This window comes from Haliotis rubra, unplaced genomic scaffold, assembly GCF_003918875.1.
Source record: "Haliotis rubra isolate DU_JTF1 unplaced genomic scaffold, ASM391887v1 Scf149, whole genome shotgun sequence".
Taxonomy (NCBI): Eukaryota; Metazoa; Mollusca; class Gastropoda; order Lepetellida; family Haliotidae; genus Haliotis; species Haliotis rubra.
In genome coordinates this window covers 144,183-207,448 of record NW_025765436.1, presented here as the reverse complement: position 1 = coordinate 207,448, position 63,266 = coordinate 144,183, and the positions used below count along the sequence as shown (strand labels likewise).

General features: G+C 41.2%; 1 protein-coding gene across 1 annotated transcript; it reads left to right on the top strand.

Moving 5' to 3' along the window:
- Positions 1-3,821: 3,821 nt before the first annotated feature.
- LOC124269964 (chitotriosidase-1-like) lies at positions 3,822-29,267 on the top strand. Its single transcript, XM_046704963.1, has 9 exons — positions 3,822-3,842; positions 10,609-10,675; positions 14,885-15,070; positions 21,618-21,874; positions 23,827-23,951; positions 25,841-25,964; positions 26,868-27,053; positions 27,611-27,733; positions 29,007-29,267. The coding sequence occupies exons 1-9, from the start codon at positions 3,822-3,824 to the stop codon at positions 29,265-29,267; spliced, it is 1,350 nt and encodes a 449-aa protein (XP_046560919.1).
- Positions 29,268-63,266: the final 33,999 nt, after the last annotated feature.

Here is a 63,266-nt window from a genome sequence, read left to right as displayed (position 1 = left end):
TTACAAATAAAAGCTCAGCAATGGAAGACAGCGCGCCACTGATCTGGCGTTAGCTGTGCGTGGCGCTATTACGTTCTAGGAGGAAGGTATTCATCACGGAAATGGTGTCTTAATCGGATCTTTATTGTTTCCTTGTATGCTATGAGACTCACTTCACCGGCTTCACATGATTGCCCGCCTTGAAAATATAAAAAGTATATTGGAGATAAAAATTGAATTAAAACAAGACAATAATATGTGACTATATTTTACGACACTGGATTTCATTTCACAAGTCCGGCACGGGAAATGACAAACGGCACCATGAAGTGAATCATCCAGTTTAACACAGACCTGTCGGATTCTTTGACAAACGAAGTTGTCACGACTCTACAAGCTTCAAAAACATTCTCATTAGGGACAAACTCGAAAGTATCTTTTACAAGGTTCGTAAAAACATTGAAACATTGCCTTCGTTTATCGTCGTTACGTCACACAGTCAAGGGAGATAATTCCAATGTGTCATCAAGTGCACGAGACACGATTATGGTATGATAGTTTGAATGGTGTGCTGACAACGCTGTCTAATAGTCCCACTACACAGTGACCCGCGTTCTTTCCATTTAACATTTCCAGTGAACTTTTGGTTACATTACATCCTATTTGCAACACCTCGAGATCTTTACATAGACACAGCGAGTTTCTCGTAGTGTTTGTTCGTTTGAAAGTACTGATGAAAGTCGTGATCCCGGCTTGGCCTGGTTAGTACGTGGCGACTGTTGAGGGTAGGTAACACATATCGAGGATTTGCCCACACTGTTCGAAACAGGATCAACGGTTCGCTGCTATGGTAAAAGGGCTAGTTCACGGGTTAGGGTATTGGTACAAAACCGTGGGGCGGTCTGGGTATGATCTTGCATTCTTTCTGCCCCTAAATTAAGTTCTACAGTAGAAGTAATCAATTTAATGAAACCTCGATAAACTTGACCATTTATAGGTGCCAGCGAAACCGACCTCGTAAAAGTTGGGATAAGAGGATCATTGTAGAGTGAAGCCCTATATATCCATGATATGAAAATGGTTCTTTGAGAATTCCGTTGCCTTACTGACGTTTCAGACAGAACTTAGAGGTAGCTGTTTTAATGATCAACAACACCAAATGTAGTAGTGGTAGCAATACACTCAGAGCCACAATCTGCTGCACAGTATAGCAGTCGTGGGAGAATTGTGATTTATGTCTTAACGACTGGTCAAACTGATACAGGTTGTAGACCTAATCCCATAATCTGATCACAGTCAAGAAAAGTGAATGAGTGAGTTTAGTTTTAGGCCGCACTCAGCAATATTCCAGCTATATGGCGTATGTCTGTAATTATCGAGTCTCGACCAGACAATCCAGTAGATGAACAGCATGATCATCGATCTGCGCAATTGGGAACCGATGACATGATTGTGTCAACCAAGTCAGCGAGCCTGATCACCCTATCCCGTTAGTCGCCTCTTACGATAAGCATGGGTTACTGAAGATCAATATTCTAACCCGGACCTTCACGGGTGTCAAGAAAAGAGCCCGGTATCATAACTGAAGCGGTGTTTGGATTCGAGGACAACATCAACTATATACGGAACGCGATTGTAGACTGAGGGTTGCCATACCTAATGCAGCAGTAACACTGGACACAGTTTTAATGATCATTAAAAAGACAATAAGCAAGAACAGCAGCAGAGTGAGGTAGTGAGTGAGTGGAAATGTATTTACGTAGCATTAGCATGCAATTTGCAGCAATCTATAAGGATGGCAACAGCAAAGTGAGTGAGTGTTTAAAATGTATCAGAAGGATCACGGTTATAACAGTACATATTGACAGATTTCCATTCGACCCGGGCAAACAATATCATTAACTAGTCTTGTATTTACGCAGCATTTGAATGCAATTTGGAACAATCTAAGGAGGACAACAGCAGAGTGAGTGAGTAAAATCTTCCAGATGGGATGTTGGAGTGAAGGTGAGGTGAAAATTGGGTTTAACGTCGTGCTTGAGAATATTTCGCTCATATGACGACGTGCATGCGTGTGTATGTGTATGTGCGGCTGCTTGTACTAGCCCAGACTGAAGCTGGTTTTATGGTGCTGCCCACTGTGATTGTGAAGCATAGCCCAGACTCCGAGCCGAAGCTTTAATGGTTTTAACGTCTTTTGGTATGGCGCTCGGGGATCGCCCACTCCGGGCGGACGCTCTGATACCACGGAGGCGGACCTGATGCCGCAGTGCAACATAGCATGAATAACAGGGGAATGTCTATAGGACTTATGGGTATCCCACTCAGACACATTATACTGACTCCGAGCCGACCAGTCCTTGTTGTACCCATTAATGCCGAGCGCCAGGCAGGGACCAACAAGTACCATATTTTAACGTCTTTTGGTATGACGCGGTCGGGGATCGAACCCGCAACCTTCCGCTCTCCGGGCGGACGCTCTAACCACTACACCACGGAGGCGGTCAATATTTGAGTGAGTTATACGCAGAAACTAATCAACTGTTTAGCGCACCGAACCAGTATTTCACTGATTGTCCATCAAATTGTACGCCCGGTGTCCCGTTAAGTGTTTCAGTTGGTAGACACGGCTGGCAGTAACGTTACAGATGACGGTGAGGGACGACTGACGCGCCCAGCTACGTGAGATCACCATCAGCAAACCTCGTCAGTGCACCAGCAAACATACCGGGGCATCGTGACATTCTCCTGGTTTAACACACCATGTTCCTGTGTGGACCAACAAGAGGAGGAGATGGTCTTAGCTTGAAGGGGAGATATTCTTACTATCTTTCAGGTCAAAAAGGTTTAATAGACAAAATTATCAAAATCCGTGACTATGACGGCACCGTATACACATAACACACATCATAATATCTACCGTGCATGTATACATATACATCGCCAGTCTATTTTTATAACATTTCATTTTTCAAATTTGAATTGGCCATGATCAGTTGGACCGATGGCGCTTCGCTTCAAAACTCAAGCATCATTAAATGTTTACGTTCGACGTCATGGTCGACGGCGAAGAATTAATATATTTAAGACAACATTTCTTAATTTTGTTTTACATAGGACACAAAACAACAGTTTAGAACGAATGTCTAAGTGTAGCTTTTGATTTGCATGCTTAAGGCGTGTTAAAGTCAAAATCTGGTAAACCATTTGAAAAAGGGAACCAATTTGATTGTTAAATTAGAACACTAAGTCCCGTTAGGGGCTGCTCTTTCCTATTTCGCCGCCGTGAAACAACGAACGGTCTAGCGTTAAACAGCAACAACGTGAAAAAAGCCAGGTAGTGTGTGAGAAGGGATTGTCGACGTCTCCAACCCCATTGTCACTGTACCGCCTGCCGCATTTAATGTGTGACGAACATTCTCTTGTGTTCGCAAACCTACAGTGACTGAGTAACGCCTTGTTGCCAACAGTTGGATTGTTTTCCAACGCGGGTTCAACCTGTACGAAACAGCACTGGGACCCTTGTGTGGCAGATGCATATATTAAATGGTTCGGGGATCGATGTGACAGTTCTATGTATGCATCAATATTCTATTGTACACCGAGGTTCGTGACATTTCCATGCCTCTGAGGTGTCGAAACACCGATAGCAAAACAATTGGTATATTTTCAGGGCAACGCAAAACCTCACTTGCACTGATGTAATGAAAACTACGCCTCACGGGTAAGGAGTAGTCCAGTGGTTCATGCGATAGCTTGACACGGACTGGGGTCGGGTTCTGTTTTCGAAATAGGTGCATCGAGTAAGAACCACTCACAGTAGTATACCCGTTTGTTACACAATGGCATCAATGGAACCTGGGGTACGTACAGTGCAATGGCGCCACAAAACATGTACAGCGTACTGTCAGGCATCTGTTGGGATGTGGGGTTGTAACAGGTCCCTAGCAAACTGTGCTAATAACTAAGTATGGTTTTAGTTATGCATGGATCAGTCAGGATGTTGGCAATGTTAATTATTTCATTCGTTTATTTAAGCAGAGACTTTCGGATAATCTTAAAGTTGGGTCACTTCAATTCAAAATTCTAATAAATGTTTTTATTACTCCCAATTTAAGACACATTTAAATGTGGAAACATATTTATATTCTGATATTCCTTTACACATCAGATCTGCACTGTCCAAAATTTAGATGTGGTAATTTTAATTTAGCAGTTGAAACTGGAAGATACAATACAGTTATTTACAGTTAGAGATTATGGTTATTTTGTGAACTGAATGACAAAATGAAGATGAATTTCCTGTACTCCTTAAGTGTGAACTTTTTTTCTGATATAAGGTTAAGATGTACCTGAATTCAGAAATATTTGACTGATTTTGATCCAATGCCAATTTTATTCACATTATGAAATCAAATAAAGACTGTATCATAAAGGGGTTAGTATTCTTCTGTATCATGTACTTCAGCCCGTTAGAAATGTTCCTCTTACACAGCATGTGCACTAAATTACCAATACCATAATGCCAATGACTGTATGATGGGTCTGTGGCCTTTTACTGAATAACCTTGTATGTCTGTCTGTGCTCGTCGTTAGAAGCGACCAATCGATCTGGTGGTCATGATCGATGACTTGGAGGATTGCGAGACTCAGGAGCTCTCCTATATGGGACTATTACTGTTAGGGATTGATAGTAAACTGAATTCACACACACATTCTCATACCATCAATCCGTCTATAGTCTGCTCAAGACTTACAGGTCATATGACTGAACTATTGCGGTGTTAAACAACAACAAACAACGTGCCCAGGACCAGTAATCATTGCTCCGTCAGTTTTACACCTGTACCTGATGGTTTCATCCGGGCATCGACCAACAGCCAACCACGTCACAGACCGCCCGATCCAAGACACATAACCCGTGAAGATCCGGGGTAGAATAGGTCTTCAGCAACCCATGCTTGCCACAAAAGGCGACTATGCTTGTCGTAAGAGGCGACCAACGGGATCGGGTGGTCAGGCTCGCTGACTTGGTTGACACATGTCATCGGTTCCCAATTGCGCAGATCGATGCTCATGCTGTTGATCTACTGGATTGTCTGGTCCAGACTCGATTATTTACAGACCGCCGCCATATAGCTGGAATATTGCTGAGTGCGGCCTAAAACTAAACTCACTCACTCACTCACCAAGACACACATTAACTGTCTCTCACGACCCGACTTCTATACGTAACACTATCTATTATATCCCGCTTCTATTTGTCCATTGTTGATCACTGGATTGTCTGATCCAGACTCGATTATTTACAGACCGCCGCCATATAGCTGGAATATTGATGAGTGCGGCCTGACACTAAACTCACTCACTCACTCACCACCAAGACACACATTAACTGTCTCTCACGACCCGACTTCTATACGTAACACTATCTATTATATCCCGCTTCTATTTGTCCATTGTTGATCACTGGATTGTCTGATCCAGACTCGATTATTTACAGACCGCCGCCATATAGCTGGAATATTGATGAGTGCGGCCTGACACTAAACTCACTCACTCACTCACCAAGACACACATTAACTGTCTCTCACGACCCGACTTCCATACGTAACACTATCTATTATATCCCGTTTCTATTTGTTCATTGTTGATCACTGGATTGTCTGATCCAGACTCGATTATTTACAGACCGCCGCCATATAGCTGGAATATTGATGAGTGTGGCGTAAAACTAAACTAAACTCTCTTACTATTTGTCCATTGTCATACCAATCAGCGTCAATTAACTATTGGCTTCCCTTGTTGTCTTATCACTGTTGTTGTTTTACATGTGCTTATATAGCTATCTGTTTCCTAGTTTTTCATTCACCTGATAAAGGAGTAGAAATATACTCCGAAAAGACATATTACTCAAAGGAAGAAGAAGTTGACATCCATAAATTCTTGCCTGTAAGACTTTCCAGTGTTTCCCTTAACCCTGAAAAGCTGCAGACCCTAAGGACCCAGAACCATAAAAAGTTGTGGGTCCTGATCAGAATGTGTAGGCTCTATATTTAAATATGGAAAAAATACTCTTAGTTATTGGGATGAAAAAGCTGTCGGACATAAGGACCTGCAGAAAACAAAAGCTGTGGGTCCGAGTGGTTTTCAGTCGGCTTCAGGCCTAAGGACCGACGTTAATTTCGAACGCTGAGACGCTCCCACCGTAAGCTGACCGGACTTGCGTCAAACGATGCACGTTACACAGTAAACTGACCCGGTAATTAACAATAATGTGGAGAGCGTTCCCAAAAGTCTGTGAATCCCGCCCGAAATACCACCAGAACTCACTGAAACTGGTTAGCTCATCCTGCACTCAGCTTCACGTCGAGTCGAGAAGCGGGTGGGAGGGTCCGGTGGACGCTGACTAATTGGCTTCATGTCTCGCAGTGTCAACTACTACTGGGTATATGGGGTGCCCAGCACGATAAACATGACAACCGGGGTTGGATGTCATAATTCGAGTTGACTTGGCAGACGGTGTCAACAAAACATCGTGTACTGATGGGTGTCGCGGATACCTCTGTAGTTTCTCTGGGCAGTTGTGTTGATGTCTAACTTGAATACTTCAGTATCCGTGAAGATCCCGGTTAGAACTGGTTTTCAGCAGCCCGTGCTTGTCGTAAAAGGCGCCTAAAGGGAAATGATGGAAGGCTTGATGACTTGGTTGATGATGTCATCGTATCACAATTACGTATACCGATGTTCATGATGTCGATCACTGGATTGTCTGGTTTCAGACTCGAATGTTTACGAACAACCGTCATATAACTGAAATATTGCTGGGTGTGGCGTTCAACACAACTTTAGTCCCATTGGCAGAGAATTCAGGAATAATAGTGAAATTGTCCTCTATTGGATTGTTTTAATGTTCATGTTTTCATAATTCTAAGAAATTGGGAAACATGATTTTTTCAACTTGTGATTTTTCACTATCATTTACTTCTGATTGTGGCGATGATCAGCTTCCGAGTAGGACTAGAAAAATCCCTGCATTTCAGTTCTCCAAACGATTGTGAGTGAGTGAGTTAACGTCTATCTACACTGCATAGCCCCAGCTGTATTGAAGTGAGTGAGTTTTAGTTTTACGCCGCTTTTAGCAATATTCCAGCAATATCACGGCTGGGGACACCAGAAATGGTCTTCAGACATTGACCCATGTGGGGAATCGAACCCAGATCGACGAGCGAACGCTTTAACCACTAGGCTACCCCATCGCCCCCAGCTGTATTGAAGCTGTCTGCTCATGGTGTAGTCACACCGTTAGTTGTTGGTATGGTGGCTACCCACCCTGGTTAGATCACAAACCGCGGAGTCACATACCATACCATACCATACCATACCATACCATACCATACCATACCATACCATACCATACCATACCATACCATACCATACCATACCATACCATACCATACCATACCATACCATACCATACCATATGTAAATTACCTCAGCATAAATTTTGATTACTGTTTTACTTACATTGTATGGAGGAAGACACTTTATCATACGCCCCTCCCCTCACACACTAACACACACACACACACACACACACACACACACACACACACACACACACACACACACACACACACACACACACACACACACACACACACACACACACACACACACACAGATATATAGACACACGCAGAGATATAGACACACCAGAGACCATGGTCTCTGGACACACACACACACATCCTCATGTTCCATTCTTAAATCGCATCGCTATTTGTCAACCTTTTAAAGTATCGTGATGAGATTTAGTAGAATATAGCATAACATGACGATTCAAATGAAACGATGAATACTAATAAATTTACCTAAGAGCAGTAGTGATCAATACTGAATACCGACGTTTCTTACAAAAAGGGAGGTAACCGCTTGTAGCTGTATAACAACTGGTCATTCAACTTCAAGATCTGTTTTCTGACCACCAAAGTTAAACAGTGCACAGGCGTTATCCCCCAAAATACTACTTCGTATACCTGTGATATACAGTAGGGCTTGTCCCTTTCAATCTCTCCACACGACGTCTGTCATCTCTCATGTGATTGGCTGAGACAGGGTCGAGAGGGCGTGACGTTCTAGAGTAATTAATAGGCTTAAATAGCCCGGCAAGCAGAATGGGGAGTAGAACAGTTAACGGATACCTTTAGCAACAGTTTACAGGAGTGGATTTGTTGCTCTGTCAGGTAGGAATACATGCTTCCAAATATTTAGGCATTATACTTACCAACTTGGTAACTATTGCATTAGTTTCATCCAGTGGTACCAAATTCTTGTGAAAGCAAAACATAACAAGATAATGGTTGAGTTAATTGCTTATAGCAAATTAATACGAGCATGAAACCGAAGCAAGTATCCAAGTACGAAACATACCCATTTAAACGCTTCAATATTAATACTTTTAATCCTGTGGAAGACGAGCCACTGAAATATCATTTATTGCTCACAAAACTCTGGAGCCACCGCGCGAAAATGTCCAATTACCTCTAAATGATTTCAGTCAATGTTACAAAGGTTACACGAACCAAATGCCCCCATGCCCCCGAAAACTGTACATAAAAGTTGCAGAAGGAAAATGTTTTGACCAAATGTCAGCTTAAATGTGTAACATTCTAAGAGTGAATCATTGGGTTAACCCTTATACGTATGTGCCTTGCCACTTACCTTATTTGTGGCCTTAAGTGTGTAGCACGTTTTCTTACGTCGTTGTAATGTTAGGCCCCCAAAGCTATTACATTATTACATATGTTACATATGATGTTATATTAGTGTATACCAACAGATTTCACTGAAATGACAAAAAAGAAAAGAAAAAGGAAAACAGTGAAACTGACAGGGGAGTCGTTTACATGGGCAGTGATTTTGCATTGTCTTCAAGCCTTTCTTAACATACTGGTATCAATGTTTCTTGTTGAATTGTGCCTGATACAGTTGCGTCTTTTGACCAAGGTACAACAATAACTCCATTTATGATATTTGCTACAACTCTCACCTTTCTCCTGTCTCTTGCTTGGGATAAGTTATGCCCCTTAGACGCTCGAGGAGCCGCTTGTTTGAATCCCATAATTTGGATGAAAGAGTCATACCATTAAAGAAGATATAAGTACAAAACGGAAATTCCCCTCGTCATAATGATGCTACGAATATATCCATGATGAGCGACGAGTTTTGTACGAGTTCTGTTAGAGATTACAGTGGTCTCTGAAGTAACTGAATTTCATGCCACAATATATTATGACATGAACGAGTTTTGCTAGTGTACTTGCATAGTTTGAAGTTAGGACCTAGCCAACTTGCCATTTGAAAAGGGTTGTATTCAATTACCCCTACATCCCAGTACACCTACAATTAGTTAAAACAACACACGGCATTTACCTGTCTGGCATAATGAACTAACCCATGGGAGCGATTAAACTATACCCAGGTGTTCTTGGTTAGAGAAAGTTTGTTAAGATGAAATGAAGTAAATGTTGAAATTGACACTGAGATGAGACAAGTAATTTGAGATGACTTGGTAAAGTAAGGTGTTGTGTATACAAATGAGAAAGGATTAAGGTGTTCTTCGATAGAGAAAGTTTGTTAAGATGAAATGAAGTAAATGTTGAAATTGACACTGAGATGAGACAAGTAATTTGAGATTTCTGGGCCATCTCCTCAAATTGGGATAGAGACTTGTTTAAAAGACAAAAATTAACATTAAAAAGTTAACATGACCTGCTGCTCATATTCATGTCACGACTAGGAAGATATCTGTGTATTATATTCATTTATTTGTGTAATTAAATCCATAAATTAAAACATTAAATCTTGTGTTCATGTGTTTGGGCTAGTCCATTGTCCAGGTAACAGGTAACAGGAAGGGGATTAGCAGTGCATTGGACCGTGAACTTTGTTGTTATAAGCTGTAGGGGTAATGGGATGTAGGGGTAAAGTTATGCCACAGTGCAGTATGCCGGTTGCCTGTATTCCGGATGTCACAGTGCATTACTCGGGTTGCTATGACGTAGTTATCGTCGTTTGTACTTGCCAAGATTGATACATCAATGAAATGCTCAACCCTAAAGTTATATTATGAAAATCACAGTCCAACTTACTTGTGCCAACTGTATGTATCCTCTTACCTGATTCTAGAAGCAAAGACACCACAGTGGTTTGTCTGATTTCTAGGGATGGGGTTTGGAACCCTTCATGATTGTTTTCCTCTAGAGTTGTGTGAGTGTGTGAGTATGGTTTAACGCCGCATTTAGCAATATTCCAGCAATATCACGGCGGGGGACACCAGAAATGGGCTTCACTCATTGTACCCATGTGGGGATTCGAACCCGGGTCTTCGGCGTGACGAGCGAACGCTGGGCTAATACATATTGGTCATTATCTTGATTATAAAGGGTGGCCTAGTGGTGAAAGCGTTCGCTCGCCACGCCAAAGACCCGGGTTCGATTCCCAAAATAGGCACAATGTGTGAAGCACATATATTGCGTGATATTGCTAAAAGCGGCTTAAAACCCACTCACGGACGTACGTTTATAGCCGTGTCTTATTCACGTGTTTCTGTTACCTTTGTTTCAGGTTTCCACCATGAGGTCATCCATAATGATGTTTCTGGTCTTGGCGTGTCTCGCGCTGCACGTGACAGGTAACCATGACACCCAAAACGTTTCTCACATTCGACTGTCCCTTTGACAATTACCGGGAACACATTTCTGTAACGCCAGACCCACACATGCCCGTTTGGCCGATAATTAGGTCAAAGCAGGTGTCAGTGTCAAAGGCTATTATTTGTGACCCGGAACCTACATAACAGTTCCTAGATCACAACAAAGTATGCAGAGACGTCTTTGCCAAAGCAAACAACAGCATATTCGTCAAAACATAATTTCAATAAGGTTCATTACGTTTCTGAAAGAATGTATCTTGAGCTTGAAGACCATAATATCGAAATGATTTGGCGGGGTTACTGAGTGGAAGTCACGCTGAAGAACGGGGTTCGCTTCCCTACACGGCTACATAGTGTGAAGTCCATTTCTGGTGATCCGTGATAGTGGTGCAGTGTTGCTAAAGCGGCATAAAACCATACTCACTCTTATTCTTAACAATATATACGCACAAGCTGTCACTGGAAAATATATTATTATTATTATAGGATATTTATATAGCGCACATATCCAGGCAACTAGTGCTTGCTCAAGGCGCTGGTATTTTTCCCTCGATCACTGGATGTCAGATATGGTCAGACAGATGTCACTAATGACCGTCACCGTTTCTCAGTGACAAGGAAATATAAAAGCGGAATGATAGAATGGTTAATGCGAGGAGGGATTGGCTGTTATAAATGACGATATTGCACAGCCATTAAAGGAGTTATCCGGAGAAGACGAGTCTTCGAGCAATACCTCCAGTTGTTTAGTGAGAGCTACACGAGGTTGGCTTGAACCAGCTCAAACCTACACAAGAAACAGACATTGAGCGCAATTCTGTACGGGTTATAACAACTCGTCGATAAGAACCCATGGCGTTTTTAGAATCGTTGTTTCATGCGATCACAGGCAACTATCAACGTTGTGGTACCACCACGACGTGATCGTTACAATACATTGACGCCATCATTAACGCACAAGCAGAGGGTGCGTCAGTTTTGTCACCCGCGTGAACGTAACATTTAGAGTTGTCCCAGCTATTCTAAGTTTAATGTAAACCTATGTTAGACTTTGAGGGCAAGCAGACATGTTGATTAACAGGTGCTTAAGACTGCAACTTGTATTTGAAGTAAACTTTCACAAACACAAGTTTCATTTGTAGGTGTTCGCCCACATTCGGACGATGGCGTTGAAAAGGAACAAGCATGTTCTTTGATGCGAATGTCTCAAGAATCAGGTTTATGTCTTTTAAAAGTATTACTTTATCAATTCTTATAATTAAACGGTTCTTATTTTTGTTTATGTTCGATGTTCGACGTACCTACCTTTTCACGCTGACTAAAAGAACTGAATGTCCATCGTTGTTATGTACGTAAGAAACAACCCAAGTGATAAGAAGTATTAGGATGTCACACCAAGTAAGTTTGGTTGCTTACTTAATTCAATATTGTACTCAAAGAAATTTGATTTGGTGGAAACATGTTTTCATTTGTAATGATTTCTATCACATCAGTCTAGAAATCGAATTAAAATGCCATGTATTTAAAGTTTCATTCCTATAACCTTATCGCACCACCCTGCTAAGTCGTCCGACTGACCACGTTAGGCACGTTGTCCACGTGCCTGGTCAGACAGGTGTCACTATACCTGTCAAGGAATGACCGCCACGTTGATGGAGGGGACAAAACAAAGCTTGCTTCTAATGATGAATGTAATTACTGGTAGTTACATTAAAAGAGTCAATGATTACTGTCTACTGAAATCAGAGACCCATGCCCTGTGTGGGTGCCACCCTGAATTCACCACGTCCGTGTGATACGGACGAATAATCTCAGGGTCAAGCTAAATATTGAATTAAATTACCGTTTGGACTATTCAGTTTGTGTGTCAACCTTTTGCAATCAACTAAAACGTCACAAGCCACCCTCATCCCTGCCCCGGCTCAAGTTGGAGATCGTGAATTCGAGGAGTAGGGAATCACCAGACACGGTGAAACTACGTCAATTCTAAATCTGTTAAATCGAAATCCTGCAGAAAATGTATCCCGAAGTGGTAGAGAAATTGAATTCCAAATGTAACTAATAGTACCGATTGACATTGACATAAGGCACAGACCGATTGGCATTGACATAAGGCACAGACCGATTGACATTAGGGACAGACCTTGACATAAGGCACACACCGATGACATTGACATAAGGCACAGACCTTGACATTAGGGACAGACCTTGACATAAGGCACACACCGATTGACATGGGGAACAAACCTTGACATTAGGCACAGACATTGACATAAGGCACACACCGATTGACATGGGGAACATACCTTGACATAAGGCACAGACCTTGACATTAGGCACAGACCTTGACATTAGGGACAGACCTTGACATAAGGCACATACCGATTGACATTAGGGACAGACCTTGACATTAGGGACAGACCTTGACATAAGGCACACACCGATTGACATGGGGAACATACCTTGACATTAGGCACAGACATTGACATAAGGCACAGACCTTGACATTAGGGACAGACCTTGACATAAGGCACACACCGATTGACATGGGGAACATACCTTGACATAAGGCACAGACCTTGACATTAGGCACAGACCTTGACATTAGGGACAGACTTTGACATAAGGCACAGACCTTGACATAAGGCACAGACCAACTGACATTGGGAACAGACCGATTGACACAATGTACAGACCATAACATGTGACTCCGTCGGTTTAACGAGATCGGGTTAACGTCACTACACAACTGAGCTCAAATAAGTTTATTGCCTGTACTCCGAAACAAATGCAAGCCAACTGGGGTCCCCAAATACAAACAATGCAAAGTGAAATAGAGGGAAATAGTAATGGGTACACATGTGAAAATTAGGTGGTGAGCAATATTGTATAAACCTATAATAAAATCACTTGACACGAACACGCATGTCCGGATGGATTCACCAACATCCGGTATACAACTGACGATTGTACGATACTTCGCTCAGTTGGTGTGACTTCAGATACGTATATACATAGGTATGTCTATGACGAATTCGTGTAACCGGAAATCAAATGATGACAACTATAACAGGGAATGGTCGGGACCGACAGGTACTTCGAGTTATGCATAATATTCGAGACACCGGCATTCGACTCATCGGGATTTGACTGTATGTGGATTTGGAGGAAAACATTAAAAACACTAAACAAGGAACAGTTCCTTCTGCAAATGTATTTACAAAGTATTCTTTTCTGATGGTCGGTGTAGGTAAGAATATATTTCAGTTTATCTCACAGACCCTGAAAGTTATTGTTTCCCATTCCACCCATCCCAGTTTGTGGTGCTAGTCCTAAACTAACCAAGAGTTTCCACAGCTTCTGAACCTTTCCTCTCAGTGTTGCTCTTTTCAACGTAGACGATTCTCTCACAATTAAGACTAAGCGAGAGAGAGAGAGCGGAGTATCTGATATATGGTCAGTTAGTATCATATGTCTTTCCCAACTAGCAATAATTTCACAAAATATGTTCATTTCAGAGACTAAATGTTAGTCTATCCAAAAGCTACCTGTGGTATCCACTATAACGCGCTCGAAGTTTCGGGTTGGACCTGGGCCCCGTTTCACAAAGCTCTCGTAAGCCTAAGATCTCGCAACTTTTCTCGTAGCATTCGTACCTCCCATACTGTAACATTGACTTACGATAGTCGTAGCGCTACGAGAGCTTTGTGAAAACGGGGCCCAGGTGTTCAGTAGACCCAAACTTCTCGTAAGTGGCAACTAACGGGAAAGTGTGGTCAAACATCCTGTCTTGGTTGAAAGGGCGGTGGGGTAGCTCTGTAGTTAAAGCGTTCGCTTGCCGTGCTGAAGACCCGGGTTCGATTCCCGAACATGGGTACAACGTGTGAAACCCATTTCTGGTGTCCCCCGCCGTAATACTGCTACAAGCGGCGTAAAACTAAACTCACTCACTGTCTTGGTTCATATGTGTCATCATGTCCAATTAGCGTAGATCGATGCTCATGATGTTAATCCCTGAATAGTCTGATCCAGATCGTCCTACAGCTGGAATGTTACTGAGTGATACGTAAACAAACAAACAAACAAACAAAATACTATACAAAGTTTACTTTACGCAAGGCTTGATTGACCATACAAATATGAACATCGGTCAACGAATACATAACACATGTAAACTGGTTGTTGCAGGTCAAGATAAGAAGATGTTTTGCTACTACAGCAGTGACGCCCGGTGGCGAAGCGACTACGGCCGGTTCCATCCCAGCGACATCGACCCCTTTCTCTGCACACACATCATCGTGGCCTTCGCTAAGGTGTTGCCGTGGGGTCTGGGACCCAACACTCCCGACGACGACGAACCCGATTCCTGGAATGGTCAGCTTAATAATTCACTTAAGTTTTATGAAAATCATATTCCTTGCACACTTGTGAGTGAGAAACTCACGTGAGGTAACTGGTATCAAACATATACGTGATTACGAATTCCTGGTCCGTCATTGGCTACTCCATGGTGATGACCTAAGGTCAGATCATGACGGACTAGTTCCCGATTGTAATTTATTAATAAGATACGCCCCGACCACGCTTACGTCATATGGTGAAGGTTTACGGTTTTAGAGTCTTGTTTTAAACATATTTCATTGTCCAAAAGACAAAGGAATTAGGCATAAGTGCAACATTTATGGTCGCCCTCTTAATGAATGAGACCCGTGAAGATCCGGGGTAGAATAGGTCTTCAGCAACCCATGTGCTTGCCATAAAAAGGCGACTATCTTGTCGTAAGAGGCGACTAACGGGATCGGGTGGTCAGTTTCGCTGACTTGGTTGACACATGTCATCAGTTCCCAATTGCGCAGATCGATGCTCATGCTGTTGATCACTGGATTGTCTGGTCCAGACTCGATTATTTACAGACCGCCGCCATATAGCTGGAATATTGCTGAGTGCGGCGTAAAACTAAACTCACTCACTCACTCACTTAATGAATGTTATTGTCTTATCTAGGTTTCATAATCACTTTCGATTTGAGAGTCCAGTACTAGAATCTGTACATTACCGAGAAAGTGTAATCCCAACTATAACATGAGTTACATTGGACCACTTTCTAAATGGCATTGTGTATTTATAGCTTTCGGCCGTGGGAGCCGTGCCCATTTAAACTTATCTGAGGGGTACACTTTCTAAATGGCATTGTGTATTTATAGCTTTCGGCCGTGGGAGCCGTGCCCATTTAAACTTATCTGAGGGGTACACTTTCTAAATGGCATTGTGTATTTATAGCTTTCGGCCGTGGGAGCCGTGCCCATTTAAACTTATCTGAGGGGTACACTTTCTAAATGGCATTGTGTATTTATAGCTTTCGGCCGTGGGAGCCGTGCCCATTTAAACTTATCTGAGGGGTACACTTTCTAAATGGCATTGTGTATTTATAGCTTTCGGCCGTGGGAGCCGTGCCCATTTAAACTTATCTGAGGGGTACACTTTCTAAATGGCATTGTGTATTTATAGCTTTCGGCCGTGGGAGCCGTGCCCATTTAAACTTATCTGAGGGGTACACTTTCTAAATGGCATTGTGTATTTATAGCTTTCGGCCGTGGGAGCCGTGCCCATTTAAACTTATCTGAGGGGTACACTTTCTAAATGGCATTGTGTATTTATAGCTTTCGGCCGTGGGAGCCGTGCCCATTTAAACTTATCTGAGGGGTACACTTTCTAAATGGCATTGTGTATTTATAGCTTTCGGCCGTGGGAGCCGTGCCCATTTAAACTTATCTGAGGGGTACACTTTCTAAATGGCATTGTGTATTTATAGCTTTCGGCCGTGGGAGCCGTACCCATTTAAACTTATCTGAGGGGTACACTTGGAGCCAGCCCATCTATGGCATTGTGTATTTATAGCTTTCGGCCGTGGGAGCCGTGCCCATTTAAACTTATCTGAGGGGTACACTTTCTATATGGCATTGTGTATTTATAGCTTTCGGCCGTGGGAGCCGTGCCCATTTAAACTTATCTGAGGGGTACACTTTCTATATGGCATTGTGTATTTATAGCTTTCGGCCGTGGGAGCCGTGCCCATTTAAACTTATCTGAGGGGTACACTTTCGGGGTACACTTTCTAAATGGCATTGTGTATTTATAGCTTTCGGCCGTGGGAGCCGTGCCCATTTAAACTTATCTGAGGGGTACACTTTCTAAATGGCATTGTGTATTTATTGCTTTCGGCCGTGGGAGCTGTGCCCATTTAAACTTATCTGAGGGGTACACTTTCTAAATGGCATTGTGTATTTATAGCTTTCGGCCGTGGGAGCCGTGCCCATTTAAACTTATCTGAGGGGTACACTTTCTAAATGGCATTGTGTATTTATAGCTTTCGGCCGTGGGAGCCGTGCCCATTTAAACTTATCTGAGGGGTACACTTTCTAAATGGCATTGTGTATTTATAGCTTTCGGCCGTGGGAGCCGTGCCCATTTAAACTTATCTGAGGGGTACACTTTCTAAATGGCATTGTGTATTTATTGCTTTCGGCCGTGGGAGCTGTGCCCATTTAAACTTATCTGAGGGGTACACTTTCTAAATGGCATTGTGTATTTATAGCTTTCGTATTTATAGCTTTTCGGCCGTGGAGCCGTACCCATTTAAACTTATCTGAGGGGTACACTTTCTAAATGGCATTGTGTATTTATAGCTCGGCCGTGGGGCCCATTTAAACTTATCTGAGGGGTACACTTTCTAAATGGCATTGTGTATTTATAGCTTTCGGCCGTGGGAGCCGTGCCCATTTAAACTTATCTGAGGGGTACACTTTCTAAATGGCATTGTGTATTTATAGCTTTCGGCCGTGGGGCCGTGCCCATTTAAACTTATCTGAGGGGTACACTTTCTAAATGGCATTGTGTATTTATAGCTTTCGGCCGTGGGAGCCGTGCCCATTTAAACTTATCTGAGGGGTACACTTTCTAAATGGCATTGTGTATTTATAGCTTTCGGCCGTGGGAGCCGTGCCCATTTAAACTTATCTGAGGGGTACACTTTCTAAAATGGCATTGTGTATTTATAGCTGGCCGTGGAGCCGTGCCCATTTAAACTTATCTGAGGGGTACACTTTCTAAATGGCATTGTGTATTTATAGCTTTCGGCCGTGGGAGCCGTGCCCATTTAAACTTATCTGAGGGGTACACTTTCTAAATGGCATTGTGTATTTATAGCTTTCGGCCGTGGGAGCCGTACCCATTTAAACTTATCTGAGGGGTACACTTTCTAAATGGCATTGTGTATTTATAGCTTTCGGCCGTGGGAGCCGTACCCATTTAAACTTATCTGGGGGTACACTTTCTAAATGGCATTGTGTATTTATAGCTTTCGGCCGTGGGAGCCGTGCCCATTTAAACTTATCTGAGGGGTACACTTTCTAAATGGCATTGTGTATTTATAGCTTTCGGCCGTGGGAGCCGTGCCCATTTAAACTTATCTGAGGGGTACACTTTCTAAATGGCATTGTGTATTTATAGCTTTCGGCCGTGGGAGCCGTGCCCATTTAAACTTATCTGAGGGGTACACTTTCTAAATGGCATTGTGTATTTATAGCTTTCGGCCGTGGGAGCCGTGCCCATTTAAACTTATCTGAGGGGTACACTTTCTAAATGGCATTGTGTATTTATAGCTTTCGGCCGTGGGAGCCGTGCCCATTTAAACTTATCTGAGGGGTACACTTTTCTAAATGGCATTGTGTATTTATAGCTTTCGGCCGTGGGAGCCGTGCCCATTTAAACTTATCTGAGGGGTACACTTTCTAAATGGCATTGTGTATTTATAGCTTTCGGCCGTGGGAGCCGTGCCCATTTAAACTTATCTGAGGGGTACACTTTCTAAATGGCATTGTGTATTTATAGCTTTCGGCCGTGGGAGCCGTGCCCATTTAAACTTATCTGAGGGGTACACTTTCTAAATGGCATTGTGTATTTATAGCTTTCGGCCGTGGGAGCCGTGCCCATTTAAACTTATCTGAGGGGTACACAAAGTCCGTGGTAAAGACTACCAGTTGTCTGACTTACATTTGTATGAAGCCACGGTGACTGAGTGGGTTAGACGGCTGACTTTGTGTGCTGACGATGAGCTGCCTGAGGGTCTGTATTCGAATCCCGGATGGGACTCAACCCATCAATAGTACTAGAATTTGTACTTTACTAAGAAAGTGTAACCCCACATATAACACGTGCTGTAGTACAGGGGAACGTTTGTGTGGAGGGTCACATTAAGTGTGAGTAGTAAGCAGTAGGCCGGATGGCGTCCCACATGAACGTTTTGTTATGTTTTCTTCCCATTAAAAGTTTAGACTCACTTAAAACACTCACTATATGTTACGTATATATATATGGTTACATCGGAGATTGATTTCTTCTCTAACTTGGGGGATGGGGGAATCAACTGAAAAACGTATGCAGATGAATTGCACGAAGATCATGCATCAAATTGCTGAAAAGCATGACTTGTGCAAATATCGTGCATGTGAAAAGCTGCGTTTTGGTGTAAAGTTTTGATAAGAATTCGCCAATTTTCACTGATTTTTATCATTTACTGAACTCATGACAATAATCTTTTCAATGTTACGAATTTGTTTTACAATGCAAAAACCCCTGTATCTTTAAACAGTATGGAATATTTTGCAAAATCTAGTTTAGAACAGTTGCCTGAAGTAAGGGGCTATACATACACTAGTGAGTCTAAACGTTTGATGGGAATTACATTAATGTGCCACTGTGATCCCAGGCAAACTATGCGTCGATTCGATGCTAAAATGTTGCAAAAATAGGCTGTGTAAGAAAAACGTTACTGCGCTCGTATGATACCATTTACCTTGAAACTAACCTTGTTGTCAAAACGTACCTAACGAGAAAAGCCAACGAGATATATGCTATCTACCATGTCTTTCGCTATTCTTCTTCTTCTACAGCAACTTCTTGTGTAACCACCTCTAGAGTAACTGCAAACTCTAGTGTAACTGCAGCTTCTAGTGTAACTGCAACTTTTAGTGTAGCCGCAACCTCTAGTGTAACTGCAACTTCTAGTGTAACTGCAACTTCTAGTGTAACCGCAACCTCTAGTGTAACAGCAACTTCTAGTGTAACTGCAACCTCTAGTGTAACATCAACTTCTAGTGTAACTGCAACCTCTAGTGTAACTGCAACCTCTTGTGTAACAGCAACTTCTAGTGTAACTGCAACCTCTAGTGTAACATCAACTTCTAGTGTAACTGCAACCTCTAGTGTAACTGCAACCTCTTGTGTAACAGCAACTTCTAGTGTAACATCAACCTCTAGTGTAACTGCAACCTCTAGTTTAACTGCAACCTCTTGTGTAACTGCAACGTCTAGTGTAACTGCAACCTCTAGTGAAATAGCAACTTCTAGTGTAACATCAACTTCTAGTGTAACTGCAACCTCTAGTGTAACTGCAACCTCTAGTGTAACTGCAATCTCTTGTGTAACTGCAACGTCTAGTGTAACTGCAACCTCTAGTGTAACTGCAACTTCTAGTGTAACTGCAACCTCTTGTGTAACTGCAACTTCTAGTGTAACTGCAACCTCTAGGGTAACTGCAACTTCTAGTGTAACATCAACTTCTACTGTAACTGCAACCTCTAGTGTAACTACAATCTCTTGTGTAACTGCAACCTTTAGTGTAACAACAACTTCTAGTGTAACTGCAACCTCTAGTGTAACTGCAACCTTTAGTGTAACAACAACTTCTAGTGTAACTGCAACCTCTAGTGTAACTGCAACCTCTTGTGTAACTGCAACGTCTAGTGTAACTGCAACCTCTTGTGTAACTGCAACTTCTAGTGTAACTGCAACCTCTAGTGTAACAGCAGCTTCTAGTGTAACTGCAACTTCTAGTGTAACTGCAACTTCTAGTGTAACTGCAACCTTTAGTGTAACAAGAACTTCTAGTGTAACTGCAACCTCTAGTGTAACAACAACTTCTAGTGTAACTGCTACCTCTAGTGTAACTGCAACCTCTTGTGTAACAGCAACTTCTAGTGTAACTGCAACCTCTAGTGTAACTGCAACTTCTAGTGTAACATCAACTTCTAGTGTAACTGCAACCTCTAGGGTAACTGCAACCTCTAGTGTAACTGCAACCTCTAGTGTAACTGCAACCTCTAGTGTAACTGCAACCTCTAGTGTAACCGCAACTTCTAGTGTAACTGCAACCTCTAGTGTAACTGCAACATCTGGTGTAACTGCAACTTCTAGTGTAACTGCAACCTCTAGTGTAACTGCAACCTCTAGTGTAACAGCAACCTCTAGTGTAACATCAACTTCTAGTGTAACTGCAACCTCTAGTGTAACAGCAACTTCTAGTGTAACTGCAACCTCTAGTGTAACTGCAACTTCTAGTGTAACTGCAACATCTAGTGTAACAGCAACTTCTAGTGTAACTGCAACCTCTAGTGTAACTGCAACCTCTAGTGTAACAGCAACTTCTAGTGTAACTGCAACCTCTAGTGTAACAGCAACTTCTTGTGTAAGTGCAACATCTAGTGTAACAGCAACTTCTACTATTGTCAGCTACATTATTTCCCGTTTACAGGTGTAGCACAAACTTGAACAGATTCATGCGATCCTAGGAAATGTTCCTCTCACTAGTGATATGCTCGTGACCACACCACTGTCACTGTCAGCTCTATTTTGTAACATCGCTGTCATTCTCGCTGATTTAGCTGAACACAGAGTTAAACAAGTGTCACCATACGTCGACTGCATAGATCGATGCTCTTAATATTATCCACTAGTTTGTCTGGTCCAGATTCCGTTATTTACAGATATAGATGTTGCTTCCGGTTTTAAACAGTATCCACTTAGTGTTGAGTGTTTTAGTGTTCATGTAACATTTAAATGACACCAACGTCAATGTCTTCAGCCTTATACGCCAAGACCACTGCCCTTAAACTCCTGAACCCCCAACTGCGCGTTCTGCTAGCTGTGGGAGGATGGAAGGAGGGATCGAAGCCGTTTCTTCCCATCATCGAAAATGAGTACACGATGTCGAAATGGGCCGACAGCGCTGTTTCCTACCTCAGAAAACACAACATGGACGGAATGGACATGGACTGGGAGTTTCCGGGGGTCAGAGGAAGCGGTCCCTCCGACAAATACAAGTTTACCATTCTAATGAAGGTACGCGTCCATAGCAACAACAAGTACACATTTACAACCTAAATTAGGGCGGTGGAGTAGCCTAGTGGTTAAAGCGTTCGCTCGTCACGCTGAAGACAAGGGTTCGATTCCCCATATGGGTACAATGTGTGAAGCCCATTTCTGGTGTCCCCCGCCGTGATATTGCTGGAATATTGCTAAAAGCGGGGTAAAACCATACTCATTCACCACAACCTTAATGGTAGGGCGCGTGTTTGTGTAGTGTCCTTTTTGAAACATGGAAGTTAACCACATGGAATTATAAAAGGGGCTGTGGGTTAGCGGTTAAAACATTCGCGTGTCTCGCCGAAGAATCGGGTTAATTTCCCAACATGGATGCACAGAGTCAACCCCATTTCTCGTTTATATTGCTGGAATAGTGCTAAAAGCATACTCACACACTCACTTTTACACAAAAGTTGGTTTAAATTGCCGTTTACTTCTTGGGCACGGGGGTCAAAGGCGAGACAACTCGCTATACAGAGTTGCGTCCGTTCTTCAAGTTTGTAGACGCTTAGAAGCCGAGGTTCTTCCGATTACGACCATTGTTTTGTTACCACCACATACACGCTTGCGGGTCTACTAGAGCATTTCTTAGTGGGGTTTTTCTATCACCGGCCTTTAATACTATTCATTTACCTCACTAACTTTAAACTTACTGGTGGACTTAGCAATATTCCAACAGTATCACGGCGGGGAACACCAGAAATGGGCTTCACAAAACTGTGCCCAAGTAGGGAATCGAACCCGAGTTTTCCCCGGTACGAACGAACGCCTGAACCAATAGGCTACCCCACCGTCCCCATAAACAGTTTGAGAACAATTTGTGGTCGCCACCTTGTTTCATCCTAATGACCTTTCGGCTGCATCAATATCAACTGTATGTATCCTTCAAAACAAACAGTCCAAAACTTGCTAAATAGTTTATTCTCAATGTTTGGTGTCAGGCTGAATCCAATTAACCAAATTGCCAAGGAAAATCCGTCAACAAACAGAGGGCACAGGTGTTGTGTTATAAAAGTCACGTTTCAGGGCGTGGTAGTGAGCTACAGGTTAAGATGAGATCGAGGGTTGGTAAACATGGTGAATTCGTTTCACGTACCAGAAACCGACCAATCGATGTCGTGAAAGTGGGGAATGTAAAGGGGAAACGTGCGTGTTACGCTGAATAGTAAAATATACCTCTCTTACGCTAATCTCGCAATGTGATCCGTCGAATTTGATTCAGTAACGGAAATATCGAAGATATAAATAGCCTATAAATGTATCAAGCACCGGAGAGAAAGAAATCTGAAAAATTATTACTCCATTGACATTCAAGAACTGATGAGTACATCTCTGTTGATCAAGGGTTTGTCACGTGGGATTTCTATGACCTACGAGAGTTTTCCTTTCACATAACATAACCCACCTTCCAACAAACAAGATAAATTGCGACTCTTACTCATGGTTGATACCCGTATTAAAGAGTACAGCATATTCAACAGCCTTAGCAGACAATAAATCAGCTCTTTCAGAAAGGTTCCCATCTATCAAATTCATTTAAAGATGCGCCGATGACCTGGGTTCGATTCCCCACATGGATACAATGTGTGAAGCCCATTTCTTGTGTCCCCCGCTGTGATATTGCTGGAATATTGCTAAACGCGGCGTAAAACTAAACGCACTCACTCACTCATTCATAGATGTGTGAAGGATTCTACATCACTGTTTACATATTGAATTTCTATATGTATAGTTTATAGTTCATATCAATATTACGTTATGGAATTTATTGACGAAAATGACATTAAACATATGATGTAAAATACCCGAGAAATCTGTCGATCTGAAAAATAACAGATTTGTTAAGTTGAGTGTGAACTTTCTGAAACAACTACAACGTTCATATGTGCATGTAGTAAACGGAACGGCAATGTATGTATTTCTTTCAGACCATTCAAGAAAAGTTAAGAGAGGAGGCTGAACGGACTGGGAATGAGAAAATGATTCTTACTTTGGCCACTGCTGCAGGGGTTTTCTTTATTGATAACGCCTACGAACCAACTACAATACACAAGTGAGTTATGATTAAACTGACGAAGAGTGTATTACTCACGAACCCTTGTATTTCTATGGCAAATTAGATACGAGTATGTGTGTGTTGACATCAGTTGTTGAAGGACCAAACCCATATTGTGCAGGGCTGGCTACCGATATTGATAATAGATATCGATTATCGTTAACAAAATATCGATCGACAAATACGTAACATTGAGCAAAATGCCAAAACTGTATATTTCACATCACTGGTGAGTCGTGACATGTTTTTGCATCTATTATTAACAAAACAGCGTCCTGGACATAATGTAGAAGCAGACAATGAATAAAGTCCTAAATTTCAATATTGTATGAGAAAATCAAAACATTTTTTACCATCACAAAACTTAATTTACGATATTATCGATAGCACAATTTTCATATCGATAATCATTAATAGTTTTTCCTATAAACGTTATTTCCAATTGTCGACCGTTTTAGCCAGCCCTAATATTTTGAGGCCTGTACTGCGTTTTTGAAAATATACATTATAATTGCCATTGCCATATGTTATTCCACATGTGCAGAGCAGTGTGTTCAGTTTTCCTGGTACCACATGGCATGTAAGCTGGGCAGTGTTGGTAATGAGTTACTAGATTACGGATATAGACTGGCTCTGTTGGTGATCTTCATTATACTCTAATGACATTGACATACATCTCGACAATATGCTGTTGGTGACGCCATGCTATCGATATATACTATTCACACTTTTCTAAGGATCAAATCATTAATTAAACAGAAAACTATGATGTGGGGTCTAATTTGGTTGAAATATTTAAGCGTATTGTAAGCATGGATCCTAGGTTTCAGTATGTTATTGCATCTTGTGGATCCCATACCTGCTATTGACAGGTGTTATGTACTTGTCAATAACTCGTTCCATGATTGGCAAAATGGATGATTGGTGCCATGAAAACCATTTTGATGGTTACTCATGTATCAAGTGCATAAGGCTAGATTAATGTGGCTGTTTGCCTAAAGACGGGTTACCATATCGTTTTTTATCTATTTTTAAATGGATACAATTTCAAATTATAAATCTTTGTTTAAGTAAAGTTGGGTATTTTTGTGATCCTTAGCAAAGTGTGAATAGTATATTTCAGGTATACACTGCTGAGGCCATTATGCCGCTGTGAACTATTGCCTATTGGTGCCGCCATTATATTTCAGATGTCCAATCGTAATCGACACGTTGTTTCAGATTCTACGATTTTAAACTGATGATGACGCCATGCTTTACAAATATCTAGATTCTGTACTATCGACGGCACCATGTTTTTTTCCAGATAACTAGATCATGAACCATTATTGACGCCATGCTATTAAGATATTTCGACTATACACTGTTGATGCCATAATGTTGTGTCAAATATAGAGATTGTAAACTGTTGTTGGACGCCATACTATACAGATATCTAGATTATGAACTGTTGTTGGACGCCACACTATACAGATATCTAGATTATGAACTGTTGTTGGACGCCATACTATACAGATATCTAGATTATGAACTGTTGTTGGACGCCATACTATACAGATATCTAGATTATGAACTGTTGTTGGACGCCATACTATACAGATATCTAGATTATGAATTGTTTTTTCAGACATATAGATTGTGAATGACTGATGGCGCGATGCTGTGAATAAATCAAGATTATGAACTATTGTTGACGCCATGCTATTCAGATTATATGTAGATTATGAACCATTGTTGACGCCATGCTATTCAGATTATATCTAGATCATGAACTATGGTTGACGCCTTGCTATTCAGATTATATCCAGATTATGAACTATTGTTGACGCCATGCTATTCAGATTATATGTAGATTATGAACTGTTGGAGACGCTGTGTTATTTCAGACATGTAGACTATATGCTGCTGATGACGTACAACTATCATGGAATGTGGGAACAAAACATCGGCCACCATAGCAGCATCACCCCAAGCCGCGTAGACGAGGGGGAAAGAATGAGCCTGTGTCAGGTGCGTTCCTGTCAATCTTTGTGTCAAGGTTTAAGGTGCAATTCATACGTGTGAACACTTACAACGAAACAAGTCTCTGTCGGGTCAAGAACCATTCCTAACCTAATCAAAATGCCAAGGAATATGCGTTTATTGGACTTTCAAATGTACGGTTCGCTTTGTCAAGATCATACCTCTGGACTGAAAAGCGTCGTTCTATCTGTGTCGTAGATATACTATTCACACTTTGCTAAGGATCGCAAAAATTCACAACTTTACTTAACGTTGTTTCATAATTTGAAATTGTATCCATTAAAACTGGATAAATAATAATATGGTAACCCCTTTTAGGCAAACAGTCACTTAAATCTAGTCTTATGCACTTGATACATGAGTAACCATCAAAATGGTTTTCATGACACCAATCAACCATTTTGCCAATCATGGAACGAGTCATTGACAAGTACACAGCACCTGTCAATAGCAGGTATGGGTTCCACAAGATGCAGGACATACTGAAGCCTAGGATCCATGCTTACAATACGCTTAAATACTTCAACCAAATTAGACCCCACATCATAGTTTTCTGTTGAATTAATGATTTTATCCTTAGCAAAGTGTGACTAGTATATAAAGGGCCGGCATAGACTAGTGGCAGTGTATATACGCTTCTCTATCCTCATTCTGTTCATCACTTACTTGATAACGGTGTTAGAACCTACACCGAAACGTCGCTCTCACTGTACGAAAGAAGTTGCCCCTCCATACATTGTCACCCTTCTTGATGTGTAGGGGTTTTAGTTCTCCACGACGGTGTAACGTATGTTTGACTGGTACCTTGATGTAGCCACAGAGCTCTACATTTCTGATGCCCTGTTCCAGTATGTCAGTCTCCAGTCTATTGTGGTATTTTTTGGATTTCAGAATTGGACAGTGCAGTACTGGTTACAACAGGACGTGCCAAAGGAGAAGCTTATCCTGGGCCTAGCTACCTATGGGATGAGCTACACGCTACTGAAACCCTGGCAGACGTGGCTGGGGGCGAACGCCACTGGGGGAGGCAACGGGGGCAGAATGACCAGAGAGAAAGGGATCCTCGCCTACTTTGAGGTGGGAAAATGACACGAACCATCTAGCAATGAGTCTTTCCCCAGAAAGACCCGGGAAGATCCGAGTTAGAATTGATCTTCAGCAACCCGTGTTTCTCGTAAGAGGCGACTAACGGGATCGGGTGGTCAGGCTTGCTGACTTGGTATCCGAATTGCGTAAATCGATGCTTATGATATTGATCAATGGATTGTCTGGTTCAGATTCGATTATTTACAGATCACCGCCATATCGCTGGAATATTGCTGAGTGCGGCGTTAAACGCGAACAAACAACATACCAAAGCAATAGTTATGCCATTAGACTAATGATTTCAGTGTTCCTCTTGATACAGATTGAATAAGACATAATAAGATAAGAAGAGGAAATGATAAGTTAATCAGTATCTTCTCGTCTGTTAGAACTGCCTTTCTTCGAATTTTGGTCTGAACATAAACCTATGTTTCTATAAGGTTTATATTGCCTTAGTTTCTCATTATGGCCTCCTGTATTCAGTGTAGAGAGGTTTTCTTGTAATAATGAGCACTCACTCCATATTGTGATTCCGCAATACATTGCAGATCTGTGAAAACGTCAGGTTCAACTCGTGGACGAAGGAATGGATCGACGAGCAGAACTCCCCGTATGCCCATGGAGGGAACCAGTGGGTGGGCTATGACGACGTCATAAGCATAGGAATCAAGGTGGGCGACATCCTAGCTAATATTCCGAAATCACCTATTTACTTTTAGGTGTGTATGCATGGGTATAAAAGTGTGAAAGAATGATATATATTTATGTATTTATATTATTTTTAAAAAGTTTTTCATGTCCTGTAGGACATATGATTATATAATATTAATAATAATAAGAACAATATGTAATATGTCTACAGGAATATAATAGAAAAAACCCAAACAAACAAATCTGAAATCACTGCTGTTTCACTTACAAAGACAGCTCCAACAAATCTTAAAGAGATGGGTTCATTCTAGTGATAACCGGTGGTTCATATTTTAATTTAATGGTCTCTAATGACCTTCAGTGCCTGTGTCGGTGTCATCACCCGAGACTGTAGAACATGGAAGTTGCCCACTTTGGCGGTTTTGTTATGGCTTTTTTGTTGCTTAATGTTTATGTTATTGTGACTGGCAAATTTCTGATAAAAAAATCGAATTAAAATTAGTTATTTTATTATCTGGAGAAAAACTAAGAAATAATGAGAGAAAACATTGTTATTTAACGTGTCACTAGTAGTACGGGGTGTTACATATCAGTAACTGCGCACTATAAAGTAGATCTTTCGGCCATATCTAACCTATGAGACACTTGTGAACTATTAACTCCCAGATCATAAAGTCATAAGATAAAATATAATGAATCGATTGATAAACAGCTTTATGACTACACGCTCACGATCACATGAATGCATGCTCACTGCTGTGATCAGCACAACACACATGCATGCTAAAATATTGGTATGCATGACGGTTTATGTCTTTTATACATACACGCGCACACAATCATTTACGTAAAGCCCACACACAAGAATCCTGCATGCCTCGCACGCATTATACAATCGCACACTCATCCATCAACTCCGTTTGTCCAAAACGCACTCTCAAGATCACTGAATATGTAGGTCAGTTCTTACGATATTTCTTTTTTTCCTTCGATGACCTTGAACTTGGTTACTACATCAGTACTCACCCCTCAGTAATTTTCCCAAACAAACTGTCCCGGTCGTGCCTAAATACATATGCGTTCTCGTTGTATGACCTTCGCCCCAGCTATTGCTTCATCTCCCATGCTAACTACATCAACTCACATCCATCCACACAATCTACTCATAACGAACCCTCTTTACCTGTTACCGGAATGTACAGGTCTGTTCTTTCAAAATTTGGTGTTCGCTGACCTTCACCTTGCCTAATTAATTCCTCTTCCAGGCCAACTGGCTCAAAAGCCAGGACCTAGGGGGGCGCCTTCATCTGGTCTGTGGAGATGGACGACTTCTCAGGAAAAGGCTGCGGACTCGGAAAGTATCCACTGCTTACAAAAATCTCCGAGATAATCCGTCCATCCAATGAACCGCCGAGTCCTCCAGCAGCGCCACCTAAGAAGCCATCACCAGCCACACCCCCTCCCGTTTGGCGGCCACCGACTAGAAAGCCCCGCCCAGAGGGTGTGGTCCCTTCTATCAACCGTATTGGTACGTCACCCTTACTTCCAGAGTAAAGCTCAAAATATATGATTATGATATGACATTTCTATTGAAAGGGAGGCTCGGTGGGATTCAGCCTGAACGACAGTTTGCTTCATTTTGGGCCATAGCAATACAGAAACGGGCGAAAGGTTAAACAACCCGGTTAAGGGATTTAGAGACAGAATATCCGACTTCTGTCTTCATCACTTGATCAAACTGTTCATGTTGGTCTCTGTTTATACGAGGTTCATGTTCGGAGTGTGCAGATAGTTTATGCTCTTAGGAAACGAACACAACATCATGGATTAAGTAGCATTATATTTAAGATCTTTTCTTAAAAAATGCTTTGAACATCCTTCAAGTTCAGTATCCTGTAGTAATATCCTGGATCCGAGGGGCACACGAAGTCCGTGGTCTAGACTACCAGTTGTCCGACTTCCATTTTTGTGGAATCCACGGTGGCTGAGCGGGTTAGTCGGTTGACTCTGAGGATGTGGCTTTGAATCCCGGATGGGACTCGATCCAACAAAAGTGCTAGAATCTGTACTTTACTAGAAAGTGTAATCCCAAATATAACTTATGTTACATTTGAGCACTTTGTAAATTGCATTGTGTACCACATCCTGGATCCATTCACCGCGATATCTTCAATTTGGAAATCTGTGATTTAACCCGCAGTACATCTCGTAATTTCACTGGTCGGTTATTTATAGCGTGGCACCGTCCGCATAAGGCTAAAGATGGAGCTATGTCTGCAGATAGGGCAAGGGTATACACCGTAACCATAACGGACATAGGGGCGGGTCCAACCAACAACTCTTCTCTTCTCAAGTAGCAATCATGAATTAAAACGTGATTCATTAGCAAAGGTTTTGCTCTGTTTATGAGTCCTATGGTGTTTATGTTTTGAAACATTACAACAAAACGCACCATCCGTAAAATACCCGTATTTAACAGCATGATTTTCAATTTCGACGTGTAGTGTCACAGAATACACAATTCACATGCAATGCACGTGAAAGTTGGGGATCAGATAGTCTCAATGATGGGTATAAAAGGTTGATCGCTGTCTGTCGATTATTCACTGTATTTGGAATATTGTTGACAAACGCAAAATGCCACGTCCAAGTGAAGCCAACCGTCATATCGCCATTGGTTTGCTTGAAGCTGTCCAGTCTCAACGTGCAGTTACCCGACGCATGAATGTTCACCAAAGCACCATTTCACGGGTCTGGGAGAGATATCGCCGGCAGAATGCGGTAGCAGATGCCCCTCGTAGTGGGGTACATCACCTGCGTCATCGAACAGCTACGGAGACCAGTACCGCTCGACAAATACCGGGATTGAGGAATCTTTCTGCTCAGACCGTCAGGAACAGGTTGAGAGAGTCTGGTTTACGTGCCAGAAGACCTTATTTTGGCCCTGTGCTTCGACAACAACATCGTCGACATCGAGTGCAATGGTGCACCAACTTTCAGGCCTGGATCCTACCGAATTGGCGTAGAATCTGGTTCAGTGATGAATCACGATTTCTATTGGAACGACGCGATGGAAGAATGCGGGTGTACAGACGTCGACGTGAACGTTTCACCGACGCTTGCGTTCCCCAGGTGGACAGATTCGGCCGGGGTAGTGTTATGATGTGGGGAGCGATCACCTGCCGTAGGAGAAGTGATTTGGTGATGATCCAGGGCAACCTGACAGCTCAACGGTACTGTGACGAAATCCTACGCCCACACTTCCTTCCAATCATTGATCGCCAGAGGGAATTGTTTCAACAGGACAATGCCAGGCCCCACACAGCACGTCACACTAGAGACTTCCTCCAGAACCACAACATCAATGTGCTCCCCTGGCCCTTAAGATCACCGGACTTAAACCCGATCGAACATCTGTGAGATGCCCTGGACAGACGGGTGCGACGCCGTAACCCTCAGCCCCAGGCACTTCAGCAACTCGCACAGGCACTACAGGCAGAGTGGGCTGCGATTGGGCAACACGAGATTCTGAGACTTATTCGTTCGATGCCGAGGCGATGCTGTGCAGTTCCGGATGCCCATGGTGGTCACACGGGGTATTGACTTCAGCGCCACCAAACGTCTCCATGTGACACTCAAACTGACTTTCCTCGAGTTGGTGCTAAAGACGGATAAGTCTGCATTCCCAGTGTGCAATTTCGCTATATTTCATTGACTCATAAAGCCTACAAGATGTTTCAAAATAAGCATAAAAATACAGTTGAAATTCCTATATGCGTTTCTTTTTTTGGAGAGTATATGTTATATTTGGGATTACACTTTCTTAGTAAAGTACAGATTCTAGTACTTTTATGTGGGTTGAGTCCCATCCGGGATTCGAACCCACCCTCTCAGAGTTAGGCACCTAATCGCCAGCACACAAAGTCAGACGCCTAGACCGCTCAGCCACCGCAGCTTCCACAATAATGGAAGTCGGACAACTGGTAGTCTAGACTGAGGACTTTGTGTACCCCTCTGATAAGTGTCAATTGGCATGGCTCCCACGGCCGAAAGCTATGAAATACACAATGGCATTTTAGAAAGTGATCAAATGTAACCGTATGTTATATTTGGGATTACACTTTCTTAGTAAAGTACAGATTCTAGTACTTTTGGGGGTTGAGTCCCATCCGGGACTTGAATCTGAACTTTACTAAGAAAGTGTAATTCCAAATATAACATATGTTACATTTGATCACTTTCTAAAATGGCATTGTGTATTTCAAATTTTACTGGTGTCGGCCGGATTCCGCGAAAATCTCAAATCGTCGGTACCTAAAGAAGCTGGGGTCCAGAAAATGTATCGAGCATATAGCTTTTGTGTGTGGTTGGTTTCTAAATATTTCTAAAAGGTTGATGATGCTAAATAAAGCTAGGTAATACTTGCTCTTCCTCGCTGTTTCAGAGGATCCAGACATGCCGCTGACGTGTGTAGAGAAAGGGGCGGGAGTGTGGGCCGACTACCAAGACTGCCACTCGTTCTTCTCGTGCTCGTCTTACATGGGCAAGCGCATGTGGTGTGGGCCCAACATGGCCTTTGACCCCAACTCACATACCTGCGGGCACACAACAGATGATTGCCCGCCAATGACCCGGAAATGATCAAATACAATGCATGTTCAGTCTGAAGTAGGATGCGGATCATGGGTATATAATCTGGGATGGTCAGCTTCATCTCGAAAACTGGGACGGCGTTTACATGTATCAATTGGTTATGGAAAGATTTTGAATTAACTATGACATGGTACGTCAGGCGAACCGGTAGCTCTTTACATGTAATACCCCTCAACTGCTATATGTAGCTAATAAAACTATACGGAATTTTGCACAGTAAAAACTCGACAATATGGACTGCCAATAGAGCGGGAATCATCAAAATTCCTTTCCAGGCCGTCGTTAGGTTCGGATTGACGAGGTGTCCTTGTACACGTCGTCCTGATACTATTTCAAAGTTGTTTAAACCTTGAAACTGAATTCAGTAGATAACCAAATATGGCAAAAGGTTGAAACTGGTTACCGGACAGACGGGATTGATGACATTGGTAACTATAGTCCGCCTCAAATATTACTTGACTTTGTATGCAACGGAGCACTGGTGGAAACTGTTTTCATGTCATTCGCAAAAGGAAATGTGAACTTTCGGATCTATAGGTAAGACGTTTCATAACTGTCAGAGATACGAGTAACAGTCAAAATGTCTATTTAAGTATTTTGCATTGCTAACGTTAACAAACTGACGAAAACTGCAGTTACTATTGAAGGCAATTATACATCTAGCAGCAGTCCTGTTTTCGTCCTCCGCATAATTCCTTATCATCAATCTCATTTCACCTACAATATATATGTGTGTCAGTTAACTTATTTGTCATATACATTCACACATTAAATATTTTAGCAGATATTTGTGATATGTTTTCTATGTCCCTGACTTCCGGTCCGGTGTATGAAATAAGTCGTCCGACCGCCCGAGAGGGGCTAGATTTCTGACGGCCGGTCTAAATTACAGCTAGCCAGCCGGATGGTCGGGTAAAATAAATTTGATAGTATGTTATGGTCCTTTCGTCTGGAAAATTTTCTTTGGATTGTCTGATCTGGTTAAACCCATTTTGGGCTGGTAACATTTTAAAGTTACCAGCCCTGACGTCTGGCTGGGTTGTTGGCTTTTTTCATACACTGAGGACACCGAGCTGAATACTGCATTGTGTCGTTGACAAAACTTGGAAACGAGGATTAGCTAACCGTGGTTTGTGGTTCCTTGTTGACTCTTTTACCTGTGGGTATGTTTGAATGGAATACTTCCCTTGTGCCCTTGCTTGTCGCAAGATCTGCCTTGTACACTGACGAGCAAAAGAAACTATACCAAAATATATATGCATATTGACAACAAGGTTTTGCATATTCCAAATTGATTTTTTGTAACCATGCAGTGTCACAGTGAATAGTAAGGTTTTACGCCGCTCTCTTTTGCAATATTCCAGGAATATGATGGCGGGGAAAAACAGAAATGGGCTTCACATATTGTAACCATGTGGGGAATCGAACCCGAGCGAATGTTTTAACCAGTGGGCAATTCCACCGCCCCTGCATTGACACTTAGTTATAATGAACGGGACCAAAGAGGGCAAGAAGAACATAGATGAGTGTGGAATATTTTAAATTATCACTTGTCTCCACAGTACGCCCTCACATGACGCCACGACGCCCCCTCCACAACTGTCAACTGCCCTCATGACGAGATGGTTATGCGTTGGGCTACCTTGTATTCTTTGTATTATGTCACGTCTGTTAGGTCCGGTTATGATCTTACGATTAACGACACGAAGGTTAAACAACCACACAGGATCAATGTATAATTAACAAATAACACTGGAACACACGTGATTTGGTCTACAATCACAAAAAGTCAATAAAATGAGGTACATGTTTAGCAGCACTAGAACGTATACAGCCTGTAACAAATATCAGTACACTCACAAACGTCCATGTGACGCAGAAACAGTGCTTGAATCCGGGAATTCAGTGGTCTAGACAGGCACCCCAACCGCACTGCCCTGGATGAGGAGTACACCAGGTCGTAGACTATAACCAGCCTTCTAAAACAGTCACTTCTCAAATGATGTTGCCTGTCCTAAATATCAATGACTGTTAACAACTAAGGGAAGTCACTCTAATTTACGAGCCTACCAATGGTGGACAACGATCACGAAAGAAGACACGAAGCAACAACAAAAAGCTCGATATTTTACTGGCGCCTCTGTCTATTGCCACACTAACCTACTGCAACAAGACACCATCATGGTGGTCATGCATGTGTTTAACGGCGGCATGTCACATAAATAAAGTTACTAAACTGCTGTCTGATAAACAATGGTGATTTAATACTATAGATAATCGAAGATGCAGCTTAGAGATACCTTTATGCTGTGAGACGTAATGCCATTTCTAGGTTTGTCAGATCTGGGATTTCACCGAAGTGGTAAGGTTTGAGACCTGCATGACTTCGGGCATTCCTCAAGAGATTCAGCTACCAGCCTTGACGAAACAGTACGTTGTTAACAGCGGTGCTTGAGGGTTTTTTTTAGGGGTGGGTAAATACGCTCCAAATGTTGCGGTTAATGGAGACATTTGTTTGTCAGACAGTGGGTATGTATTATTAGGCAATACTGCCGCTTTAACAAAATGCAATGTAGATTAAATAAATATGTTTTTATATGGTCGGATGAGTGCGCGGGTGGACGTGTAAAATATTGGAACTACCGTGTGAAAGCCAAACTTAAAGAATGGGGCCTGAATATGGAAGAGGGTGTTAGTGTGAAGAATGTATGTGAGCGGGTACAGATTACTTGGATGGGAAAGTATATGTCTGAGTGGTATGAAGCATTGTATAAACAAGAAGGCAGAGTGGGTAGCAATAAGTTGCGGACGTATAGAATGTTTAAAAGTGTGTATGGTTGCGAAAGCTTATGTAAGTATGCAAATGTCAAGCTCCTATCGATCTGCCCTTTCCAAGTTTAGACCCCTAAAGTTGGAAACAGGCAGATATTCAAATATGAATGTAAATGAAAGGGTGTGTTTTCAATGCAGTGATAAGATTGAGGATGAACGTCATGTACTGTTGGAATGTCCGCTGTACGATGATCTACGTGAAAGTTTATATGTGTTTCAGCTATCCCAACTTCCTAGATTTATGTGATAATGAAAAAATGATTTTACTATTTAAAGAACATGTTTATTTTACAGCCCAAACCTGCTTTTATATACTTCAAAGAAGAAAACATCTTTTATACGGCTAATTTCATATTGTTACTTTTATCATACATGTCACTTCTATGTAATAGTCTCTCATAACCCTTAAAGGGTGGCTCATTTTATGTATATGTGTGTTTATATCTGTACTTTTACATGAGGTGAGACTTAAATAAAATATCTGTCTGTCTGTCTGCTAAATCTAACTCAGCTTGCAGTAAAATCGTTGTAATATACTCCTCCGATTTAACTGGCCGATATGATTCAGTTAATGTGGTCAAGGCAGATCGATCATGTCTTACTTACGGGCTCATTACTAATGTGAAATTCATTTTAATATCGGCCTGGGCGAACTCCTATGTAATAGTGCTAGCCCAATCCTGTATCCACTCATTCACATCATACTGACTTCGAACCGACCGCTTCTTTATCTCTCTGATGCCCGGTCTAAGACAGGGTAACAACAAGTGCCATCTTTTAACGTCATTGGTATGACGCGACGGGGAGATCAATCAACTAGACCACTGAGGCTGTCTGTGGTGTATCTGTATCTGTGTTAGTTAGTTCTTTCCACTGGGCCGACCCACGGGACCCGTGTAGATCCGGGTTAGAATTGGTCTTCAGTAACCCATGCTTGTCGTAAGAGGCGACTAACGGGATCGGGTGGTCAGGCTCGCTGACTTGGTTGACACGTGTCATCATATCCCATTTGCGTAGATCGATGGTCATGCTCTTGATCATTGGATTGTCGGGTCCGGACTTATTTACAGACCGCAGCCATATAGCTGGAATACTGCTGAGTGCGGCGTTTAACAACACCCAACCCAACCCAACCCTGACCCACGGAATCAACAAATGTCTACACGAACTTTCTGGGTATGTCATTTCGCATGACCAATACCCACTATGTCTGAGGGTCAAGGTTGCGTCTTTGTACAGGCTTTTTACGTAAAAGCGAATAGAATGAGGTGTGGCCGAATGATCTCGTTGCAGTAACAAACGACTGCGACATGCACAAGGGCTTGTGTTATTCTTCCGGTTTTTATCAGCCAGCTTCAGTCTGCATCATTACTTGTGTGTTGTGGCACCCTTTATAACATTAGTTTCACTCCTAGCATATGTACGGCAGGGAAGGAGTCCAGCTCTGTCCAGGCCGACCACTATGGACTATATGTGGTATACAGATGCAGTGTTGAACCACACTGACCGATGGTCAGCGCTTCACAATTTGCCAGCATGTAGCTGCCAATCGTATTGCTTATTTTCACTACATGATGTTTTTCGCCTGGCAATCGTCGTCTTGCCATCCTACGTCTCAATAGCAAGTGTTTATTGCAATCTCTTTACCTTGGTACTTTGTTGTTGTGGGCGATATGATGTCCCGTGAAATTGTCGTATTTAAAGAATCAAGATTCGAACCCATAATGATATGTTTCTGGCACGCCTATTTCAGACATTACGCTGGAAATCGAACTGCGGTCCCCTTATACGACCTTAGTATTTGAAGAAAATGGGTTGTGAATTCGGGAAGGTGTTGCGGGATAGCTCTACATGATAAGCAGCACATGACCTCTGGCCCAGTAAACTCTTAATCTCCGTGATAGATTCCGGTCACGTACGTCGCGCCACTACTTGTAATCAGGCCTGTAACAGGATTTCATTGGTTTACAGGTCTCCTTTCAGAACGATATACCAAGTAATTAATTCTGGTTCGCAGCATATTCTATAAAGGTTTCGTTTAGACTACGAATGTAATTATGACGTTCGATGCCAAGCAGGGGTAGACGAAACAATAACACTACTAATACCAACATACTAATGTCATTTGGCCTATATGCGCGGGCTATCACTACATTTTATGCTTTTGAAATTAAACCAATGTCCAATACATAAGATTTTCAAATGTGATACAGAAATACTATTTGGATCATATACGAAACAAAATATCAGCTAACCAAAGAAAATTAACGTCTGGCCTTATGAATGTGTGCCTGAACATTCCATTTAGAACTGGCAACCATGAACATCTTACCAGTTGTGGATGCCTTAAAGACGTCGACAATCTACCAAAAGGTGTGTTTACTACTGCACCTCACTGCCTTCGTGTTTCACATAGTTGGGTTTTCCTGCCCCAACTGGTCTCACAACGGACGCAGCAACAGCGGACTATGGAGAGAGTGCCAGTTTGTGTTATTCACCACCTTCTGCAACGACCTGCTCGACCAGGATGACGTGGAAGGTCAGTGTATGCGGTAGTCCCCTATAGTTTGGGTCAAGGTTCTTTGTTGGTTTGGTGTTTAACGCCGCCCTCAGCATTGATCCAACAGTATGGTGCTGTATTTAGATACTCCAGTCGGGACTAGGCAATTTAGTGATTGACATGGACATCGATCAACTGGTATTCGTTCACATGCATTTGCTTCTTCTTCCTTTCTGTATTCCCCCCAACCCCATCCCCCAGATGTTCATATACATTATGTCCTACATGTTCATATAAAACATACATACATTCATGAGTCAGTTCATAGATCATACAATATCTTGCAAGGTATTCTATATATTCTCATTACATGTATTCTGATGTCTACAATTCAACTATACTGAGAATTAAAAGTTAAGCGCCACCCAGTATATTTTGCCAATATAGGTTGTCTCATAGGAAATCTTTCAGAAAAAAACAACTATCATAATTTGGTTTAGTACTTTTAGTTTAAAAACAAAACATTCTTGAAATTATCTTTACTTTAAACAACATGTATTTCCACAGCATCACAGCTTAGTTTTAGAAATAGGCTGGCGCTTAACTTTTTATTCTCGGTATATTATAGCTTATACATATTATATTTGTACATCAGTAGGCAAAGTGTGAAAAAGATGACAAAAAGCATAGAATTTAGGCTGACTATTATTTCTGCTTCCTCCGTTTCATCTTGATACAAGCATGGGATGCTGAGGGCAATTTCTAACCGGGATCTCCGCTGTTTAGGTCAGGTACACTTTCCTACCTGTTGTAATTTTATGTGTTTGCTGTTGAACACCGCCATCAAAAATATGTCCCGGTTGCTTTGCTAGAGTGAGTTGCGTTTTATGCCGCTTTTAGCAATATTCCAGCAATAACACCGCGGGGGACACCAGAAATGGGCTTCACACATTGTACCCATTTGGGGAATCGAACCCGGGCCTTCGGCGTGACGAGCGAACGCTTTAACCACTAGGCTACCCCACCGCCCCTGCTTTGCAAGAAATGCATTACATTTGTATGAAGTTTGCTGCAATAATGAGAGGGAAACGTGCCAGTGTATCACAAGGTAAAGGCTGTTTCACCTAGTTCCGACCGGTGAAGGCTATACTAGACTCATTTAATGGGGAAAGGTAATCGCATGTTAGGGAAATGGTGGTATAAGATAGGAATGACAAACAGGGAAAGGATTCACGGATATTGTTCATATTGTTTTAAGCATGCATGTATTTATTGAGAACATAACTTTATTGTAAACTGGATTTGACAATCGGCGTATATGTTAAAGTTTTCATAGTATGTCAAAAAAACTCTGTAAACATCCTCTCCTCGGAACTGAGGAAGTTGAATGTGGCATGTATGTTTCTCCTTATGGTAGAGAACATGGTTCAGTTCTTCAGGATGTTGGTGTGTTTTAGTCATTGCTTTTCAAAGAAATTTCCTTAAAATGTGCGCAATGCCTTGAGTTGAAATTTACTGCTCTGTACGTGCAACAATATTATATAATTAAAAAAAACAGAACATTCATTCTTGTAGATTTAGAAACATTGTAGACGTTTAGTTACTTATTTCATATTTGTTAAGTCTTATGTTAGCAATTATGTAGAAACCATTGAAAATAGTGTCCAATGCTGAATCATCGCTGAGTGAGTGTGAGAGTTTAGTTTTACGCCGCACAATATTCCTGTTATATGGCGGCGGTCTGTAAATAATCGAGTCTAGACCAGGCAATCCAGTGATCAACAGCGTGAGCATCGATCTACACATTTGGGAACCGATGACATGTGTCAACCAAGCCAGCGAGCCTGACCACCCGAACCTGTTAGTCGCCTCTTATGACAAGCATGGGTTACTGAGGATCAATTCTAACCCGGATCTTCACGAGTCTTCTCTACACTAAACGCTAAAAGAAACGTTACCCGCCTACCTTTATGAATTACTTAAAAACTATCAAGATATGTTAGAAGTTATTACTTTACAAGAAAGCTTAACAACACAGCTTTATGCAAATCATGAAAATAATTCTCAAATGCATTCATATTTCGGTGAAATGCATATTTTTCAAAGGAGTTAAATTGTCCTATTTTCGTCCATGCCGAAATAAACCAATAACAGTGATTTAGATGTCCAAACGAAAGGTTGAAATAAAATTCCGCTTTGGGACAAAGATAAACCATTTAAGGTCACCAAATATTAAAACAAAAACAACTGTTGTAGAGTGTGTAAAATTGTAAAATAATCATTCCTATCCTAAAGCATTTTCTGCTGATCTGCATAAGTGAAAACAAGTAAAACGTGTCTTTGATGTTGTGAAAAAATGTTTAGGAACATCTAAAATTATTTTTGTTAACATTTTTGCTTGCAAAGTAACATTTGTCCATTTTCTGTTTACACATTGCAATATCAATCACCAAAACGCTGCAATATCCAAGCAGTATTTGCATCAATTTCACATGTATAATGATTCAATAGGGTATGAAGAGAGCCTAGAATACTAGTACATGATATGATACACAAGTACGAGAAATATTCCACGATTAACAGCTGAAGAGAGAGAAAGGGCCATTGGGATGGTGCAGATGGGGTCGACATACAATGCTGTTTCCAACGCCCTCGGGTGCCACCGTATCACGGCTATAAAATATATTCAGGGCTTTAGACAGACTGGGGTCACCGTAGACAGACCAAGAAGTGGACGTCCACGCATCACAACGCCAGCTGAAGATAGGTAGCTACGTCATTAAGGAAGGAGGGTAACGTTTCTTTTGGCGTTTAGTGTATTTTGAAACTATGATGAAGACACTAGTCAAGGCGTCAGTGTGCACTGTTGATTGGTTTCAATGCAGAAACCACATTGCCAGACAGTTGAAACATCTTGGCGTAATAGTATATCTGGTGCTTGTTTCTGCAACTCAAATATTATCTGCGACACAATACGTTTACAATTATGACAAACCCTGAGGGAGGAACATTGCTATTCTTTTACACGAACGATATTATACTCGTGAGTTCTCCTCAAAGGTCGTATGTTCCACAAACACATGCGCGATCGCCTAAAGTTGAAACTGAAAATTTCGTCACCATTTTCGCGCACATGTATTTTAGGTTTAGCCAACCCACAGTAAGTAATACATTAAAATACATGCTTAAGGTTACCAACATCGCAATCGCAGTTAAGATGACATACATTGGCGAATCGATACAGCAATAATCATTGTACCTTATCACTCTTTATCTTTATACAAGCGAAGTTCTAAAGCAAAAATATGTTTTTGCTTATCAAACGAAAATTAACGAACTGTAAACAAAATCTTGCGGGTGTTTTTTTTCACAGAAACCCGTTATTAATATAAGTTCAAAATGTGATATACCATACACATTATGGGAACATAAACATTTTCTCATTTATTTTTTAAAGTGTTCAAAGGCTTCATAAACTCCTGGCATTTTTATTTCCGCCCTGTAAATTTAAACGAAACATCCGGTGCTAATATACACATGTATAATATATATGTACCTTACTGTGAAAGACGTTAAAATTACATCGTTCCTCATTTGCAAATGGATGTTGCAGGGAAACAGTATACATTGGTCAGGACGGTACAATATTCCAGGACAGTATTCTAGCTGGACAATTGTTGTTTAGTCTTTTAGTCTTGGGAGGGGGTACGTTGCCTACGTATTGCGCACATGGAATAAAATCTCAGAAAGTGAAATACACTACCAAATGAAGCGCTCGTAAAACATCAGGACATAAACAACATCGTTATGTTTTCTTATTTGTTGTTTCAGATCCCAGGTATAGTCCGTTTGATTTCATTTGCGACCGGTGAAATGCTCACAAACACAAAATCTAATAAATCCAACAAAATCAAAATATGCACAGTCACATGAAATCGACAGACCAACTCTGATGAATTGTCTCATAATTTTGGACACTCGAATAAAAAAGATCTTTTTTTTGTTGTCACTTTTCGCCTTTTCTTACGAGGGAGGACCATTTGCTGGTAGAACAGCCAGGTGTGCGAGTTGCACGTGTGAAATTGAAATTTCACTGCACACGCTCATTGATTACCTGCCTGTCCTACCAGCAAGTGGTCCCCCCCCCCAAAGTGACAACCAAATAATGATCGTTTGTTACACAATTTTTTTATTCGGGTGTCCAAAATTATGAGACAAATCATCAGAGTTGGTCTGTCGATTTCATGGGACTGTGCAAAATTTGGTTTTGTTGCAATTATTAGATTTTGTGTTAATGAGCAATTCATCGGTCTCAAATGAAATCAAACGGTCTGTAAGTGATGGATGTCTGTAAATAATCTGGACCAGATAAGCCAGTGATGGATATAATGATGTTTTATTTAGGCAACTGGGATACGATGCCATGAAACAATGAAGAGCATGACCACCCGATTCCGTTAGCTACCTTGAAAGCATGCATTGCCAAAGACCTATTTTAGCCCGGATCTTCACGGGAGGGCGTTGTAACGATATACCAGGCATTTACTTAAATCATTTACATTAAGGTTACTATAAATTAGTTGCTGAGTGCATTTTTAGCAACAAACAAACAAGTTAACAAACAGTAAATTAGAACAGTGTTTCCCACGTTTTAACTGTTGGCTCTTCAACCAAAGGTATCCATTAAGCGCCCCCAGCCACCCCACCCCTCCCCCAAACTGTAAGAACGTAAGTATCATGTGACCTAGACACGTCACAACAGAAATCCCATTTTGCACACGACACCAGCGTTTTCTGTTGTTTATGACCACCTCGCATAAACTTTGAGAAACAGCTCGGAAACAAAACTGACAAAATATCTTCTATATTCACAAGGGGAGGACGCGCTTAAAAACAGCGTTAGAAAGACATATAGGTATATACAGACCCTACCCTAGTACAATATAAAAGGAAAGGGATGTAACGACGAAACCACCCCCTCCTCAATCAAAGTTAGATTTCACTACGTAAAATATTTTAAGGCCCCGCCGAGGCCTACGGGTCGAAAGCTAGATGATTTCCCTACAAAATGAGCTATAAATGGCCACAATCGGATCATTATTTCAAAACGACTCACCGAAAACAGATATTTCAAATTTGAACATGTCTTCCCCGCGTCGTCCAAAAACCCTTAGAATAATTTACTAAGGCATTGAAGGTTGTAACCGTGATCAAACAGCTTTTGTGCTAATGGGTGAAACTGTTTGATATCTTCGTAGAAGAGCGGCAAGTTATATCTGATATGTATCACATTTGTTTCGAAGCGGATTTGTCGAAGCTGTAATGGTTACCTCTCTCAGTTCTCACCCAACACAATAAGGCTGTCCGTATATTTTTCTAGCTAACATACATATAGCTTATCTATGTATGTATCTTAGCTGTATCTTAGCTAATATTTTCCGTGTCCCATCTCCCGTCGACCCTGAATTTTCATTCCGTCATGAAATAACAATAAAATGTCTAGTTATCATAATTTCCTCCACCAATGTGGAATCCATGCCCCTTTTGTGATGAATAAAATACTCTTAGCCTTACTTTTAGTCTTACATCATAGATAAGATGTCAACTTGATATTTCTTCATCTACATTTAATAAACATTGTTTCCGAAGTACAGAAACTCTACATACTTCGTAAATTAATTAACATTTTATAACTAAATAAATGAGTAAGACATATTGATATATATTTCTATTTTTTCACCCTATCAGTCTCATGGTGTGAGGTAGTCTGTCTCACAGTCCCTGAACCACATTATTTTCCCTACTGTGAAGCCCTCTCTGCAATGCTAAAGCCTGGAATGAAGCAAGTCTAGATCTCCTCCCTGGGGCTCCTTTTCAATTTATAGGGATTTGTTTGTTGCTATCAAAATTATATATATTCAGAGACTAAGCATTTGTCTAGGTGTGAGGTTAGAGTCTAGACTGGGTGACTGTCTCTCAGCAACAGTCAATGTGTACAGGTTTTACGTGAAGTCACAGACTTCCGTGTGGCGCCATTCACCACACTGCTTGAAACATCCGCTATTACTTACACTGCTCAGTTAATAACGTGTCAGGCCCTATTCGTAACCAGCTGCTGTGAAAACTCGCTAAATGCACAATGCTACAAAATATCTTACTCGAATGTTACGTTGAGACAGCTAGATTATACAAGAATTACACAACTCTATATACTGTTTACTTGTCCGATGTATATTTATAGTGTTTACTTCAAAGGAAGAACATGCCAGTGACATAACCATATATGGTACAGCCTGTATACAGCATCCTCTCACAATATGCATATGACGTACTCACTCAGCCTTTTCATTATCCAGTGTATTACGATATATAGAACTCTGGATAATAGAGTTTGATATTAGGTGAGTGGTGACAGGTGCGGTTTTACCAAATGCAATTGTACCATGTGCGCTTTGGTACTGCATCTTTTACACTTTGTAATCTAACTCGAATCCGAAGTCACAGTTCTCATATAAAACGTTTTGTTTTTCTTTTATTCCACAAATAAATAAACTAACTACGCGATAATGCAGGTGTTCACTGCAAGCAGGGATAATTTACAACACGTTATATAGTCTCCCTGCTGCATGTTTCAGCTGAATTTTTGTCCATAACGTAAAATGCATGAAAACAGCGACATAGAACCTTTCGTTTTTTAAGGGAAATTTAACAAAATGCTTAACAGTATAGCTCCTTAAAATTTGTCTAGATAGATCTTGTGCTATCATTAGACACTTGTTTCCGCTTCAACAAATCAGCACGTCATCTCACTAACGTAGTCGATATACCATCTCCTGTTGGCGACATTCCTATTTTCACAAGTTTCTTCTCAGCTGGGGCATTTCTCACAAATATGGACTGCAAAGTAGGACACTAAAGTTAATTATCATGTCGCCACTTCGATTTTAAATTAAATCATTTATATATTGCAACGTTTTAATCATGCATTTACCGGAAAATGTATTGTATGTGGAGACGACGTGAAGTGTGCACTTACATGTATATTGAGAATGAGTGTAGAATTGTCCCGTAGATCGTGGTCTTTAAGCGTTTTCCTCGGCTAAAACTCCTGCTTTCAGGAAATTAGTTACAACTGTTAAATTACCATAAGACGATATAGAAATATGACTAAAGAATCCCTCCTTTATTTCCTTCGGGAACCACAAAACCCTGATTAAAACCTGAACTTGAACGGAGTTTCAAAATATTTTGTGTCACGCTTCCTAGAACACTTACTTTGCACCATTCGAAATGTCTTGTTATGTTCATTTCAACAATAAACACGAATTACCTTTTCATCATCTCTGAGAAGTACTTAATATGAAAAGATCAAAGAGATGCTTTCTCATTTCATACATCAAGACAACTTGGCTCAAAGCAACTTTCAGTTACAACAACTGGATAAATTCTCCCAAATAATTGTTGACGTTTGGACGATCAAGCCCTCGTGGTATTGTGAACTAGGGGTGTGGTCATTTCAATTATTCCGCGGCACTCGGTGTAAACTAGAACATTCCCTGGCGTAGGCGGAAAACTTGAAAACGGCAACGCTGTTGCCCGCCCCTCCCTCGCTTCCTGCACCGTACTCTCTACCCCCGTCCCGCAGGCTGTGAGTCGCCATTGCTCAGTGTCAACTGATCCACCGCACAGCGAAACGAGAACCATGGCGGATTTCTCTTCCGTGTCTATCTGGATTAAAGTGTGCATGATATTAATCCCCCTAGGCGGATTATGTCATCTCATAGGATTTGCATCTCCTTACTGGATTAGTTCCTATAGGGTCAATATAGGAATCTGGAAAACTTGTTACGATTCAAAATGTATTGATTGGCTTGATACGAGATTGGTTCCGGGTGAGTATGACTTTTCGTCAAAACAATAATGCAACAAATTTGAAAGACATTTTACATGTATTAATATATTATACAGTTAAAGACATAATTCGTTTGGGTATAAATATTTTTTTCGGTCACTTCGTCCTCACGCACCCAATATGAGGTTTGAAATATGAGGGTTTTGGACAAAAACTTTATAAGTTTAATTATAAGTTTACCTCATATTTCAGAGAATTGTCCAGTAAACACGACCTTCTTTTACCATCTAGTTAGTCAGTCTCACGGCGCCTGAACCATATTATTTTCCCTACTGCCTCGCCCTCCCTGCAATGCTATTTTAAAGCCCTAAATGAAGCAAGTCTAGATTTCCCCAGGTTCTGAATCTCTGGTCTCCCTAGGGCTCCTTTTCAATTTAAATGGGTATGCTTGTTACTATCAAACTTATATTTATTCAGAGACTAAGTCTAACATCTAATTAATATGCTGCGAATGCACGTTTTAACTTGAGCTGTACCTCTTTGGTAGCTGACATCTCGTATAATTATGTTGTCCCGTATATCGGTAATAATTGTAAAGTGGAGAACGACATTATCTTTACTGGTCTTAACTGATATTTTTATTTTCCTATTCCTAGGTGGTATCAACACTTAGAAATAGAACTTCTTCGTACTTTTCTGTACTAACAGATGACGTTTCGTCAGAGAACTACTACTTAAAGATGTGCATTGTAAATTGAGATTACAAGCATCTGTCTTCCAAAGGGTGTGCTTAATGGTGGCAGTAATAGGCATGGCTCGGCTGTGGGTTCATCTGACCACGAATTCCTGGTCTGTCTGCCCACGCCAACAAGTTGCTAGTCAGGGCGATCTGTGAGTCAGGCATCATTAAAACTGTTTGATGTGCGGACTTACAAACCCCGACGCCCTCTTGAGAAGTTGTGTTCGGTCGAGCGGTTTCTATTTTCAGAAATGGAATTACAGGCGATATGGTTTGACGGAGAGTAATGATAAGACAATTGGTAACGCAGTCGCCTGTGTTTCCGTTTTCAGAAAATAAAAATCTCGAGATCCTGGTGATCACGGCACGTCAGGAATAAGTTTAATTCCAGTGCACGCAGAAACTGGAATTAGTTTTAAACCTAGTTCCGATGCAGGCAGAAACTGGAATTAGTTTTAAACCTAGTTCCGATGCAGGCAGAAACTGGAATTAGTTTTAAATCTAGTTCCAGCTCACACAGTAACTTGAATTACTTTTCATGTCTTTTGACAAAGGCAGCTCTTTTGTTCTCATGTCTTTTGACAATATCCTGGGCTTCCCGGAATCCCAAATTAACCCTCCATTTGCATAAACAAAACAAGTCACTGTACAACCAGAGCATCTAAATGTATGGCCACACTCAAGCTGTCTGATTAGATGGTTTTCATCTTCTTTCTTACTGAGACCCGACGTGATAATGCTGAAACATTGATTAAAGGGGAGTAGAACCTTACTTCCTCACTCACTCTTTGACGGGACTGACGGGACTATGTTTACTTAAGTATTGTTGAATAATACATTTGTTACTGGTCTGAGCCGAATCAATTTAACCTGCCAATATTACCATTGCATGCTTGTCAATGGGAAATCAAACCCTGTATAGTGATTAACATCTACACTAACCTAACAACTACTACGGAGAGTTGCCTAACAACTTACAGACTCCCTCATAATGCTGTTCACAAAGCCATGTTTGTACACACGTTTGTGTGTGAGAAATGTTTCCGATAATGGAAGATTACGTATAAATATTTTCGAAATCCAATTGTTTTCTACTCTAAAACTGTGTCCTTTTATTAGTAATGACAGGTATTTGCACTTATCGAAGTTGATTTGTCTCTCATGAACTCAGGATCTCTCATGAACTCTGGATCAGGTGCAATATACTACGGTTATAACGAACTCAAAGGGACGGATAATTTTAGTTCATTATGACCGTAGTTCGTAATAACCGTAGTTCGTTATAACCGTAGTCCGTTATAACCGTAGTTCGTTATAACCGTAGTCCGTTATGACCGTAGTTCGTTATGACCGTAGTTCGTTATAACCGTAGTTCGTTATGACCGTAGTTCGTTATGACCGTAGTTCGTTATGACCGTAGTTCGTTATGACCGTAGTTCGTTATGACCGTAGTTCGTTATAACCGTAGTCCGTTTCACACACTTCGACTGAAATGTACAGCATTGGCTGGGACCTCCCCAAAAGAGTAGACAATATTCGTTATTACGTACTTCACCGTATAACGCAACCATTCGAGTTATCCGGACAGATTCGTCATGCCACGACGATAGCTCATGTGACTTTTGCCAACGTATCTCATAATAAATCAGCGCTTTCTCAGTGGACAGCCAATAAATGATGGCCGTGTATCTGTGGCGACCGCGTTGCACATCAAACATGCCTGTTTACCGACTGGACAAGTATATTTGGTCGAGACTGAACTGCAAGCATTACAGTTGATTCTAGCCCCTGACGACTTTCGTAACCCCTGATCTCTGACCCCATTTTCCCCAAGGACAATATAATTCAGCCGGTTACCGAGTTAGTGAAACCAGTTTTGTGTATTTTCTCTTGTAACAAAGGACATCTGTTCTCTCAGGTATATGGAAGCCATCTGTAGGTCCTTACACAACATATCATGTTTTTTAGTTGGGGAGGCAATGCCCCCAATACGGGAAATGGTAGCGCTGGGATTGTAAGGGTAACAAATAATATTGTTCTTAAATCTTCATTGATCGACTGTCTGATCGATCGACCGATTGATTGATTCATTGCTTGTTCCTGTACGTATCCACTACTGTCCTCCACTTCCTGTAAAACCGTTTTGCTATATTTACCCAACGAATCAAACCAGGGCCATATTTTTGCGAGGGCGACCAATAAGCGTCCAAGTTTCATCGCGCAATATTGCTGGAATATTGCTTAAAGCGGCATAAAACTCACTCACTCACTCACTCAAGGAAGTATGTCGTTCTTGACGTGCGTCATGAGCAACACGTGCCACAACCTTGTGCATTCGTCACCTCTCGCCCATTTCCGTAAAGGTTTGTCCCGGAAACACACGAGCTGGTCACGAATGGGCCTTTATAGTAAATCTGTTGTTCAGTGTCAGGCGGTGGGGTTGCACAGAGTTCATGTACGGAGTCGGGTTTACTTGACATCCGTAAGTCGTCTTCACACCGTATATCGGTCGTAAGTGTCAACGATATCCGTTGTGATATTATTGCATAAGAAACCGGCAAAATATCTTCTCTTAGTGACTTAGTGACGCGCTTTTATCAGTATTTCAGATTTAACAGCAGGATTTGGTAAGAAAGAAAAAAATGATGTAGGTCCTAGAGTTTTCCAACTTTGGTGAAAACAGGCATGATGCTGTGAAACATGGAATATTGGGGGCGAACCCATGACCTAAGGGAGGCTACTCCGCGAAACGAATTGCGACTTCCCAGACGACAGTTCCTGTCGAGACTGTAGGGTCTTTAAGACGGGATGTGATATGATGCAACGTGTGATGTGAATTGATTGTGAGTCAGCGACTCATGCAATCAACATGTGCTCATGCCGTCAACCACTGGTTTGTCAAACCCAGATTCGACCATTCGGCCTTCATGACCTTGCTGGTGTATTACTGACTGCTGCGTAAAACGTTAAATATAAGTGTTTGTTTGACTACATGCATGTAGATCAATTAATTCGATACATGTTAAGCGTCTATGGCAGCGTTTAAGCATGTTATCTGGAAGTTGTTCACACACGTGCTTGTCTTGTCGTGCAGCGTACAGATAACGTGACGTGAAACTGCAAGAGGTCAAACAAGCACCTTCGGAGCAACCGATAATCTGACATCCGGGTGTGTCCCTGCACTATCTGTGGTATGTGTGGCATCTGATACTATTATTGAAAGCTAAATGTGTCTCTACGACAAGTCTTAAGAACCTAGTACATTAAGTGCATTTAATTTCGCTTTACCTATGGCCATAACCATTAAAGCATCAACCAGATCATACAGAGGTCGGAATCACAATTAAAATTCCACATGTGCACCAGATGTTATCACTGGCAGTCGCCGCAACAGAAAGTGTATGTAAGTGTTGAGAAGGGGACAAACAGTTATTACACACACACAGTCGCACGCACGCACGCACACTCACACGCAACACACAGACAGACAGACAGAAGGAATGTTATACCCACAATGTGGAGGAAGTTATACATACACTACGTCTGAAGAACTGATATACACATACTTGCACGCACGCACATCCATCTACACATACATACATACATACATACATACATACATACATACATACATACATACATACATACATACATACATACATACATACATACATACATACATACATACACACACACATACATACATACATACATACGTACATACATACATACACACATACATACATACATACATACATACATACATACATACATACATATACATACATACATACATACATACATACATACATACATACATACATACATACATACATACATACATACACACACACATACACACACACATTATACATACATACACATACATACATGTACATACATACATACATACATACATACATACACATACATACATACATACATACATACATACATACATACATACATACATACATACATACATACATACACATACATACATACATACATGCATACACACATACATACATACATACATACATACATACATACACATACATACATACATACATACATACACGCATACATACATACATACACGCATACATACATACATACATACATACACATACATACATACATACATACACATATTATTGTTTTACTGTCGCCGTTAGATTATATCGTGTAATAGAATCGCCACGTGAAATTGTGAAACAACTATATTTTCAAAATGGATTCCTGTTAGAGAGTGCCGAGATGAACTATGGGATTGAGGTGAGCCGAGCGAGTGACGACCGTGGACGATATGTTCTGAGACAGGTGCTCAATCACGGGCTTCACATGGCGAATTCCTCGTGTATAAACTGGGCACCTGTCTTAATGAAGCATTAGTTCTTGTCACTTCAGAAGCCCGTTGGGCAAATATGAGCAGCTGCGTATCAACATGCTTGTGTCCAATAACTATGGTAACTGCAGGCTTGACCATTTGACCTATACCTTTTAGACGACTTAAAAATCAACGACTGGCACAATATTGAATGAACGTATAGAATTGTCCAGTATGTAGGCCTACAAGTAAAATTGTTTAAACGACACCCGATTTGCTTCATATTTAACTGTGGTTACTGCAATATACAACCTTACAACTGTAGTAGTTCTTGGACCCGCTTTGAGTAGTATAACTCACGTAAAAACTGTATGTCACACTGAATACTATTTTACATCGTCTATACTCAAGGTCAATAATACGCAACGGATGACGTCATCCCGTGCATGGTCTTGTGGACAGGGCGCCCGCCCAGAGAACGGAAAGTCGGTGGTTCGAGTCACACCAAAATACGTTAAAAGATGGTACTTGTTGTAACCCTGCCTGCCGCTCGGCGTAAAGGGGATGAAAACAAGGATTGGTCAGCTCTGAGTGAAATGTATGTGAGTGAGGACCATGTTAAACTGTGGCATGGATTCTCTGTAGGACATCACTGTAAAACCGCCATAAGTCGGCTAGGCCAAACAGCCACTCACATATATACACTCATGTCGCTGTGTAAGTGCAATCTTGAACCCATTACATATCACTGTAGACAGTGTAGGGACAGTTGGGTAGCCTAGTGGTTAAGTGAGTGAGTTTAGTTTTACGCCGCACTCGGCAATATTCCAGCTATATGGCGGCGGTCTGTAAATAATCGAGTTTCGACCAGACAAACTGAATTGGTATTCAGCAACCCATGGTTGTCACAAGAGGTGACTAACGGGATCGGGTGGTCAAGCTCACTGACTTGGTTGACAGATGTCATCGTATCCCATTTGCGTATATTGAGGCTCATGCTGTTGATCACTGGATTGTCTGTTCCAGACTCGATTATGTACAGACCGTCGCCAAATAGCTGGAATATTGCTGAGAGCGGCGTTAAACTACAAACCAAATTGAATTTTATACCCAAATGTACTCTATACGTTGTCTCTATACAGCTGATAGAGAGTTGATATACTGATGTGCTACATGCCTCCACGTGAGCAACAAACGTTTGCAAACTTAGTTTGTCAAACTCTGAAAAATGTGCCAACTTGTGTTTTCACAAGACAAATATCTACCGTTGATACCAACTTCCTCTTCCCATTTTTGTAGAAAACGTATGTGAAAACCTTACGTCCGTGATTGGTTTAAGCAACCGATATCTTCGATAACAAATCACTCGTCAAAATCGAGAGCGAAAGCACTACAGAAATATATTGGCGACAATAGATTATTTTCTCGCAAACAGTTATTAAACTGTTTCCCCAGTGTTCAAAAACACAAACTTATATACATGTATGTTAACATATTTGCTAATTGTAAGTTTGCGATTAGGAGCCACATTAAGATGAAACATGTATACTCACAAAATATGGCGGAAGAAATAGAAGGTCTGTAAAGTGTGGAACTACACTGAGTCATTTAGATATATTATGATTATTTATCATAATTAGTCAGGTCCAATTAATCAGTTACATAAATTGATGTCATATATAATCGTAACAGGCAAGCGCGGTCATACAAAGCTTACTTCGTATCGTTTTCTACGTGCTGAGAACATCATACACACAGACATACACACTCATACGTTGTACACATTACACACTCACAGTGTGTGTGTGTGTGTGTGAGAGAGAGAGAGAGAGAGAGAGAGAGAGAGAGAGAGAGAGAGAGAGAGAGAGAGAGAGAGAGCATAGAGAGAGATATGTACATGTGGTTTGTATATGTACGTTTTGTACATGCTCCGTGTAATCTAGGGTAGATTGAGTGTATGAGTTTAGTTTTGCGCCGCACTCAGCATTATTCCAGCTATATGGCGGCGGTCTGTAAATAAGCCGGTCTGGACCAATCCAGTGATCAACAGCATGAGCATCGATCTGCGCCATTGGGAACCGATGACATTTGTCAACCAAGTCAGCGAGCCTGACCACCCGATCCCGTTAGTCGCCTCTTACGACAAGCATGGGTTACTGAAGATCAATAGTCTAACCCGAACCTTCACGGGTAAATCTTAGGTAGAACCTTAGAGTTGAGTCCCTCTAGTTTTGAGTCAGTGAATCAATGTGGGAGTCCTTTCACAGCGGGGGATAAAAATAGGATGATATTGATAGAGTGGCCTTATGTCGAGAATCGAACCCTGGCCTTCGGTGTGATGGGGGCTTTAAACACGAGGTTTCCCCGCCGACCACAGTACTTCAAATATTTAGTCGGTAATAATGTCACGAAATCCGACAATGCAGATGGAACGTTTTCATCATGATTAACCCAAGTTCATGTCCTAAACGTTCGTGTTTATATGGTTGTCTCTTTCCCGAACCTCCAGTTAAATCGAACATTGTCTTAAACCATTTGTTGACGTTAGGCTTGACCACGAGGCCAAACATATCGGAAATATCTCACATCGGAAATCAGCAACGTAAGGGAATGACGGGGATGGCCGAATGAATTCCGTGTGATTCCGGCAACTGCCCTCGGGAGTGAAATAGTATCTTCTTGTCACATGCCAAGTAACGCCACATTCCGAGCGAGGCTGGGCAAATATATACGTGGTCAACAAGACAAGCATTTGTTGCCTCATTTCCGCAGTCGTGACGATGATGTTTGGCGCTATGTCCCGCCATCAACATCATCTATCAGACATTTTCAGACCCTCTGACTACACAGACGGTAGGCTACATAGACCTTTGTGAGGCCAGTGATGTTAGTTCGTGTTGATGGCTACAAAAGAGTTCAGTTGAGCACATAACTAAGATGAATTGTATGCCTTATTACTATAAGTATAAAGAACAATGCTATTACGGAGTGGGGTTGTATTGCTATATCCTCCAGGAAGAATGTACTTGTATGAAAGTACATTGTTGTTATTATACAGATGCATATTCCCTACAATACCGTTAGCCAGTTTACTAATTAAGACACGTGAAGATACGGGTTAGCAATTACCTAAAGCAACACATGTTTGAAAGAGGCGAGAAATGGGATCGGGGGTGTTAGGCTTGCTGTCAAATCGTAACTTTCGTAAATCGATGCTCATTGTGTCAATCATTGGATTGTCTGGTTCAAATTCAATTACATACGGACTACCTTGTTAATGGGATATCACCGGACGTGGCGTTAACCAACGCACAAATAAAATATTATAAAAAGTGCTGACGAAGTATTATTAGTAAGTGACCACGAGTCACTGTAAACAAGTAACCCATATTAATTCAGCTGGTAAATGAGGAACATTCGAAGCCTCCACCCCAACCTTTATGGAACAACAGAGCAAATGAATAAATATCTATAAACACGCTTTCTTTCATTCACAATCTCCAAAACATGAAATTTGAGCAAAAGTAAATATTCTCGCCCATGGGCGAGGTAGTTTTTAATCTTGAGTTTTCGAAAACGTTATTTTTATCCTCAACATATATATATGATAACTGCATGTTGAATTTTGTCAAAACCTTTGTCAGAAACTGGCGAGTTTCTTGACTTTGGGGTTCCGGAATTAAACTGTGACGCTGTTATGAGCCATTTGAATGACACTTTCTGTGATGAACGTGGGCTAAATATTTTAGTTAATGGAAATATAAACACAAAATATTTGATTGATTAACCAGTCAAAATCCATGAAATCATTTGCAATTTATGTACGCATTTATCAATTAAACTTAAGAGTCTTTGTAAACACGATTTTAGTCAGTATGTTTTTTCCATGTGTGTACACAGTATGTTTTTTCCGTGTGTGTACACAGTGTATGTTTTTTTCCTGTACGGTGTGTGTACACAGTATGTTTTTTCCATGTGTGTACACAGTATGTTTTTTCCGTGTGTGTACACAGGGTATGTTTTTCCTGTACGGTGTTTCTCTAGTTCCATCCGGTCTATAAAATTCACAACTGTTACTTTTAAACTTGCAACTAATTTCATGCCACAAGATATCGGAAGACAACCTCCTAAACATCCACAGAACTCGTTCACCATCACCATCAAGCATCCCTGTACACACATCTGTCAAGCAGCTAGGAGCAGGTCTTTCTTGCTGCACCTGTTCAACTGGTTAAATGAGAGTTTGACGTCCCTATCCAGAAACTCATCACTCTAGCTAGTTGTGCAGGTTCCTTAGTACAACAGGTTAGCGTAATGTAATGGCCGTATGATTATGATGAGGAATATTTGGAGCATATTAAAAGTACCCATGCAACTAAATAAATCCGCAACCCGTTTTTCATAACAAAGTCAGTTATTTCAGTATTTCAGTTGTATAAATTTCTGCGGAAGTTTGGTTGGTGCTTAACGCCACAGTATTCTTATGGCGGCTTCTAAATAATCGAGTCTGGACCAGCAATCCAGTATTCAACTAATACCGATCTAAGTAAATGGGATACGATGACATTTGTCAACCAAACAGTCTGACCACCCGATAATGTTAGTCGCCTCTTACAACAAGCATGGGTTACGCTGATCTCCACAGGTGTTCTGCGGAAGGAGGTGGGGTAAAATTGGGAATGGTGGTCGAGTGTACAATTTGCATTTAACATGGCTACCCCACTCACATACACTGACCTATATTGTCCTAAGAAAAAATGTCGATTTTGCATTTCACTATAAGGCAAGAACATACATTTTGAAACCAAAGAGACTGTCACAGTGCATCTTTGTTACAGTGCTGTCTGCAATAATTTTCGAAAACTGTATCACTCTGTTCCAAACGAAAATGGCATTCAGTCTACTATTGCTCGTGGTTACATGGTTACAGCTGAATATGTAGTATCTCAGCGTACAGAGACCGTCTATCCGGCACATGTTCAACACAAGCATCTATCATACATACAGTGTGACTAGAGACTAACAGACCCACAGGGCATTATTTTGTCGACAGACGCTTTTTGTGTTTTAGTTCACCTGACTAAGAGTCAAGAGATTTATGTCAGCGCCCTGTTTATGACTCCTCGAAAATGAAATGGGTTGAATAATTAAGAAGGCGGGCGGAAGGAAAACGGAAAAATTGTACATTGGGTGTTTTCATATAGCCGTATGTCATCGATGTCTGCCGTCCCAACTCGCTTCTTTTCGTAAGCAGCCAATGAATCAAGCCGTTCGTCACAACTCGCCTCTTTCCGTAAGCAATCAAGTGGCTCGTCCCCACTCGCGCCTTTCCGTAAGCGGTCAAGGAATCAAGCAGTTCGCCACAACTCGCACCTTTCCGTAAGCAGGCAAGGAATCAAGATTGCTTATTCATGCCTTGCGGCAAGTGTGTAACTGTGGTACACACACCCCTTTCCGTATGCAATCAAGCCGTTCGTCACCACTCGCCTCTTTCCGTAAGCAATCAAGTGGTTCGTCCCTACTTGCCCCTTTCCGTAAGCGGTCAACAAATCAAGCCGTTCGTCCCCACTTGCCTCTTTCCGTGAGCGGTCAAGGAAACAAGTCCGTCGTCACCACTCACCCTTTTCCGTATGCAACCAAGCCGTTCGTCACAACTCGCCTCTCTCCGTAAGCAATCAAGTGGTTCGTCCCCACTCAGCGCCTTTCCGTAAGCGGTCAAGGAATCAAGCAGTTCGCCACCACTCTCACCTTTCCGTGAGCAGCCAAAGGAATCAAGATTGGTTATTCATGCCTTGTGTCAAGTGTGTAACTGTGATATATCGGCATTTAAAACCGTATTGTGGCGTCGTCCTATTCTTGTTGTGGCTTCTTCAAACAATGGAAAGTCTGAGAAGTAGTGTCCATATCCTGGGCATTGCGGGAGAATGACTGGACATTCTGATTTTCGTCTGTAGTACAAGTATGTATTGTCTCGCGGCAGTGACAGACCAAGCTCCCAAGGGTCAATATTACAAACTTCTAAAGTACACATGTTCGTTTGTTTGAGCGGCATTCTAGAAGATGGTGGTATAGAGATGACAAGACTTTATGGATGATCAACTTCATTATTTTGACAATGGCGACGTTTCGGTATAGATGTTTATACCGTTGTATGCTTGTAAACGGTAAAAACATTTATACAGAAACGTCGCCATTGTCCAAATAAAGAAGTTGATCATCCATAAAGTCTTGTCATCTCTATACATATTCATGCCAAAAATGAGAGGTCGATATGAAAAGTCTTTACGGTACCTTTTTCTTCCAGGCTGGCTAGGTGCGACTCAGTTCTTTGAGACTGTCGGGTTGATCGCCATTGGAATAGCAGCTGTCATCTTGTTCCTCTCCCTAGTTGTGCAGTCGCTTCGGAACAAGAAGCTCGTCGCCATCCTCAACGCGCTGACCTGCTTCGTTGCTTGTAAGACTGTTTGTTTCACATTCTGGTTCATTTCAAACGTAATTCGTTCCTCAATAAGAGCATCTGCTTTTACCCAGATTCGAACTAGCGGAAAAACAATTTAGATGTTGGAGGACTTTATGATAAATAAAATGATAAATTCTTTTACATTGCGGGCCAATGAATAGCATACACCTGAAAATTGAGTATGACATCAACATACAGATATTATCAAAACGTTATTAGGTGTGAAACAGTCTCGTAAACACTGTAAACTTTAGGTATAATAACTTTAGGTATATAACTTTAGGTATAATAACTATGATACCCATAACAAATAGTCCACCGATTAAATAATTATTTCTTGATTATCTAACTGATAGACGCCATCAATGCTCATGATGCCAATCACCTGATTGTGTTGTTTCGCCTTGTATTAACTAGATTATTTACAGACACAGCTGGACAATTTATAATAAACAACAAAACAACACTCATTTATAAACTATGTTCTGTCTATCGCAGTTGGAACCATCATTGTCGGCGCCATGATCTACGCCAGCAACAGCAGCAACAGCAGCAACCTGAGCTGGGCGTTCGCGCTGTGCATTGTGGGTGCAATACTGGAGGGCCTGGCAGGCACGCTAATACTTGTTGGGTCGTTTGAGACCAGAAGTAAATATATTCTTTGACAACATCAGGCGCATCTGGCGTTACGATCTACCGTTACCTGGAAGTCTATCAGTACTTTCTTCTCATCAGGTTAACAACTTCCGGAAACCCGAAGTGAATATTCCTCGTTTTCTCATTAGCCGGATGTTTGATGGATTTCACAGCAAATTTGCTTCTGAATCTAATTTGCTGATCACTTGATCGTGGCTCGTAGTCTGGAAATGGAACAATTAATTTTAATTAATCACCATTAGCACAGATTATTCATGCAAGTCAAAGGCCACAGGCCCATAGGACGTACATTAACGACATGTACACATATTTGTTATACATCAATATATAAACGATGGATAAATTTCACAAGGTACTACAGTAATACACAATGCACGAGTTCGATAGTGTTCGACATTTAAAACTGATTTATAGGTAGCATATGAGGATAGTTTAGAGTTGTTTTTAATGTCTGCTTGCCATTGTTGAATATGTACGTCGACGATACGTTGTTTTATTTCTGATACAAAGAGTGTTTTATGTCCGAAGTCCTGCATGATCCATGTGTATCCAAATCCATATTGAAATAATATCTGTTTAATCTTTGAAGCCCATGATGTACGATTTAAACTGTCCAACCCATATAACATGACATAGGTCTGCTTTGGAAGTCGGCGATTGTCCATCAAAAAAGTTTAGTCCAGTATATGATTAACTTCATTACTTGTGTGACGAAAAACAGTATGTCTTCCACAATCTCCTTAAGAACGGCAGCATTGCATGCATTTTAGGTACATATATAATTTTTGAAATATTTCAGCTGAACTATGAACTTCTATGTGTTGAATATGTTGCCCCCGGGTGCATATTATAGGAAATACGGTATTTAAATCGCTGTCATTTCAGGAACGTAACTGAAGTATGCAGATTTGCTAACATATGTACAAAACACTAGTTGTTCTGAGAGGTCATCCTATGTTTTCGATATGGTTGAATATAATACTTTTGTCAGTTTTGTAACTCTGTAATTGAAGAACAGGCTTTATACAGTGTTTCAAGTTTTTACACGCCGGTTTCTCGATTGTCATATTTTCTGTGGTATAGCGTTTGTAACCTTTTTTATGAATAAAATAATTTATGTAACCAGCGCAAGGCGTCCTGGTACTGTGCCATGGGATGGTCGAAGAGGAAACTCCTAGGGGAAAATGGTCGGACTTTGTGAGCATGTACATTCCTAAAAAAGAGACAAGTGACAAGTCACATTGGGAAATCAGCACAAACACGCACGCACGCTCACACACACACACACACACACACACACTAATGGCATTCTTTAGGTGTTGGATGGATGGATAGATCGATAAGTGGGTCATAAATGTGTTGGTGGGGTTGGGGTGGGGTTGGGTGGGGCGAAATCATTTCGTCAAGTGCTCATGTCATGTCAGCAATGGTTACATATATTTTCTTTCGTTTGAGGTACGAAATAGAATGAAATTTCTTTCTCCAAGAGTAGAAAGATACAACAAAGGGAGATAATGTATGTAGGTGGCGTTTAAAGGGGCATCTGGTAATTAATATAACGGTTCACGCAACATGGATGAGAGACCCATATCAGAGAAATTAGATGTGATTTTGAAGAGAGTGAACGATTCGAAAAGTTGAGTTAGATGAACGTTTGCAAGGTTTTCGACGTGAATTTGAGCAAACGTCATAAAAATTGCAAAGGGTTAAAAGCAGAGAAAGACTTCTTGGAACAGAGAGTATAATAAGATACGGTTTAAATTTAATGATGAAAAGCTTTTAAATCAGATCTCAGTTCAGCATAAAGTACGGGAAACTGGACTATTCAGATGAGATTTTTAGCCAATGAAATCAAGCGTGGAGAAACGTAATGGAGCTCCATCAAGACTGCAGGTTCCTCGGAAGGAGGGTGGACACTGTGAGACAATATGTTTCCCGTCATTTGGTACACGGATTCGGAAGCATTCGTAACTACTCGTGTCATTCCAGCAAGCCGGATGGCGTCTCGTACCCCTCTCGTGGCCATGTTTACGACTGGGCTCTATTCTGAAAAGCGCAAACGGGCATGGAGATGAAAAGAGTCTAGTATTATTGCCAAGGAAAAAAACACTGAATTTCCAAATATGGCTCCTAGAATATCCACCTATATCCGTGGGCAAAACAGCAGTCCAGTCATTCCCTCTGTGAATATGTTTCAGTGTTTACAGTTTCTGATCCTTTAGCGCAAAGTTTATGTTTAAATTGTGCTTTGCACAGTTTAGCGAAGTTTCAAACTTCAACGGTGCCGCCATTTTCATGCTTCGAAATGCGTTTTACTACGCGCGATTTGATTGGTTTGCCACGATTCTTGGCAATAATGGCGTACGATAGGTTACCAGACAGTTAAATATTGGTGTTTTTGAAGGACACAGAGTTGTGACGTTTTTCGATGACGGGTGTCATATCCGGTATGAGTAAGCAGGTAGCTTTTGAATCAGGTCATATCGATACAAGAATCTGTATCGAAACGTCGCATCTACCGAATAAAGAAGTTGTTTATCCATAAAGTTTGTTTGTATGTTACTCTCCAACTTCTAAACAATGCCACTCAAAGAAGACATGTCTAAACAAACTGTGAATATTGACTCATGGAATCAGACTGTACATTTGTCCTACGATAGCATAGAGCAGTTGCAGTTTTGGTTGAGTGATATTGATAAACACAAGAACTGTTATTTGTCAGATGCTTCTGTTGTGATCAGGAATTTGTCTCTGTAGTGATGCTAGTAGTCATGGTTACGGTGGTTATTGTGTGGAGTATGGACAGCAGCAAGCGCATGAGCAGTGGTCAGTGGTTGAGACACAGAAGGAGTTCGACATGGAGAGAATTGCAAACTGTAAATCTTGTTTTGCAGAGCTTAAGCGCCAATGTTATCTACACAGAGGGTGAAATGGTTCGTGGATAATTCAAATGTTGAGTCTATCGTTGCTAAAGGGATCACGACAACTGACTTACAAAACATTGCCATGGAGATATTTAGAGTGTGTTTAGCCGATCACATTCATTTGAAGGTGCAGTGGATTCTGCAGGACAGAGAGAATGAACGAGCTGATTATATCAGTCGTATTGTAGATCATGATGACTGGTGTGTGAGTGCACATTTGTTTCAGCATCTAGAGCATGTGTGTGGAGAATATATATAAGTGGATATATTTATATAAGTGGATATATTTATATAAGTGGATATATTTGCTTCGTATTAAAATAAGAAGGTAGATAAGTTATATTCCAGATATTGGAATCCAGGATGTGAAGGTGTTGATGAATTTACTGTACACTGGGAAGATGTGAATAATTGGTTAGTTCCACCAGTGTATCTTGTAGCGAGAGTACTTTAACATAAGAGAGTATGAGAGCCAAGGGGACACTGATAGTACCAGCCTGGTACTCTGCTAGTTACTGGCCCCTGTTGTGTCCCAGTTGAATGATGTTTAAGTGTATTAAGATGGGTGATGTTATTGACATTAAACGGTTCGGTTCTCAGGTGGTGCACCGCAGCCAATGTCACTGTGAGTCATGTCAATGTTGTGGAGGAAGTGTAAAGTAGGAGAACTGTTTGGTACAGCAGTGTTTGTGTGCAGCTTTGTGCTGTGCGACAGCCAACCAAAATAATTGAACTCAGGGGCAACAATTCAGAGTTCCAGGTATCATCTTATTAACATGGGTACATTCTGTGAAGCCCATTCATGGTGTCGTGATATTGCTGGAATATTACTAAATGCGGCGTAAAACAGAAACTCACTCATTCACTTCAACTTAACAACGTGTGTAAAACACCTTTAGAACAACGAGGTCGTGATGACCCAACCATTTGTTATGCATCAAAGGAAACACTTGCTCTTGCTAAGTAAAGGCAGTTGTTCTGGAAAAATAAAGCGTCGAACACTTTCATGGAAGGTCAGATAAAACTGAATATAATTTACGAAAGACTTTTTAAATTATCAAAATGGATGCTATACCCTCTTCAAGCTTATTAACATCTGTAATAAAAGAGTGCGTGGTGAGTGTGTGTTCACGCATATGTATAATATGCATAATACATCACCATTTCTTCATGTTCTCTTTGATAGTCAAAATTTAAATATGAATAAATAAGCTTTAAATTCTTCACTCAAGTTGAAAAAGTTACTTCACATCTGTGATTATTAAAAAACTTGATAGAGGATATTCTTTCCAAGTGAAGAATATTTTTGTGTTGATATCTTTTACAAAGCTAATGTCACAACACTATTTAGAATTGCGATTAACGATATTTACCTTAATTACGTTGACCGATTAGCATGGGGAAGAGAAAGAATGGGTGAAGGGTATATACTATTTTGGTGAAACCCACAAAAGGTGTTTTTTTGTAATTACAAAGAAAGATCCAGGTTAAGTGCGAATAAGGGATTCATACACACGGTCACTGGATCCCAGTGAGTCTATGGGATGCAACTCAGTATGTTAATGTTCAAATCAAGGAGGTACAGAAATACCGTGTCGGAGGTCGTGTAGACTCCCCAACACTGTAGCCTTCTGTATCACTCGAGTTGAACAACTGAACTCGGGGACAACAATTGAGAGTTCCAGGTACGACCGTATCATCTTATTAAAATGGGTACATTGTGTGAAGCCCATTCTTGGTGTCCCCCGCCGTGATATTGCTGGAATATTGCCAAAAGCGGCGCAAAACTAAACTCACTCAGTCACTCACTCACCCAAGTACTCAGTCAGCACATTGGGAGGTACCAAACCTTTGGGCACCAAAACCAACCTGGATGCAAGCGGGAAATGTCGTCAGCTAGATCCGAATACATGGTTCAGATTCCTGTTAATCTCAATTGTGTCAAAAGGAACCGTTACGTAAAATGTTAAAAATTATGTGATTGGTTTTATCAAAAAAGTGAGTGAGCGAGTTTAGTTTTACGCCGCACTCAGCAATATTCCAGCTATATGGCGGCGGTTTGTAAACCATCGAGTCTCGGCCAGACAATCCAGTGGTCAACATTATGAGCATCGATCTTCGCAATTGGGATACAATGCATCATTCATTCATATTCATCTGGAAAATACTAATACCGAATCCGGAGGCGTATTCTTATTATACACAGCATTTGATGGGTTTGGGGTAGGTTCGGTCGAGTTCCAGGTAACTTCAACCTGGTTCCCGGGGCCTGCTGCGCTAACGCTTCGACACTGAGGCTGCAGTTAACTCAAGCAACCGAGTTATTATCATGTAGGGCAAATAGTGTCATGACCTCGCTCAGAGATACAACACTAAAAGTAAAATGCTGCCATGCGGACAGACAATCCTGTGTGACCTTGAAAATAACATGTAAATGTATTTGTCTATGAAAATGTCAAGGTCAAGGTCAGTAACTGAATCCTGAAGCGGTTGTAAAATGTTTCTTTCAAGACGAGTAGAGATTGCAGGAGGACTTTCTAGAGTGTTTTATGAACGCTTGACTCGCATTTGCATGTATTTATGACAGGTGCCACCGATAGGAGAGC

Coding starts and splice junctions, on each gene's coding strand:
- LOC124269964 (XM_046704963.1), top strand. CDS start 3,822: ATGGCATCAATGGAACCTGGG. Junction 10,676..14,884: donor TCTCGCGCTGCACGTGACAG/GTAACCATGACA, acceptor TGGTTGTTGCAG/GTCAAGATAAGAAGATGTTT. Junction 21,875..23,826: donor AGTTTACCATTCTAATGAAG/GTACGCGTCCAT, acceptor TATTTCTTTCAG/ACCATTCAAGAAAAGTTAAG.